The sequence below is a fragment of the Chiloscyllium punctatum genome, chromosome 41 (genome assembly GCF_047496795.1).
Source record: "Chiloscyllium punctatum isolate Juve2018m chromosome 41, sChiPun1.3, whole genome shotgun sequence".
In the NCBI taxonomy this organism is placed as follows: Eukaryota; Metazoa; Chordata; class Chondrichthyes; order Orectolobiformes; family Hemiscylliidae; genus Chiloscyllium; species Chiloscyllium punctatum.
The window spans coordinates 43028552-43100640 of record NC_092779.1 but is presented as its reverse complement, the minus strand read 5'-3'; the positions used below and the strand labels follow the sequence as shown (position 1 = coordinate 43100640).

General features: G+C 40.5%; 2 protein-coding genes across 3 annotated transcripts; both read left to right on the top strand.

The window, feature by feature from the left end:
• The first annotated feature begins 22190 nt into the window (after positions 1-22190).
• On the top strand, positions 22191-25996 carry LOC140465014 (regulator of G-protein signaling 9-binding protein-like). The gene has a single exon (XM_072560801.1). The coding sequence runs from the start codon at positions 22580-22582 to the stop codon at positions 23345-23347; it is 768 nt and encodes a 255-aa protein (XP_072416902.1). The 5' UTR covers positions 22191-22579; the 3' UTR covers positions 23348-25996.
• A 5751-nt stretch (positions 25997-31747) lies between these two features.
• Positions 31748-63288, top strand: LOC140465013 (mitochondrial calcium uniporter regulator 1-like). Of its 2 annotated transcripts, XM_072560799.1 has the most exons (9): positions 31759-32026; positions 37418-37537; positions 40871-40974; positions 45288-45389; positions 49807-49848; positions 55165-55236; positions 61121-61174; positions 61806-61920; positions 62947-63288. In XM_072560799.1, exons 1-9 carry the CDS (start codon positions 31816-31818, stop codon positions 63000-63002), a joined length of 876 nt encoding a protein of 291 aa, XP_072416900.1. In that variant the 5' UTR covers positions 31759-31815; the 3' UTR covers positions 63003-63288. The 2 variants fall into 2 exon arrangements, with proteins under 2 accessions (XP_072416901.1, XP_072416900.1); XM_072560800.1 differs by lacking the exon at positions 61806-61920 and having other exon boundaries at positions 31748-32026.
• The last annotated feature ends 8801 nt before the right edge of the window (positions 63289-72089 follow it).

Sequence of the window (72089 nt, the reverse complement as noted above, 5' to 3'; positions counted from 1 at the left end):
ATCCATATACACCACATCTACCGCTTTACCCTCGTCCACCTCCTTAGTCACCTTCTCAAAGAATTCAATAAGGTTTGTGATGCACAACCTGCCCTTCACAAAACCATGCTGACTATCCTTGATCACATTATTCCTATCCAGATGTTCATAAATCCTATCCCTTACAATTCTCTCTAAGACTTTGCCCACAACAGAAGTGAGACTCACCGGCCTATAGTTACTAGGGCTATCCCTACTCCCTTTCTTGAACAAGGGAACCACATTTGCTATCCTTCAGTCTTCTGGCACTATTCCTGTAGACAGCAAGGACATAAAAATCGAGGCCAATGGCTCTGCAATCTCTTCCCTTGCTTCCCAGAGAATCCTAGGATAAATGCCATCAGGCCCAGGAGACTTATCTATTTTCACTCTTTCCAGAATTTCCAACACCTCTTCCCTACATACCTCAAAGCTGTCCATTCTAATTAATGGTGACTCAATATTCACATCGGCAACAATGTCCTGTTCCTGAGTGAATACTGATGAAAAGTATTCATTCAGTGTCTCCCCAATCTCTTCAGCCTCCACACGCAATTTCCCACTGGCTGGGCAACAGGAGACAGAGAGTAGTGATGGAAGGGATTTTCTCAAAATGGAGAACTGTGACCAGTGGTGTTCCACAGGGGTCCATGTTGGGACCACTATTGTTTGTGATGTACATAAATGATCTGGAGGAAGGTATAGGTGGTGTGATTAGCAAGTTTGTGGGTGACACTAAGATTGGTGGAGTAGCAGATAGTGAAGGGGACTGTCAGAGAATGCAGCAGAATATAGACAGATTGAAGAGTTGAGCAGAGTAAAGCAGGGTCAGGACGGCATGCTGGCTCAGTGGTTAGCACTGCTGCCTCACAGTACCAGGGTCCCACGTTCGATTCCAACCTCAGGTGACTGTCTATGTGGAGTTTGCACATTCTCCCCGTGTCTGTGTGGGTTTCCTCCGGGTGCTCCAGTTTCTTCCCACACTCCAAAGGTAAATTGACCATGCTAAATTGCTCATAGTGTTAGGTGCATTAGCCAGAAGGAAATGGGTCTCGGTGGGTTACTCTTTGGAGGGTTGGTGTGGACTTGCTGGCCCAAAGGGCCTGTTTCCACACTGTAGGCAATCTAATCAGATATGGCAGATGGAGTTCAATCTGGGCAAATGCGATGTGATGCATTTTAGAAGATCCAATTCAAGCGCGAACTATACAGTAAATGGAAAAGCCCTGGGGAAAATTGATATACAGAGAGTTCTGGCTGTTCAGGTCCAGTGTACCCTGAAGGTGGGAACTCAGGTCAGCAGAGTGGTCAACAAGGCATACAGCATGCTTTCCTTCATTGGATGGGGTACTGAGTACAAGAGTTGGCAGGTCACGTTACAGTTGTGTAGGACTATGGTTTGGCCATATTTGGAATACAGCATACAGTTCTGTTCACCACATTACCAAAAGGATGTGGATGTTTTGGAGAGGGTGCAGAGTAGGTTCACCAGGATGTTGTCTAGTATGGAGGGCATTAGCTATGAAGAGAGGTTGAGTAGATGAGGATTATTTTCATTAGAAGGATGGAGATTGAAGGTGGACCTGATTGAGGTCTACAAAATCATGAGAGGTATAAGACAGGGTGAACAGCAAGAAGCTTTTTCCCAAAGTGGGGAACTCAATTACTCGGAGCTAGAAATTCAAGGTGCGAGGTGAAAAGTTTAAAAGAGATATGTGTGGGAAGTTCTTTACGCAGAGGCTGGTGGATGCCTGGAATGCATTGCCAGCGGAGATGGTAGAGGCGGGCACGATAACATATCTAAGATGTATCTGGACAGATATATGAATGGGCAGGGAGCAGAGGGATATAGATTCCTACAAATTAGGTGACAGGTTTCGATAGAGGATCTGGGGATAGGCGCAGGCTTGGAGAGCCAAAGGGCCTGTTCCTGTGTTGTAATTTTCTTCGTTCTTTGTTCTAATATTACCATTTTCCTGCTGTTACTGGGTCAAATTCCTTGAACTTCCTTCATACACCATTCAGACAGCAGTGGCTCCAGACAGCAGCTCTCCCCCACTTTCTCGAGGGAAATTATGGATGGTCAATAAACGTTGGCCTAGCCAGCATTGATCACAGCCCATGATTGAACAAATGAATAAAAAATGAATGGATTGTGAACAGTCTATTTTAATTGTCATGTGATTCCTCTGATATGGCTTTTTATTTTCCTGTGCACTCCGGCATGATAGTGAAACATTGTTCAATTTTCAACAAACAATAATAATAGTGTAGCTTTGAAGCTTTGTTTTCAATCAGCAATACTCCTGTGTCTTTCCAGCCAATTTTAAATGGTGTTATAAACATGCTTCATATGTGATATTTCTTGAAAACTTAATTTTTGAAGGAATATAAGAAATTAGATTTATTTCCGATTTTATGAAAGTGTCTGGAACCAGGTCATTAAAATGTCACTGTGGACCACGGAGACGTACTTTTAACGAGGCTTCCTAGAAATCACTTGACTGATAGAGTCGGAGTCATAGAGTCATACAATATGGAAAAAGACCTTTCGGTCCAACTTGTCTGCGCCAGTCAGACATCCCCATGTAACTAGTCCCATTTGCCAGCATTTGACCCAAATCCCACTAAACCCTTTGTATTCATATATCCATCAAGATGCCTTTTAAATGTTCTAATTGTACCTGTCATCATCACTTCCTCTGGCAACTCATTCCATACCCACATCACCCTCTGTGAAAAAGTTATCCAATCAGGTTCTTTTAAAAATCTTTCTGCTTTCACCTTAAACCTAAGGCCTCCAGTTTTGGACTTCCCCACCATAGGAAAATGACCTTGGCTATTCACCCCATCCATGCCCCACATGATTTTATACACCTCTATAAGGTCATCCCTCAACTTCTTTGCAAAGCTCAAATCCTCCAGGCTTGAGAGCATCGTGTAAATCTTTTCAACACCCTTACAGGTTTAACAACATCTTTCCAAAAGAAGGGTGACCAGAATTGTACACAGTATTCTAAAAGTGGCCTCAACAATGTCCTGCACAACTGCAACATGAATGTCCCAATTCTGACCAACGGAGGCAAGCATGACAAACATCTTCTTTACCACCTGATCTAACTGTGATTCCATTTCAAGGAACTGTGCACCTGCACCCCTAGATCTTGTTGTTCGGCAACATTTCCAAAAACCCTACCATTAACTGAATACGTCCTGCCCTAGTTTGCCTTACCAAAATGCAACACCACGCATTTATCTAAATTTACTCCATCTGACACTCCTTGGCCCACTGGTCCATCTGATAAAAGTCCTGTTATACTCTGAGATAATATTCTTCACTTTTCATTACACCACTTATTTTGGTGTCATTTACAAAGTTACTAACCATGCCTCCTTTATTCAGATCCAAATCATTTGTATAAATGACGAAAAGCAGTGGACTCATTACTAATACTTGAAACAAACCGCTGGTCACAGGCCTCCTGTCCATAAAGCAACCCTCCACCACTGTCCTCGGTCTCCTACCATAAAACTAATTTTGTATCCAGTTTGCTAGCTCAATCTGGAGTTCATATGATCTAATCTTAACCAAACTACCATGCAGAACCTTGTGGGCGTGGTGGCTCAGTGGTTAGCACTACTGCTTCATAGCACCAGGGATTCGGATTTGATTCCAGCCTCAGGCGACTGTCTGTGAGGAGTTTGCACATTCTCCCTATGTCTGTGTGGGTTTCTTCCAGGTGCTCCAGTTTCCTCCCACAAGTCCAAAGATGTGCAGCATGGAAACAGACCCTTCGTCGAACTCGTCCATGCCAACCAGATATCCCAATCCAATCTAGTCCTACCTGCCAGCACCTGACCCATATCCCTCCAAACCCTTCATATTCAATATGCAGGTTAGGTGAGTTGGCCACGCTAGATTGCCCATAGTTTTCATGGATGTTCAGGGATTAGGTATATTAATCATGGGAAATATAGATTAATAGGGTAGGGGAATGGATCCTGGTAGGATACTCTTTGGAGGGTCGGTATGGACTTGTTGGGCCAATTGGCCTTTTCTACAGTTTCTACTGCTATGCCTTCATCAATCTTCTTTGTCACCTCTTCAAAAAAACTCAATCAAGTTGGTGAGACATGATTTCCACGCAAAAGCCATGATGACTACCCCCAAATTAGTCCTTGCCTTTCCAAATGCATGTAAATCCTGTCCCTTAGAATCCCTTCCAACTTACCCACCACTGACATCAGGCTCACTGGTCTGTAGTTCCCTGGCTTTTCCTTCCACTTGTTCTTCAATAATGGCATCACATTAGTCAAACTCGTCTTTCAACACTTCACCAGTGGCTCTCAATGAAACAAATATCTCAGCAAGGTGCCCAGCAATATCTTTCTAAGCTTCCCACAAAGTTCTGGGAAATACCTGATCAGGTCATAGGGATTTATCTACCTTTATGTGTTTTAAGACCTCCAATATCACCTTTTGTCTAATATGTATTCTTTCAAGACATCACTAATTATTTCCCCAAATTCCCTAGCTTCTATTGTACTTCTTTGCAGTAAATATTGATGCGAAATATTCATTTAGTATTTCAACCATCTCCTGTGATTCACACATACATGTTGATCTTTAAGGGGCTCTATTTTCTCCATAGTTACGCTTTTACCCTTAATGTACTTCTAGAATTGGATTCTCCTTAACTCACTTTGCCAAAGCTATCTCATATCCTCATTTTACCCTCCTGACTTCCCTCTTAAGTATACTCCTACTGCCCGAATACTCCTCCTTCATTCGATTCCAGCTGTCTATATCTGACATAGGCCTCCTTCTTTGTCTTGACCAGAGCCTCAACTTCTCTCGTCATCCAGCAGTCCCTACACCTATCAGCCTTGTCTTTCACACCAACAGGAACATACTGTTTCTGAACTCTCATTATCTCATTTTATAGGCTCCCACCTCTCAATTGTCTCTTCACCTGTGAATAGCCTCCCCCAATCAACTTTTGAAAGTTCCTGTCTAATACCATCAAAATTGGCATTACTCGAATTTAGAATTTTAACTTTTTGATCAGTTTTATCCTTTTCCATAACTATTTTACGATCACTTGCTCCAAAGTTGTTCCCCACTGACACTTGCCTTATATCCCCACAGAAGGTCAAGTATTGCTCCTTCTCCAGAGGTACATCCACATATTGAATAAGAAAGTTTTCTTGTACATACTTAATAAATTTCTCTCTATCCAAGCCCTTAACACTGTGATAGTCCCACTGGAAAGTTAAAATTCCCTACCATTACAATCCTACTATTCTTACAGATATCGGAGACCTTCTTACAAATTTGCTTCTCAATTGACCGCTGACTATTAAGTGACTTATAATACAATCACGATAAGGTGATCATCCCTTCCCTATTTCTCAGTTTTACCCATATAACTTCACTGGATGATCTCCCAGGAATATCCTCCCTAAGTATAACTGTAATGTGATCCCTAACCAAAAATGCCACTCCCTCTCCTCTCTTGACTTCCTTTCTATGCTTCCTATAGCATCTATACTTTGAAACATCAAGCTGCCAGACCTGTGCATCCCTGAGACACATTTCTCTAACATAGATGATATCTCAGTTCCATGTTTGCTACCATGCCGTACGTTCATCTGCCTTACCTGTCAGGTCTCTTGCATTGGAGTAAATGCAATTTATCAGTCTTACCTCGTTTGCTGCCAGGCTCTCATCTGCCTTGGGTATTTGACTTGCTGTCCTAATCTACTGTACCAGCCTCAGTTGTTTCTGTTTTCTCACTCTCGCTTTGGTTCCCACCCAACCTCCCTTGCTAATTTAAGGCCTCCTGAGTAGCACTAACAAATCGTCCCATGAGGATACTGGTTCCCTTTCAATTCAGGTGCATCCCTCTAATACAGGTTATTTCCATTCCTGAAGAGATTTCAATGGTCCAAAAATGTGAATCCCTGCCCCCTGCACCAGCTCCTCAGCCATGTATTTGTCTGCTGTATCCTCCTGTTCTTACTCTCATTAGCATATGACACCAATAGTAGACCAGGTATTACTATCCCCACGGACCTAATTTTTAACCTCCTGCCTAATTTCCGATATTCCCTCTTCAGAACATCAGCCTTTTCCTTACTACCATCCTAAGTGTCTCTAGCTGAGGCCGTTCCCTAGCCCCAGGCAATTCACAAATGAGGAAAACCTGTTATTTACATTCTGCGAGTTAACAATGGATGCCCATTCCCCCCTCCCCATTCATCTTAACCACAGATATAACCACCCCCAATACAAAATCAAAAGGACAGCAGTAAAAAAAAGGGCCCTAGATAATATCCAATTGACCGATATATAAAATAATTCCAGTTTTACGATAAGGCTGTATGTATAAAGCCATTAACCACAGAAAAGAAAGAGGGAGAGAGAAGTGAAAAAAAGGCGCAATAAAAAAACCCATAGCATTGTCTGCAACGATGCCCCCTCCCCTCCCACCTCGACTCAAGACCTTCAATTCAAAGAATTCACAAAGTCCTTTGCCTTTTCTTTGTGGTCAAGATTATATACTGTTCCCCCATGGGAGAAACGCAACACAGCCAGGTACCTCAAGGAATATTGAATGCTCAGGTCCCTTAATTCTTTCTTGACTTCACAAAATGCCCTTCTTTTCTTAATTAGGGCTCCTGAAAAAAAACATTATATTTGAGCCTTTGAACATTAAATCCTGTGAATTTTTTCCCAGTCTTCTTGCTGTTTCCACTGTCTTTCTCTATAATGCAGGAGCTGCACTAGGACTGTGCAGTGGTGCGGGTCCCCCTGAGCATTACGATCTGGTGGGCCCGCTCCATGTTCACCAGGCCTGACTCCAACTCCAACCCCAGGAACTTCGGGAGCTACACCTCCAGAAAGCCAATGAGGTTCTTGCCTACCTCGTGTTCCGGAAGACCCACAAGCCATAAGTTTTTTCTCCTATTTTTGTTCTTTAAGTCATCAAAGAGTTCCTGGAGGACGTGAACCTGGTCTTCCAGCGTTTGTATTCTTGCTTCTGAGACCTCTGCCATGGTCTCCAATGCCACGGTCTTCTCCTCCACTGCCTCCATTTTTCGGTCCAGCAGCTGGATTTCCTGCTCATGTTTTTTTAGCATGGCAGATAGTGGCTCAACTGCAGCTTCAATCCACTCTTAGAGTTTAGCAAACTCCAAGAGTAACTGCTGCTGTCCTGTTGGATCCAAAGGGTCTGCCACGGGAGTTTGAGCACTGGCCATAGACACCCCCCGATGCAGTAGGGGAGTGCCCTGTCTGCCCCTTTCCTTTATTCAATCTCATCCTGACCTTAAAGCTGTCACACACGATGTTAGCAGCTCCAGATGATCAGTAAGTTCAAATTAATACTTTTTTTTCTCCTGGGGGTGGTTGGTGAGGGGGTGTAAAGGTCCACCTTGTCCGACGGTATGGCACAGAGCCCAGCACAGCTGACCACTCAGACCGCCACCATCTTGAATCTCCCATCCCTTTTCCAATCTATGTCGTTGGTACCAATGTGCACAATGACTTCCTGCTGGTCGGTCTTTGCTTTCAGAATACTCTGTACCCTCTCTGAGATATACCCTCTCCTAGCACCAGGGAGGCAACATACCATTCTGATGTCTCGCTGATGGCTGGAGCAACATCTGTCAGTGCCCAGATAGTCCCCATTACAATCGATCGTTTGGAACCTGACATACCCCTCATGACTGTAGTGCCAATCATAGTACTAGAAACCTGACTGTCAGTGCTATACTCCCCTGGGAGGCCACTGACCTCTAGAGTATCAAAAACAGCATTCCTATTTGAGATGGGGATAGCCACAGGCGACTCCTCCACTATCTGACTACCTCTCCTACATTTCTAGCAGTCAGCTATCTACCTGACTGTAACTGCAGTGTCTCCACCTTCCTGAAACCGCCATCCATCACACTTCCTTAATCTTGTAAACTCCTCACTGCCTCTAATTGCCACTCCAACTAATCCATGTGGTCTGATAGGTACATTCAAATTCTCTTTGATCACTCACATTTCACAGGAAGGGCACATCACCCTATGAAAAGCCATTTCTGTCTCCAAAGCTGCCTAAAAACAAACACTCAGAAAGAACAGAAGGAGCAGGGCAAGAAGTTATAAGACTAAGGGACTTGCAACAGAAAGACAAGACGATAAAAGATGTACACGTGGATGCACGCTCCGAAAAGGAGGTAGAGAATATTCCTGAGGGTTTTGGGTTGGAGGATTTGAGCTATAGGGAGAGGCTGAACAGCCTGGGGCTGTTTTGCCTGGTGCATTGGAGACTGAGGGGTGACCTTATACAAATCATGAGGGGCATGGATTGAGTAAATTGACAAGGTCTTTTCCCTGAGGTGGTGGAGTCCTGAACTGGAGGGCATTGGTTTAGAGTGAGAGGGGAAAGATTTAAAAGGGACCTAAGTGGCAACCTTTTCACACAGAGGGTGCTGAGTGTATGGAGTGAGCTGCCAGAGGAAGTAGTGGAGGCTGGTACAATTACAACATTTAAAAAGCATCTGGATGGGTATGTGAAAAGGAAGGGTTTCAAGGGATATGAGCCAAATGCTGACAAATGGGACTAGATTTAGTTAGGATATCTGGTCTGCAAAAACGATTTGGACGGAAGGGTCTGTTTCTGTGCTGAACATCCTAAATGGAAGGTGAAAAATCACAGGTTACAGAATTCACCAGCTCCCTATCTGATATGCTGTGAACAAATTTCCTGCACACACAATTCTGAATTTGGAAGTACAGTAGCGCCTCGACATACGAACGACCCCGTTCATGAACAAATCGGTTTACGAACAGGATTGTACGCAAAATTTTATTTCAACGTACGTACGAAATTCAAGGTACGAACGAAGGTACGAATGAAAAACACCCGTGTGCATTTCAGTGTTCTGCTTTGCTATGTGCTTGTTGAACGCAAAAGCTCTCGCATGATCTCATTCAGTTCGCCTTTGGTGCGTGCGCTGCGAACAGCGTTCGTTGCTACATCCAAGCATTCTTACGCTATTCGAACAATGGGAAAAATTGATTCAGTTTGCGAACCGAGTCCCAGAATGGATTAAGTTCGTAAGTCGAGGCGCTACTGTATAATGTTTTTATCCCTCTAAATAACCTAGAACACACACAAAAGCACATGCTCACAAACGCTTAAAGAGAAAAAGCAAAGACTGACCTTAAGAGAAAGAAAAACACTTTCTGACCATTAAGATTGTTGTTGAAAACAAAAAGTATAAGGCATAGAAGATTCCAAGTCTGTTGTTCTAATCATAGAATCCCTGCAGTTTGGGTGCAGGCCATTTGGCCCATCGAGTTCACACCGACCATCTAAAGAACATCCCAGCCGTCCTGCTGACATGTAGTCAAGTCACTGATCATGCATGATTGTTTCTGGAGTCTTGGTAAACACAGCTTGCTCAGGATGTACAATACTGAGATCCTCCTTCAATCACTGTCCTGGAACAATTCATACATTTCACCTTGAGCTCAACAAGGTAGGTTTCTTCAGAAATAGGTGAGATCAGATAGATAGCTCTTCTTCAACTATTTTCAGATATCAAAGCACTGTCCATCCTACTACTCTTGAAACAGCCCCAGCAGGAGTCTACAGTTCCAAAGCAAAGGTGGATGGGAGAGGATGGTGGCTGTGAGAGCTGCACTTGATTTTAAGATTTTTTTTCAGCGCTCAGGTGGACGTATTCACAGTTTTGGGGCAGTAATTGCTGTTTTTCTAAGTTTTACATTGTTTTGGACTTTTAAAAAAATCAAAACAAAGGAAGTTTAAAAGGGAGGGAGGAAAGAAAATTTCAGGCATAAGGCTTGGAGACAGCTTTTTATGAGGCAGCGAACAAGTGGAGGTTCACACTTGTCAGACTCAAGTTAACAAGGACTCTGGATATCAGTTCACTGAAGTAACACGCAAGTGGTACAGCTTCATCGCTTAAGAGGGAAGTCAACTATAATCAAGCTTCACATGCAGCTGGAGAGGTATCGGTGATTAGGAGGATGACCTTCAGGTTTTAAGCTTAATCGGCTAATTATGTGATTTTAAGACATAAAACTTCTCAATCTTAACTTTTTTTATAGTTCTATAATTGTGAGTAAGGTGAGGACTTTTTAAAAAAAAACTTTTATACTGAGATCTGTCTCTTGATTGACTTTTGATAGTTAATATTAATATTTAATATTGTACTTGCAAGATGGCGGGATAGGACTCCTCTGTTCCATCCATTTTTTCCTCTCTCTCTTTTCATGTTTCTTTTATCTTTTTTGTTACCTCCCGACCTTGAGCCTCGAGTGAAGTCACCGTGGACTCCCGGACTCAGGGAGGACTCAGCCTCGGCATATTCTCCCGGCCTCCAGGTGAATCCAAAGCGGCCCCATAGTACTGCCAGCTTGGAGAGGTTCCAGATGAAGCCCAGCATGGTTTGGAGGGAAGGGCCAGTGCAAACTGAAGGTGACGCACGGTATGGTCTGATAGGTATCATCACTGATCAGGTTGGAACGACTATTACTCTGAATTTCTTATTTCTTTATTTATCGATTTTTTTCTGAAGAATTTGTACTTAAGAATCTGTACGTTAGCACATTTGTACCTCAGATGGTGTTGTAAGTGGTAATTTATAAACTTTTCATTGTAGTCATTTGCGTACATGTAATAGTGGGCTTGGCGTCAATCCTTGTGACACCACTGGTCACAGGCCTCCAGCCTGAAAAGCTACCCTCCACCACCACCCTTTAGTCTTCTACTTTCACGCTAGTTCTGTATCGAAATGGCTAGTTCTCCCTGTATTCCATGTGATCTAACCTTGTTATCCAGTCTACCATGTGGAACCTCGTCGAATGTTACTGAATTCCATATAGATCGCGTCCACCGCTGTGCTCTCATCAATCCTCTTCGTTTCTTCTTCAAAACACTCATTCAAATTAGTGAGACATGATTTCCCACACACAAAGCCATGTTGACTATTCCTAATTAATCCTTGCCATTCTAAATAAATGTAGATCCTGTCCCTCAGGATTCCTTCCAACAACTTGCCCACCCACCGATGTCAGAATCACCAGTCTATAGTTCTCTGGCTTATCCTTACCACCTTTCTTAAACAGTGGCACCACATTAGCCAAACTCCAGTCTTTTAGCACCTCACCTGTGACTATCGATGATACAAATATCTCAGCAAGGGGCCCAGCAATCACTTCCCAACTTCCCACACAGTTCTCGGGTACACCTGATCAGGTCCTGGGGATTCATCCACCTTTATGCGTTTTAAGACATCCAGCAGCTCCCCTCTGTAATATGGACATTTATGAAGATGTCACCATCTATTTCCCCACATTCTACATCTTCCATGTCCTTCTCTACAGTAAACGCTGATACAAAATACTCATTTAGTAACTCCCCCATCTCCTGCAGTTTTATACATAGGCTGTCTTGCTGATCTTTGAGGGGCCCTATTTTCTCCCTAATTATCCTTTTGCCCTTAATGTATTTATAAAATCCCTTTGGAGTCTCCTGAACCCTGTTTGCCAAAGTTATCTCATATTCCCTTTTTGCCCTTTTAACTCAATTCCCATTGCTGAACTTGTTTTTGTTCCAATGTATTTTCTAACCTTATGTCTGCAAAGTCTTCATGGATCAAAGCATATCAGATTTGATCACAATGGTTTGAGTAAGAGAAAAGCAATAATAATGTTCATGCCACTCAGCATCACTATGATAGTTTGAACAATATCTTTCTCAGTGAATAGATTTGTCTTGTCAATTCAAATACAAATAATTTCAAAAGTTAGAATTTCAGAAATAATGCCAGTGTCTGTTGAAAAACAAAGCATTTCAGAGTGCATTGTACTAAATACTTTGCTTTTGGCAATTTTAAAAAATTCAGTATTGCAACATCACTCGACTAACAAAATGGCAGCCTGAGGCTGAACACTTATTTGGCTGGTCCTTGCTTTCTTTGAATTTTTATTTTTGTATGTATGGTTCACTGATTTTCTTTTTAGGCTTTGGATCTGCAAGTTATAGAATCTGTTTCCAAGTTCAATTGTATGCTTATATTTAAAATGACACTTGCACTGCATACATTTTACAATTGTAAAACTAATTAATCAGAGAGCTTTAAGTGCCCCACTGATTATCTTCAGTATAAACATGTGCCAATAACTAATACTGAGAAAAGTTGCTGCTTGATAGTTCCCAGTTCGATAGCTGGATCCACAAATACTAAGCAAACACTATCATTTTCCTGAGGAGCATGCAGTCTAATAGTTTGGATTTTTTAAAAAATGATAACAGTTTACAATCTGTTGTTGTCTTCATAAGAGTATTCAAATTATTAAACTGGCAAATTAGCATTTGAATATTAATACCTGTTCTTTAATACCAATGGTCCACAGTTGTAATCATTAATAATCAGTATGAATGCTAAATACTACCAACAAGCTACTCACTGAGCGTTGACTTTGACCACAACTATAGGTTGGTGTGAAGCACCTTAATTCCGATCTCAGGGTCAGGGCCAATACTAGAGAAAAAAGACAGTCCCTGGGATATATTTTCCCACTTTGCTTAATTTCAGAGATAACTCAGCGCTCTTTAATTGACATTGGTGCAACACTGGAATTGACACTATGCACAATGAAACACTATGGGCAGCTTCAGGTCACAAAAAACGAATTCTTCAGGGTGATGTCCTGCAGCTAACTATCTCCAATTGCTTCACTGTTATCTTTCCACCAACATAAAGTCAGAAGTGGGGATGTATACTGATGATTGCATAGTGTTCCGTATCATTTGTGATTCTTAACATCATTTAGGACAAAGCATTGTGTAGGTATAGATCTCTAACATTCTTCAATATCACAACCTGTGTCTTTCTTTTTTTAAGTGCCCAAGCAATGCAGTTTGGTTAGGCAATGGAGAAAAAGCAAGAAGACAGTGAGGATGAACACATAACACCATTACAGTATATGATTTCACACTTACAGGCCATTGGTTCAGATACGAATACTGTTTGCCATTAGAGAATAGAATAGAGTTTGGGATCTGTACATGAAAAGTTGGACATGCATGATCTTCAGGAATGTTGAGAAGCAAAAGTTACATAGGCGACAACATGCCATAAGGGGAAGTCACACACAAGTTCCTCTGCAGAGAACTCAGATAACCATGTTGTGGGAGCAGCATATGTTATAGATTGATTAGAATTCAGAGTGAGATGGTTGATACATTGGCAAGTCTGCCAAAAAGATTGACATCAATTTTAAACAGCATGGTGTATCCAACATTGGGACAGAGTCATAGTCATAGAGTCATAGAGATGTACGGCTCGGAAATAGACCCTTCAGTCCAACTTGTGCGCTACTCTCTGCATGAAAAAAATTGCCCCTTAGGTCCCTTTTATATCTTTCCCCTCTCACCTTAAACCTATGCCCTCTAATTCTGGACTCCCTACCACAGCAAAAAGCCTTTGTCTATTTATCCTATCCATGCCCCTCATGATTCTATAAATCTCTATAAGGTCACCTCTCAGCTTCCAACGCTCCAGGGACAACAGCACCAGCCTATTCAGCCTCTCCTTATAGCTCAAATCCTCCAACCCTGACAACATCCTTGTCAATCTTTTCTGAAACCTTTCAGGTTTCACAACATCCTTCCAATAGGAAGGAGACTAGAATTGCATGCAATATTCCAAAAGTGACCTCCCAAGTCCTATACTCAATGCTCTGACTAATAAAGGAAACCATAACTTCAGTATCCTATCTACCTGCGACTCTACTTTCAAGGAGCTATGAACCTGCACTCCAAGGTCTCTTTGTTCAGCAACACTATAGGACCTTACCAAAAAGTGTATAGTCCTTCTGTGATTTGCCTTTCCAAAATACAGCACCTCACATTTATTTAAATTAAACTCCATCTGCCACCCCTCAGCCCATTGGCCAAACTGATCAAGATCCTGTTGTATTCTGAGGCAACCTTCTTCACTGTCCACTACACCTCCAATTTTGGTGTCATCTGCCAACTTACTAACTATACCTCCTATGTTCACATTCAAATCATTTATTTAACTGATAAAAAGTAGTGGACCCAGCATCAATCCTTGTGGCATTGCACTGGTCATAGGCCTCCAGTCTGAATAGCAACCCTCCATCACCACCCTCTGTCTTCTACCTTCCAGCCAGTTCTGTATTCAAATGGCTAGTTCTCATTGTATTCCTTGAGCTCTAACCTTGCTAACCAGTCTCCCAAAGGGAACTTTATCGAATTTCTTACTCTAATCCATGTAAATCACGTCCACCGCTCTGCCCTCTTCAATCCGCTTTGCTACTTCTTCAAAATACTCAATCAAGAGCTTGTTGCCCAGCTTTTTTTAAAATTGTAAGAGGTGACTAACTCCAACAACACAATTCTGGATCCAACCAGAAAGGAATGTCTGTGATGTCTCAGCTTCCATTGCGATGCAAGTAGCTTTTATCAGATGTTTGCAGTGAAAGCGAAGGCTGAATTCATACAATGTCGGCTTGCTGCCATGCAATCTCAGACTACTGCTATCAAAATTTGAACTACTACATGCAAAAGGGCTTATTTCTGCCATAAACGTCCAGAAATCTGTCCTCCGATGGGTGACTTGGTTTGCCAAGGTATCAGCCCAGGCATTATCTTTGTCTTCATGGAAGCCAAAATAACTGTCCTCTCTCAGGAAGACAGTATTTGCCCTTCCATCCCTGTCACAGTAACGCTGCCTTTGTGTGTCTCAATCAGTCTGAACTGGTACAGTCTATGGCCTGACCTTCTAGGCACCATATTGCTCAAAACCAAGGCTATCTGCCCTCTCCTCCAGTGAGGTTCAGCAGCTTGCCAGCAGTCATAAACTGGCGCTAAAGGAATTTGTTAATTTTTGGATGAAGTATCAAATTATTTGAATTCTAAGTTTGGTTTGGAATATTTATTTTGGGGGTGCTTTTTATTTTAGTCACAATACTAAAAAATATGAGTGACAGAAAGTAAGGACTGAGACTGCTTGTAAATGAGGAATTCTCATTGTGTTGAGTAGAATTACAATTGCAGACAGCCAGGCCAGACTGGGTTGTCGAGGTTTCCTTTTCTCTTTTCCATCTTCTAGATCTTTCTTTTTCTCCTCCTTCTCATTGTCCTGCTATTCAGCTGCTCGCCATGTAGCTGGTGACAAGGATGCTCCATTCATTATGATGAGATTGTGCAGTATGTAACACATCACATTTAATCTCGACACCAGCTTTATGGTACTGCAGGATGTTTCTTGTACTGCCCAAGTAGCAGAAATGGGGTTTCAGTAAGTCAATGGTCTAGACTATCACATTTCCTGTAGCAATACGGCATTTAAAAATGGATGGTGACCCACACACACACGAATTACACACCAGAACCAACAATCACATGCTCAGTAGACAGTTGCTGATGCCCAGTAGCTATGCTTTCATTTTCCATGGTGGCTACAGAGTGAAGGTATGATGATTGTTGCAGAATACCAGGCATTGATCTGTACAATCATCTGCTTACAGTTGCATATGCAAGGAGCGGGTTTTGTATAAGGCAGAGTTGATATGCAGAGCTTGCAATGGAGGATGCATGTAGTCAAAGGCACCCTACGTCATAGGGAGTCCTATGCTCAGTCTTCCTGTTTATCTCTGGCAAGAAAGCATTAAAATTGGTTAACTCTTTTCGATCAGAGAGCTTCAGTGAACCCCTGTATGCAAAACTGGACAGCAAGCCAGGAGACGTTGCAAACATTGCCTACTCCAGTCTGGAAAGGGTCAGGCGCATATAAGTTCATCACCATAGTCACCTTCATAGCTTCTGGCAATGCAAATCCTTGTTCCAGAATAGAGTTGTTGTGGCTACAGCAGGTGGCAGTTTTCAGTGAGGTCTCAACATTTGTTTTCATTATGTTCAGATATGCAGATTCCTCCATGAACACCTTGGGTAAACAAGGCCTCCTGACTGAGGCCCCTTCTTTTCCTCCTCCATCTTCCAGCAGCTTGCCATGCTCCACTTGGATTCTGTTCATTCTCTAGATATTTTTAATCAACTGTTCAGAGATGTTGTGATACATCTCTGGGACAGGTGGGACTTGATCAAGGCTTCCTGGCACAGAGGTAGAGGCACCATCAGTATGCCACAAGAACCATTGTGTTCATCTTCTATGCTGTATTCCAGGAAATGTTGATGAAAGAGCCTATGTCTGGGAGTAACTCGTCTGTGTAGCCCACATGAAATTAGCAAAAGCTCCTTGAGCATTCAGCATATCACTCCCTACAAATTTTGACAACTTAAAACAGCAAATGAATGCAGCAAATAATGAAGTGGTGAAGCAACGCAAGAGGAAATCAACCAGAAACTAATCTGTATATTGTTGATGATCTGTTTAAATTAAGCTGGTGGGATCCTTCCTGCTGCTGAACTCCTGTTCAGCTGCACGAGTTTAAGAGTGCCTTAGCTACAGCATCATAGAGCTCAAATACAGCAGCTTTGTCACACATCAATTTTATATGTTAATTGATGTCATGATTTTCCTGATGTGCAAACTTTTGGCAGCCATTTACTGCACACATTTTAAGGCTAACACTAATATAGCCATTGGTGCAATTGGCTTCAAGCATTAAATCTCATTCATTCATCACACTATGATCACAGCCTATACTATTGACTTAAACTTGCGCCTGGTCAGGCAAAATCTCAAAATTTAAAATTCTAATTTTTATCCTCTAATCCACCATAGCCTCAACCATCCCCATTCTTGCCATTTCATCCATCCCTACAACTCTACAAGATCTCTGCATTTCTTCCTTATCCATGTCTTCATATTTTATTGATGTCTGGGATGGCATTCAGCTTGAACTTGCAATAACTTCAGTTCATCCAAACCTCTGATGGCTTAATTAAAGTTAATTAAACTTGTATTAAATCTCATTGAATCATCACCCTATGATTACAGCCTACACGACTTATATGAGCACTTGGTCAGGCAAAGCTTCAAATTTAAAATTCTTATTTTCATGCTCAAATCCATCCATTGCCTCAACCATCCCTATCTCTGTCATTTCGTCCAGCCCTATAACTTGCCATAATCTCTACATTTCTCCACTTTGGCCTCTTTAGATCCCCGCTTTCCAACTGCCCATCACTAGCAACTGCGCCTTTAGCTTCCCAGCCCCTACGTATGATAATCCTCCTGCAAATTACACTGGAAAGATTTACATACTCTGTTAAATGTGCTAAAGAAATGTCACAGCACAAACAACGAAGGTAGTAATAGTAGCAGTGTGTAGCACATGATAAGAAGGAAAGGATGTAGAAGAGATTTACATGGATGCTACTGGGACTGGAGGATTTGAGTGATGAGGAGAGGATTTATACGATCATGAGGGGCATAAATAAGGAGAATTGCAATGATATTTCCCCTAGGGTAGGGGAATTCAAAACTAGAGGACATAATGTTAAGGTGAGAGGAGAAAGATTTAAAAGGGGCAACATTTACATATGTGGAAGAGGAACTGTTAGAGGAAGTGGTAGATGCAGGTACAGTTACAACATATAAAATATATTTGGGCAGGTACATGAATAAGAAAGCTTACCATATTGGTTTGAAATGATTCTATAGTTTTCCTGTTTCCCTTTAGCATGTAATCATAGTCGAGAGGATCAAACCATGGGTTTGATAGCCAGTGTGTTTTGCCCATGCATGTTCAAATTCTAGGGATCAAAGGTTGTGGGGACAAAGTGGAAGCAGAGCACTGAGTTGGATAATCAGACATGATCATATTGAATGGTGGAGCAGGTTTGAATGGCCTATTCCTGCTCGTATTTTCTATGTTTCTATGTTTTTAATTAATTTCTACACAGCAGGTGTAATTTTAATTGAGTTCTGACTCTGCCTTCTATGTGCTTGTTGAATCATAGAAATCCTACAGGCCATTTAGCCCATTGAGTCCACATGACCCTCCGAAGAGCATCTCACCCAGACCCACTCACTGAATTGTGCCACAGAATTAGAGAATGAATCTCTCCTTCCTTATTGACACATTATTTGCAGATTTACAACTTATCCATACTTTTTAAATGCTTTGGCACCTGTGTCATTTAGAGACCAGTACAGTTACAAAGGCGAGTTTATGGATTTAGTCTTAGTACAGTGTTTGCCAATTAGGAACACAAAGATGTTAACATGTAAAATGATTTCCATACCACCTATTTATGTTACTCTGCAACTGGGGAAAGCAAATCTCACCTCAATTATACCAAAATACATATACAGAACTGTGATTTCCAGCAGCCAGTACATTTTCAATGTTAGGGACAAATTTACTAACCTGATTACTGATTCCTCTAAGAAATCACTTTAACATTTACAGTAGTGTGCTAGACTATCTCAGTACTGAGACAAAATCCACACACAGCTTGGATTATATTTATAATTTTGCACACAGTGTTCATTTCCTGATCACAAATCTTTTGTCACAATCTTTGGCCAGATGTTTAGGTCATGCTCATGACAGTAAATTACTGTATCAACACTTCCCATTCAAGTTTACATGAATATTAAATTTATGGATGCTCAGATTAAATGATTTGACTCATGGATGGTCCTTAACTGCCATTTATAGTTTTATGTTCATAGAAGACAATCTCCTCTTACCACTAAATATTATTAGGGAGAAAAATTTGAACAATTAATAAATTGCATTTTTGGGAAACTCAGGGGTGAGTTTCATCTGGGATTGAACCAGTAAGTTGGAACTCTAGCTCTGTTTTGATGGTTTAAGATGTTTCTTTAACCTTTCAAAGAGTCTAAGTTCATGAGCATCCTAATCCAACCAAAGCACGATGATGAACATAATTAAATATCTTCAGCCTTCATCATCTGTGAGTGTCAGTCATGAACCACAGTGCAACTTTCTAGTTCAGGCCCTTGGAATTTAACTGGTGATTCATACAGATGACTTGGGTGAATGAATGAATGATTTTATTGTCACTTGTATTGTATAGTGAGGGAAAGAGTGAAATACAATGAAAAGCTGTCACCACAATCTAGCACGATTTTGAATAGTTTTAAGAACAAGAAAAGAATAGAAAGCTATGCTTTAAAGAGAGTTCAATAAAGAGAGTTAAAGAGAGGCCAGCTCATCATCAATGACATCTGCATCACTATCCCCCTTGCAGTCAACTACATTAGACACACTTCACATGCCAATGGGACGATTCTCCTCCACCACCACCTTGCTACTGCCTGCACCGGACTCACCGACATCAGAGTTGCATCTCTAGCCACTGGGCCCACTTTGTCAATATTGCTGTGATGCCCTTTCACTGCCTCCAATGCCAGATCCAACCAATGACAAAGTAGCCAATCTTCAGGAGGCATCTTCTCATCAATGTCACCTTTGCCAATGTAGCACACCAATTCAGAGGTGGTAATGGAGAAATGCCAGGTCTAAAGTCCTGTTATCTTTACTAGATCACTCACAATTGGGCCCCAGGAAGGCACCTACCCAGTAGAACAATAACAATAAGATTCAGTACACCTGCAACACCTGCCCGTACACCACACCCCTCACCTTCATCCAGGGCCCTAAATAGTCCTTCAAGGAGATTCACCTGCATCTCATCCAACTTAGTCTAATGCATCCAGTGCTTCTGATGTGGTTTTCTCTACATTGTTAAAAACCAGACAACACTAGGTTATAGTCCAACAGATATATTTGGAAGCACTAGCTTTCGGGGTACCGCTGTGCTCTGAAAGCTAGTGCTTCCAAATATACTTGTTGCACTATAACTTGGTGTTGTGTGATTTTAACTTTGTCCGCCCCAGTCCAACACAGGCAACTCCAAGTCATTTTCTACATTGGTGAGACCCAATGTAGATTAAGTATCACCCTGAGCATCTTTGCCAGGCCCAGAACGGCCAGCCTGACCTTCCGGTCACCACCCATTTCAATTCCCCCTCCCACTCCCCCTCTGACATATCCATTCTCAGTCTCCTCCATTGCTGTGGTGAATCAGACTGCAAATTGGAGGAACAGTACCCAATCTTCCACCTGGGCAGCCTACAGCCTGGAGGGCTTAACATTTGAGTTCTTGAATTTCAAATAACCTTCCCACTCATTCCCCTGTTCCCTTTCCAGCCCCACCTCCTCCCTTCCAATTCACCTACTGACCCTTCCTTCCAGCTACCAATTGGATACATCTTTCCTATTGACCAATCAGAACTACCTGCGTTCACTTATCACTACCGCAGCATTCTGCTATTCATGCCACCCCACCCCATCCTCTTTAACTACCCTCACATCTAGTCCTGAAGAAGGATTATACCTGAAATGTTGATTTCTCCACCTCCTCATGCTGCCTGGCTTGCCTTGATCTTCCAGCCTCCTGTTTGTCAATCTTGAATTCCAGCATCTGCAGTTTTTTTGTTTCTAACTGATTCGGATTCCAAGTCCCACGCTTGCTTCAGAAAAGTAAGTAGGGGCTCACTCGCTGCTGTTGCCACAAAGTCCGCACTGAGCCCACTTACCAATTGGGGAAGGTGGTTCCAGGAGTAGGTAGTATGAGTGATAGTTTGGCAGTAGCACAAAATAAATGTAACAGCAAGAAAAGCACTTGTTAGAATACATTTTATCTATAAATTGGCATAAAACTCGGCAAACAATTGGGACCCAAGGAAATGCATTTTGCTTTGAGTTTTAAGGTTTCAAATTTCAAATTTCAGGGGTGCACGGTGGCTCAGTGGTTAACATTGTTGCATCACAGCACCAGGGACCCGGGTTCAGTCCCTGCCTCCTGCCTGTCTGTGTGGTGTTTGCACATCCTCCCATGTTCCAGTTTAAGGAACGTGTATGGAATGTGCTCCAATTTCCTCTCGTGATCCAAAGATGTGTAGGTTAAGTGAATTGGCCAAGCTAAATTGCCCACAGTGTTCAGGCATGTGTAGGTTAGGTGTATTAGTCTGGGGTAAATAGGGGAATGGGTCTGGATGGGTTACTCTTTGGAGGGTCGGTGTGGACTTGTTGGGCTGAGAGGCCTGTTTCCACACTGTAGGGATTCTATATCTTCTAATTAATTTATTCATTCATCATGTGTGTCAGGCATTTTTAAGAACCTGCAATTCCAGAGGCTTTCTTTTTTTTATTTTTGATATATACTTTGTAGTAAAACTGCATTCAAAGAAAGATAATACAGTTACAGATCTCAGTCAGGGTAAGTCTTCAAAATTTGCTGTTTCAAGTCTGAAAAAAATAAGTTCACTTCTTAGTCTTTTCTCAGGTGCGGGTGAGTCTAGAAATAGAGGGCATATGTTTAGGGTAAGGGCGGGGGGGGGAAATTTTAAAAGGAACCTAAGGGGCAATGTTTTCCCGCAGATGGTGGTACGTGTATGGAATGAGCTGCCAGAGGAAGCGGTGGAGGCTGGTACAATTACAACATTTAAAAAAGGCATCTGGATGGGTAAATGAAAAGGAAGGGTTTAGAGGGACTTGGGCCAAATGCTAGTAAATGGGACTAGGTTAGTTTAGAATATCTGGTTGGCATGGATGCGTTGGACCAAAGGGTCTGCTTCCATGCTGTACATCTCTATGACTCTATGATTCTATGACCTGGAAACCTGGAGGCAACAGAGGCACCTTAATTGGCAACTCAGGATGTTATAGCTAGTTTTGGGGTGAAGATTTGTTTTTTTGAACAATTGGATGAAGAATTTGGTGGGCAGAATTTAAAACAATTTTGAACTTAAGTTTCTATAATCTTTAAGAAGAGGTACTGGGTTGACAATCAGATGTGTTTGAGTGCAGGACTAGAGACAACTCCACATAAAGGAGTTTCCAACTTGCAGGCGGAGAGTTATTTGTCCTTATTGGCAGTTTCGGAAATGCAATTTGAAGTTTATAGTAGAACCTTTGTGGACTCTACCTACTTTGTTGGAGTATTTGTACTCATTGACTTATTACTTGCTCAATTTATTTCCGAATGTTGGGTGATCTTGGTCCTGTTCCGAGGATTCGTGTTGGGGCTGAGCGCATTTTAACAGGACGGTGAAATGCGGAACTCCTCGGGGAACAGCCGACAGAAGGACAAGGCTAACACACACAAGAAACCACATGGGACCCGTCCGTGTGAGCGAAGGTGACAACTCCATCCAGAGCTGCTGCGTCACAAGATATGCCGTAATCTCCGAGGTGGATTTGCAGTGAGTAACGTAGACATTGTAGGACATAGGGGACGAGGCAAGCGACGTTGGCTGGTGCTTGCAAGGCGGGCAGCTTTCGGTGTGTGATGGAAGACCAAGGGAGGGGAGAGAAGAGGAGCCTGTTCCACTGAGAACTTTGCTGTTTGCCCCGGATCTGTGCACTCAGGAGTCCGCCCCCAGTGCTGCCTGAAGACGGTGTGTATGGGAGAGTGAGAGCGGGGCTGCACCCACAATTGTGATCGATGTGTCCTCACTTGCAGGCGCCTTTGGTATTGCGAAGTTGTGGACAGCGGCGAGCCGTATGCCGATCCAAAGCAGCAAGGTGGCAGATGAGGGCACCGCGAACTCAGCGAGGGAGAGGGACGAGTGCAGAGCGCTGGTGGACTCGCTCAACAAAGTGACGGGATGCTACAGGCACCTGGCCACGGGGGTCGGGGGCTCGGCGGACTGCAGCAACCTGAGGGACGAGCTCAGGAGGACCAGGGAGAAGAGCCAGGAACTGGCCGGGCTCCTGCGGAACAAACTGACGGCGGCGCTCCGGGACAAGGCGCTGAGCAAGGAGGAGCGAGCCGAGATGGAGCGCCTCTGGGTCATCTTCTCCTCCAACCTGGAGAGCTTCCAGGTGGACATGTGCAAGGTGTTGGAGCTGGGCCAAGGCTTCCCGCTGTCGGGGACCGAGAAGCCCTTGATCCAGACCGGGATGTCTGGAGGAACCTCGGAGGTGGCCGCCCGGGCTCTGAGTGTCCAGAATCTAGCCCAGGACACCGCGCTGAATGGAGAGAGGCTGGAGCTGCAGGAGCTGCAGGAGCACATCGACAAGGTGGACGAGATGATGGAGAACATGGAGATGAAAGTCAACGTGCTGAGGTGGACGGTGGAAGCGAAGGGAGACGCGTACTACTCGGTGCTCAGCACAGACGCCTCCTCGATGGCCCTGCTGTCAGAGGAGGAGGAGATGCGGCGCCACGGCCGCTGTTGTGACCGTGAGAAGTGTTTTATGTCGGTGCTGTTCTGCACCGTGGCTCTGATAGCCGTGGGATTGTCAGTGTGTGTCGTGAACCTTTCATGACCGATGTCCATGGAATTCAGGAAGGCTGATTGACTTTGCACATGAAGGAAGAAGCCGACCTCGAATTATTTTTCGATGCCCTGCACAGATATGGCAAAGTGTTCTTTTTGGGCGAGGGGTGGGAAAGAGGAAGTTTTCTTAATCTGTATGCCAAAAACAAAACCGTGACCTGAATAGGACTTTGGAAGCTGTGATTGGTTCTCCTTTTGTAAGTCTGAAGTGATGTGAGTTACATTTCATTGAAAGCTGAACTCAATTAAAAATCATAAAGGAAAAAAATAATGACATTTAAATATCGCTTTTCTAGGCTTTCAAGAAACAGTGGAAAATCACGTTTTAAAAGACTGGGGAAGGGAGGACTTTTTTAAAAAGTATCGCTCAGTTGTTTACACGGGAAGAGACTAATAACGGTTAAAATGAATTTACATGCTGAAGAACTGATTGATATATCTCACCTTAAAAGGTCGGACAGATTGATTTAGTTTGCGATTATATCCGAGTACAAGCTGCTCTAGGTTATTCACCTTTTTTGTAATAATTACTGTTTTAAAGTAAAACTTAAATAATAGAAAGTGGAAATTTAGAACAGCTAAACCTATTTAGCAGATAACTCGGATTAAAGACACTTTAATTTAAAGGAATAGACTGTATTAATACAAGTGCAGGGTTTAAAACCATTAAAAATTTCCATGAGACAAAGGAATGTTGTTACATGGAGCTTCCTTTGTAAACATCACACTTCTGCTGTAATTATTAAATCCTAATGGTTTACTGACATTTTATGTCTTATTAAAAATGCAGCAAGTTGTCATGATCTGAACTGCACTGACTGAAAGAAGGATTAAATCAAATTAAATAAAACTTTCAAAAGGTGTATAATGGGGAACTAGGTATTTGCAATATGATGTTTGAAGATTGATGTAGAGGAGCTGGTGTCGGACTGGGCTGATAAAGTTAAAAATCACACGACACCAGGTTATAATCCAACAGGTTTATTTGGAAGCACTACCTTCAGGTGATTATGACAAAGAAGCAGTGCTCTGAAAGCTCGTGGTTCCAAATAAACTTGTTGGACTATAACCAGGTGTGGTGTGATTTTTAACTCTGCTTGAAGATTGGGCCTAATTTTGAAGAGATGGTGAGGGTATGATGGCCCTTCATCTGAGCTGTATAATTCTATGTTTCTCTGATGAAGAGAGGGAACCTTTCAGTCCAAAACGTCTCATTAGCTTAATGAGCAAACACATTGTGTAGTGTGATACTCATCATTGCAAACAACAAAAGTAGGGTTCCAGATAGGAACTACACAATCATCACTCACAGAAGTTACATCTGACTGAATTACATATTGGGAATCCAGATGAAGAAATCAATGGACCTTGCTGTACTAGCTGCCATTGGCTGACTAGTATCCCTGCCTGTCATGTAGGAGACTGGGCTCAATTCCCTGACAGGGAATGGCTGATATTTCTAAGATGGGCAATACCCAAGTTAGGGAATGTTTTACAGAATAAACATGAAATTCATGGTGAATGGTAGGACCCAAGGAAGTACCAAGGATCAGAGGGACCTTGGTGTGTATGTACACAGTAACTTAAGGTATCGGGGCAAGTGGATAAAATGGTTGAGAAGGGATACATTATATTTACCTTTATCAGTTGAGGCACCGAGTTTAAGAACAGGAAGGGTACATGGGAACTGTATAAAACATTGGTTATGCCACAGCCAGAATATTGTTTATGGTTCTGGAATTTGGAATCCACATTATAAGAGGGATGTGATAGCACTGGAGACAGTGAAGATGAGATTTATCAGGATACTGCCTGAATTGGAGAGTCTTAGCTATGGAGGAAGATTGGACAGACTGAGATTGTTTTCCTTAGAGCAGAGGAGATTGAGATGTACAAAATTATGAGGGTAGGATTGACAGGAATAAACATTTCCTTGTGATGGAAGGATCAATGACCAGAAGACATAGGTTTAAGGTAAAGGGCACAGGTTTAAAGAAGATGTGAGGAAAAACTTTGAACACCCAGAGGTTGATGGGAATCTGGAACTCATTGCCTGTAAAGATGGTAAAGACAGAAACCCTCATGACAATTAAGAAAATGAGACATGCATTTGAGCTGCCAAGGTTATAGGCCTCATACTGGAAAATAAAATTAGAACAAATAGGTGGCTGTTTTTGACTATAATGAATGCCGGGGTTTGAAGGAGGTTTTCTGTAGATCTCCATGAACTTAGCGCATAAATCGTCAGTGCAAAATTGTTAAAGCATACTTCTGTAACATAAAGCTGTACACCAGACAGCAAAATCAAAACAAATGTACCTTAGATTGTGACCCTGCTCACTGCTGTTGTAGAGGGCAATATTCTTTGTTTCTGTTATTTCTAGTAAGGCACAGGAAAATAAAGTCTTCTGATCAACAGAGTCATTCCTGCTTGAATTGTACCTGTCAGTTGACCTAGTAATGTCAGTATCAAGCAAACCTGTTATCCTCTTATAGTTGAATAGCCTGAAAAACATTACTGTCAGTGTTTAGATTGGAAAGATAGTCACTTGAGCAAGATGTCAGCTTGCTGTTGATGTGTGTGTGTGGAGCTGTAACACAACATAGGTGAACACCATTAGAGGAAATTAACTTGTTAAGTTGACGGAAAACAATATTTAGAACCTAATCCTTAAAGCTCCTGCTGCTTTGCTTATTTGAAGATTTATTACAAAGTTATACTACCACTTGCATGTCAAACATACACTCAGAATTGCCTTCTAGTAGCTGCAGCCAATAATATCCAGTCAGGAGTTTAGTTATTATTGAAATTCACCACTTCTAAAAGCAAGACTGAAATACTTTATGTATGGTATTGAATATGATAATGCATGCAAATAGCATCAACATGAGGAAAAGAATAAATTAAACATTTTGGAAGTAGTACAATCCTTGATACATGAGGTGCTTTCTTTAACCCAATATCAAAATTACTGACTACAGAGAGTTAGTGTAAGGGCACAGATTTTGTTATTAAATAAGCATTCCACTTGAAAAGGTAAATCACTTTGTGAAGTGTTCGAGATGTAAAAGACAAAAATGAAAGTCAAACATTCCATCATTGCCACAAAGTTGCAATAAATAGTGGCTTTAAATGAGCAGCAACAAGAATATGATGAATCAAAGAAAGATTCTAATCCAGGAAACACTCAACAATGCAGTAAATGTTCTACAAAAAAAACAGTAAATATAATATTAGCTGCAGTAAGAGGGTTCAAAAATACAGTTCACAACTCTTTCGTGGTATGCAATTACAAGTTTGGAAAACAGTTTACTTATATAAATAGATTATATAGTTGGATGTATTCAAATTATATGAATTACTTTCACTGTCACAACCCATAATTTTACATCTCTAATCAACTTCATTAAGTTCACTCCTTTGTTCACAGAAATGTTGAAAATAGCTACAAATGTGATAATCTAAAGCCAATGAAGACATAGAATTACTCACATTTTGTTGCCGCATGGAGCAAGATTCTACATTTTATTTCAACTCCTCCACAAGGCTTTCATGCAAGGTCGCATTTGTACTATATGTATGCAGACTTTGTTCATGAGAATTTAAAGGATAAAAAGACAGTGATTACTGTTGCAAACAGGATTTAAGCGTGATATAAAAGGTGGAGATTTTAGAATTAGTGACCAGGCTTTAGCTTTAAAGCAAGAAACTGGAATGTTTTAAATAATTATTAAAAGAACCTCACTCATTGTATTTACATTTTATAGTAGTAAATTGCCTTTACCTTTGCTCACAAACAGAAAATTAGTATGTTATTTTTTAGTATGTAAGATGACAATGCATTTAGAAAGATCTCTAGAACTAACTCCATAGTACCATCTAGTGGACATAACCCATGCTGTTAAAGTTGCGAAAGTGTATAGGAATTGATGACATTGGAATTTTCAATATTGGAATAAATCGAGTGATCAGAAAATTGTGTCAACAGGAAGTCAGAATGGACAGTTGCACCATGAAACATCTGTTGCTGAAATAGACTAGACACTTTTTAGGATTAAAACCAAAAGGTCCTGAGTTCACAGGTTTGCATGATACATAGAGGGAAGTGAAATGTCCAGGATATGCATTATAGTGCAGGAGAGCATTGATGTACCCTATTTCATCATCAAACTTGCATGGTGAACTAATGGTTCAGGCCCTAGTTAGTCGGCTGCCAAGAGGATCAGTTTTATACTGTGTATAACAATAGGAATCCCAATGGGTATAATGACCAGTAAAGGTAGGCTTGTGGTAGGATCTCAAGGAAAGCATATTCATGTGCCTTGTCCATTTAAAAAGCTGAAGTTGAGTGCAGGATGGAGCACATTGAGAAGCATAAAGTAACCTCTTATATGCAGCTGCAGATTCAAACATATTTTTATATTTCTTGTAAATTATCCTGATGGGTACAAGCTGAAAAGGTTTGCCAAAATGTGTCTCTTTTCAGCAATACTGAAGTTCTATGCCATGAAACAATTATTTATAAAGTATATTACCACAGGGGAAGAGAGTGAAGCTCAAAGAGAAGAGTCAGAGGTGACCATGTGATCATTCTATTTGAAGAATAGAAAGGAATTGCAAGTATGATGAGACAAGGGTTTGGAGGGATATGGGCAGGTGCTGGCAGGTGGGACTAGATTGAGTTGGGATATCTGGTCGGCATGGACGGGTTGGACTGAAGGGTCTGTTTCCGTGCTGTACATCTCTATGACTCTATGTCAGAGTTGGAGGAGAACTGAAACAAAATAAGTGTTCTCGATATTCTGAAAAAAGACAGGTAAAGTCAAGATCTATGCAGGTTTGAGGGGAGGCAGCTTTTCTTTCAGGAAGTGAATGGAATTAAGAGAAGTTGTTCAAAAAGAGGGAGTGAAACATAATATAGGACGGTGACAAATTGGTTGAACCGATATAAAACAAAGAAGCAGATGAACCAGAGAATGTTCAGGAAATGGAGGGGCAAAGAAGAAATCATGGGCGTATGGAGTAAAATGAAGTCAAATGGGCCAGGGAATATGACATTATTTAAATTGTAGAAGGCATCAAAAATTGTCAAGAATTAACAGATAGCAATCGGGCAGGGGGCACAGGATGAATCTTACATTGCAGGAAATAGCATTTCTGGTCAGGAGCATGCTGAAATGAGTGTAAAGGTGCATTCATTAAACATTTTAAAAAGTTAATTGCACTACAATAATTTTATATAGCATATTCTTACAATACTTTCTGAAAATAATGTCAATGAGCTGTGGAGCTGTTGAGGAATAGGTTTGATAGGTTGATTTGAATGCAGATTACAGGGTTAAAGACAGGATTTTTGGCAGGGTGGAGGAACAGAGGGATTTTGGGTCCGCGTCCATAGATCCCTCAAGTCGCCACTCAAGTTGATAGAGTTGTTAAGAAGGCATATGATTTATTGGCTTTCATTAGCAAGGGGATTGAGTTTAAGAGCTGCGAGGTTATGTTGCAGCTCTACACAGTCCTGGTTAGATCACACTTGGAATATTGTGTTCAGTCTGATCGCCTCGTTATAGGAAGCTTTGGAATGTGTACAGAGGAGATTTACCAGGATGCTACCTGGACTGGAGGGCATGTCTTATGAAGAAAGGTTGAGGGAGCTAGGGTTTTTCTCATCGGAGCGAAGAAGGATGCGAGGAGACTTGAGAGAGGTGTACAAGATGATGAGAGGCACAGATAGAGTGGATAGCCAGAGACATTTTCCAAGGGCGGAAATGGCTATCATAAGGGGCATAATTTTAAGGTGATTGGAGTAAGTTTAGGGGAGATGTCAGAGGCAGGTTCTTCACAGAGAGTCATTGATGCATGGAATGCATTGCCGGCGGTGGTAGGAGAGTCAGAAACATTAGGGATATTTAAGCAACTCTTGGATAGGCACATGAATGATAGTAAAATTAAGGGTATGTAGGTTAGTTTAATCTTTAGAGTGGGATAAAAGGTCGGCACAACATCAAGGGCTGAAGGGCCTGTACTGTTCTCTGTTCTATATGTGTGGAAGACAACCACCCAGGTTTATGAATGGAGATGTGGGCCTGTACAACTGCACTAGGGAAGATTACTGAAAAGATGCAACTTCTGAATTGTTGCAAGAAACAAATTATAAACACAAAATGAAAGAGACAAAGATAAGGATGTCCTTTGTTGGAGGAGTTTAGAATGACGGGTTGTAACTTTAAAGTTAGAACTGAACTATTCAGGTGATGCCTGGAAGCACATTTTCAAACAAAACATTTAGCGCAGAAATCTGGAATTTGTTCCCTCTAAAAGCTAAAATGATAAGAGTATTAAACGAAATAAAATCAACATGGGTAAATTGCATTATGATGTAGATCTGCCATGAAATAATTGAGGTTTGAGGGCTTCAATTCCCTACTACTGTTTCTATGCTTCAGAACCTAGAAACAGTCCTGAACAGAATCCAAAGGTTCCAGTATTCATTGACGTTCTAATCTGTCAACTTTTTCATTTGTTTTAAGTTTCCTGTCAAAATCAAAATACAATTGAGACCAAAAATCAGTTTTTTTTAACAGGATACACTGACAAACTTGCAATTAGAGTCATAGAGATGTATAGCATGGAAACAGACCCTGAGATGTTAAAATTAAAAATTGAATGTAAAAGATTTTCACCATCCATGCTTTGCTTGAAAATGTGCTTCCAGGCATCACCTGAATAGTTTAGTTCTAATTTTAACGTTACATTCTCTTATTCTGAACTCCTCCACCAAAGGAAATAGTTTCTTTCTCCTGTAAACTTCTTCAGTACCATAAATATCTTGATCAGTTCAACACTTAATCTTCCATTCTCAAAGGAATGACAACTCTTTTACAAACACAAGCAGAAACTGCTGGAAAAACTCAGCAGTCTGACAGCATCCATGGAGAGCAATCAGAATTAATGTAAGTCTTCAGAAGTTATAAGGAATGGTCAATGAACCCGAAACGTTGACGCTGGTTTCTCTCCACGGAAGCTGTCAGACTGCTGAGTTTTACAACCAATTTCTGCATGTGTTTGTAAAAGAGTTGTTATTCCTTTGAGAATCAGAGATTAAGAGGGACTTGAAAACAAGAATAAGAATGTTATTAATCATGTCTCTAGAACCATCACAAAGTATTCCACAATCAGCAAATTACCTTTACCAACATAGCAACTTTTTATTTGATTAAAGGTGGGAGCCTGTTTTTGGTAATGATTGAGGAAGATATCTTTACCAGGCAACTAGGAGAATGTCCAAACCTTCTTTAAATGAAAAACTGAATGTACTGTGGATGACAGAAATCAGAAACAAAAATAGAAATTGCTGGTAAAACACAGCAGTCAGACAGCATCCGTAGAGAGAAACCAGAGTTAATGTTCTGGGTCCAATGTCCCTTCTTCAGAACGTCTGAAGAGTTTTTTTTCCAGCAATTCCGGTTTTTAATTCTAACATCCGCAGTTCATTCAGTTTTTTTTTATTTAAGGAAGGTTAGGAAATTCACCTAGTCGCCTGGTAAATATATTTTCCTCAATCATCAGCGTAAACAGGCTCCCACCTGTATTCAAATAAAAAGTGGCTATATTGCTAAAGGTAATTTGCTGATTATGAAATACTTTGTGATGATTCTAGAGACATGATAAATAACATTCTTATTCTTGTTTTCATGTACATCTATGGCCTTGACTTCCCCATTTCAGTACTTTCCTGTAGCTTTACAACTCTCTAAGATATCTGCACTCTTGGGCCTTCAATTCACAATTGTAACTGCTCCATCATTGATGGCTGCACCTTCAGTTCCTGTGTCCTAAGTTCTGGAGCTCCATTCCTATAACTCTCCATTTCTTTAATACATTCCTTAAAACCTAAACCTTTGGCACATGGATTAAATTCCAGAATGTGGGATTTGCTTCCTTCCCTGCTGCCACTCTGTCTCATCAATTGTTCAAATGCAGGAGAACAACAGCAGACGTTTTGGGAGAAAAAGAGTGAATGTTTCCAAACCTTTCTTCAGCTCTTCCCAGTTCAGTTTTTTTTCCTGTCAATAGATGCTGCTGTGTCCCCCCAGCACTGCTGCGTTTCCAGCATCTGTAGATGTTCATGTTTATTTTAATAACCTTCTCGTTCTTCCGATCGACTGATAAGAAGCTCCTCCAAGTCATTCATGTCAATTCTGCTACAAGCTGTGATTCAGGTTTTTTTGTTTGGAAGAAGGAGTCACTCTAGTCTAAGAAACATCATGAAACCACCACATCTGCGTTAGTAGGCGCTATGTAAATGAACCATGGCGCGCCTCCCAATCGTTAATGACGCCATCGCACAATCGACGAGCGTCTGACGTCAGTGCGTCCGCACGCGGCGTGGTGATGTCAGACGCAGGGCTGGCGGCTGGAAGAGGGCGGGGGAGGAGGAGGAGGATCGGGCAGTGATGAGGGCCCGAGGCCTCCTCTCCGGTTGTGAGGTTGCGGATCTCACCTTGGACCTGGCTTCTTCACGGTGCCGGGTGTGTGCGACGACCGTTCGGACAGGCGACGGCGTTAGTCCAGTGGGACGGCCGGGCCTGGGCCTGGGATGTATACAGGTGGTCCTCCACAGGATGAGGCTGCAGCCAAGCCAGCGCCAGGATGTGCTCAGGAGAGGTGAGTTAATGTGTGAAAGGGTGCTCCCCACCACCAGTGACAGGTATTCTCGCTGAAATTATTTTAAAACACTTAAGCAGTTTGATCAACTTGCTTTAATTTGGTCTAAATTAAATTGACCGCGGTGACAGCACCTTTTAAAGGGAGACTAAGAAAGTGAAACAAATTTTAAGCGAACGTGGTCAAATTAAAATGCCATTGTTCGTATTAGCTGAATGTACAGTGTACGCAGGGTAAAAGTACACTCTCCCGAACTCTCTCTGGGCTTCACCATCCAGATCTATATTGTGGGCAAAAGTGAGGACTGTAGATACTGGAGATCAGGAACGAGATTAGAGTGGTGCTGGAAAAGACCAGCAGGTTAGGCAGCATCCCAGGAGCAGGAAAATCGACGTTTTGGGCAAAAGCCCTTCATCTGTTTTGTCAGCCCTTCAGATGAATTTGACTCCAGCGACTCTCACGTGTCTTGAAATGGTTATAGGTGGATAAATCCCCAGGACCTCATCAGGTGTACCCAAGAACTCTGTGGGAAGCTAGAGAAGTGATTGCTGGGCCTCTTGCTGAGATATTTGTATCATCAATAGTCACAGGTGAGGTGCCGGAAGACTGGAGGTTGGCAAATGTGGTGCCACTGTTTAAGAAGGGCGGTAAGGGCAAGTCAGGGAACTATAGACCGGTGAGCCTGACCTCGGTGGTGGGCAAGTTGTTGGAGGAAATCCTGAGGGACAGGATGTACATGTATTTGGAAAGGCAAGGATTGATTTGGGATAGTCAACATGGCTTTGTGTGTGGGAAATCATGTCTCACAAACTTGATTGAGTTTTTTGATGAAGCAACAAAGAAGATTGATGAGGGCAGAGCAGTAGATGTGTCTATATGGACTTCAGTAAGGTGTTCGACAAGGTTCCCCATGGGAGACTGATTAGCAAGGTTAGATCTCATGGAATACAGGGAGAACTAGCCATTTGGATACAGAACTGGCTCAAAGGTGGTGGAGGGTTGTTTTTCAGACTGGAGGCCTCTGACCAGTGGTGTGCCACGAGGATCAGTGCTGGGTCCTCTACTTTTTGTCATTTACATAAATGATTTGGATGTGAGCATAAGAGGTACAGTTAGTAAGTTTGGAGGTGTAGTGGACAGAGAAAAGGGTTACCTCAGATTACAAGAGGATCTTGACCAGATGGGCCAATGGGCTGAGAAGTGGCAGATGGAGTTTAATTCAGGTAAATGTGAGGTGCTGCATTTTGGGAAAGCAAATCTTTGCAGGACTTGTACATTTAATGGTAAGGTCCTAGGCAGGGTTGTTGAACAAAGCGACCTTGGAGTGCAGGTTCATATGTCCTTGAAAGTGAAGTCGCAGGTAGATAGGATAGTGAAGAAGGCATTTGGTATGCTTTCCTTTATTGGTCAGTGTATTGAGTACAGGAGTTGGGAGGTCACTTTGCAGCTGTACAGGACATTGGTTAGGCCACTGTTGGAATATTGCATGCAATTCTGGTCTCCTTCCTATCGGAAAGATGTTGTGAAACTTGAAATGGTTCAGAAAAGATTTACAAGGATGTTGCCAGGGTTGGAGGATCTGAGCTACAGGGAGAGGCTGGGGCTGTTTTCCCTGGATCGTCGGAGGCTGAGGGGTGACCTTAGAGGTTTACAAAATTATGAAGGGCATGGATAGGATAAATAGACAAAGTCTTTTCCCTGGGGTCGGGGAGTCCAGAACTAGAGAGCATAGGTATAGGGTGAGAGGGGAAAGATATAAAAGAGACCTAAGGGGCAACATTTTCATGCAGAGGGTGGTATGTGGATGGAATGAGCTGCCAGAGGAAGTGGTGGAGGCTGGTACAATTGCAACATTTAAGAGACATTTGGATGGGTATATGAATAGGAAGGGTTAGGAGGGGTATGGACCGGGTGCTGGCAGGTGGGACTAGATTGGGTTGGGATATCTGATCGGCATGGATGGGTTGGACCGAAGGGTCTGTTTCCATGCTGTACATCTCTATGACTCTATTTATGAGCCAATCAAAGCACAATGGAGAAGGTTGGGAAAAACCTGCATGCCTATCAGGATCAATAACGAACAAGTTACTCTTTGGGGATGTAGATCCTATTGGGAGAAAATACTTTTTAAGGAGTGAATGGCAGGATTGTCATTCTTTCTGTGGTATGCATAAATCTTCGCTAGTGGCTGCATTAATAGCATGTCTGGTTTTCAGAAGTTGAATACTATTGGTTATTTTAATGTTGCATGGACGTTTTTTCTTAATTTATCTTCCACACATGAGAATTACAATATATGAAAATAAAGGTTAATAAACTATTTGTAAAGATGCAGAAAATAGTTAGCACTAAATTTATTTTTGAGCAAGGCAATGAAAATCTGAATTTCTTTTCAGAAGAATTAGGAGCAGTAGGCATTTTAGCTTTTAGAGCCAGCTGTGCCATTTGACATGATCATGGCTGATCTCCTCTCAACTCCACTTCATTTTCCTGCCTACTTTCCATAACCATTCAATCCATTACCAATTAAAAATCTGTTTATCTCCTCAAATTTACTCAATGTCCCAGCATCCACCAGACTGCGCTAGTGAATTGCACAGGTTCATGACCCTTTGACAAATGTAATTCCTTATCAACTGTTTAAATCTGCTACCCCCTATCCTTGAACTATGAGCTCTCTTCTAGATTGATCAATGAGGAAATATTCTTTGTCTACCTTGTCAATCCCTTTCAACATCTTACATTAGATCACCTCTCATTCTTCTAAATTCTGGAGAGAATGATATATAAATTGTTCAGTCTCTGTTCATAGGATGAACTCGTCATCTCTGGAATTGATTTCCTGTGAACTGTCTCCAGTACAACTGCATCTGTCCTCAAGGTGACCAAAATTGTATGCAGTACTCCTGTCTCATTAATGCGTTGTATGGTTTCAGCAACACTTCCCTCCTTTTATATTCTATTCCTTGAGCAAAATATGGCAAAATTTCTTTTGCTTTTTTATTAGCTATACTTCCATACTAATTTTGTGATTCATGCACAAGACACCCAGATCCCTTTGCAAAGAAGCACTTTAAAGTTCCCCTCCATTTAAGTAATAAATTGCCTTTCTATTCTCCTGACCAAAATGGGGACACAGTGGTTAGCACTGCTGCCTCGCGGCGCCAGGGACCTGAGTTTGATTCCTGCCTCGGGCGCCTGTACAAATTTTGCACATTCTCCCTGTGTCTGTGTGGGTTTCCTCCCACAATCCAAAGATGTGCAGGTCAGGTGAATTGACCATGCTAAATTGCCCAGAGTGTTAGATGCATTAGTCAGGGGTAAATATAGAGGTAGAGGAATGGGTCTGGGTGGGTTACTCTTCAGAGGGTCGGTGTGCGCTTGTTGGGTTGAAGGGCCTGTAGAACTTCTGGCAGATGAATAAATGTGTAAAAGAAGAACTTGTTCCTGAAGAATATTATGTTCCCTCCATGAGAGAAAACTACCTCTTAAAACGGTCCTGTAATTGTAACGTTTTTACAAAAAAAATGCCCTTGAAAATTGATAGTGACAATCGAGGACAGATTATCTTATTTTTGTGGAAATTGATCAAATCAGAAGGCTTGGTAAAATTTTTGTGTTTATACATTACCCAAATGTTTTGCAGCAAATAGCTTCAATTTGGAATGCAGTTACTAATTAAGTGGGTTAATAGGGTAGGCAATCTAGAAATGGCAAGTGGATTGATAGGTTTTTCATGATATTGATTTGAGAAAGGGATGTTGACCTGATCAATTAAAAAACACTTCACTCTGTAAATCTGCTTAAACACCAGAAGATGAAGGAGCAGAAGTAGGCTATTCAGTCCATCTAGTCTGCTCCGCCATAATTCCATGAGATCGTGGCTGAGTTTATAATCCTCAACACCACTCTCTTCCCTTTTTTCCCACAAACGTTTTTTTTTAGTGATTTAAAAATCTGCATCTCTGTCGCAGTTGTATTTAATGGCCCAGTCTCAACAGTCCTCTGTAGTAACGTATTCCCGATTCACTGTTTTGTAAGTGAAGAAGTCTGTACTTCTGTCATTGTGATCAAGCTTGCACTTATCAAGTGGCTGTGTGGTTAACACTGCTGCCTCACAGCGCCAGAGACCCAATTCCCGCCTCAGGCAGTTGTCTGTGTGGAGTTTAGATTAGGGTGGTGCTGGAAAAGCACAGCAGTTCAGGCAGCATCCGAGGAGCAGTAAAATCGACGTTTCGGGCAAAAGCCCTTCATCAGGAATACAGGCAGAGCGCAAAAATTGTGCAGGTTAGGTAAATTGGTCATGCAAAATTGCCCGTAGTATTAGGTGAAGGGGTAAATGTCGGGGAATGGGTCTGGGTGGGTTGCTCTTCGGAGAGTCGGTGTGACTTGTTGGGCCTGTTTCCACACTGGAGGGAATCTAATCTAATTTTATTTGGAACCCACTTGTATTTCAGAGGAACATTATGAAATGTGACGTTGAACCATATGAGGGATCAGGGCAGGTGACTAAAAGGCTTAGTCTAAAGACTAGACTTTCAGAGGTGTTGTAAATGAGAAGAGAACTTTAGGAATGTATAGATACAGAAGCTGGAGCTTAGGCTGATTAGAGCAAGGACATCAACGGAAGAGTTCTGAAAATTAGTTCTCCTTAATCCTACACTATAGTGTTTTTGTAGATGAAGCTCTTCAGCAGTATAGTTTTGCATTGAGAATGAATGCTGCTAACTTGAACAAGACTGACATTTAATTCTTAAAAGGGAATGTACATTTAAAGCAGTACAATTATAAATTTTATAACGACTTAATAAAAACATTTCTCATACTGTCACTTTGCTCTTTGCTTAATTGTTAAGACAGCACATTCCTACGAGTGCAGATGGCCCAAGAGCTTAACTAAGGAAATGAAATGAAATGAGAGAAAGAAAAATCACAGTTCCCAAGGTTATGTAGCCCTGGGTCAACTTGATGTTCTAAAATTGCAGGGTTTGGCGATGCATGCAATGCTATCTGTTGATGTCAATTAATGCTTATTGAGGTCCTGACTTCTAAACAAGAAAATTGAAGTTTGCATTTTTACTATAAGACTCAAATCAAATATAAATACAATTTTCCAGAATTGGACATATAAAAGTACTTTTGGCTTCCACAACCTTTCCCTTGTTGACTAATCTTCAATATCTCTTGCCACCTACTGTTGGATTTCACTTCATGGTCCTGCTAGATGAACAGATAAAATGGTTGAGGAGAAGACCAGACTTCATGAAAATCATTCTTTGCATGGTTGTGATAGTTTTTAGTCAAATAATATTTTCTAAGCGTATTCTTCCTTCATTTTATCTCAAAAGATCAATGGCAGTTTTTCTAAATCTTGTATTAATTTTAAACTAGGGTTCACCGGGTCAGCAGCACCATTGCAGTATAACTTGAAGAAAATGGATCTGCCTCCATTAGAAAGTCGAAAGTTCTATTTTGATACTCATGCAGTCGTACGTGAATTGGAAGGATATGGTAAATATAACTGTATTTTCCTACTGCAAAGTTATCTGGATTTTGTTTTCTATTTTACCATTGCATTTCTCAAACAGTACTCCTCAGAAGTGAAATTCCCCACTTGATTTAGATTTTTTGAAAAGACAAGTATATTTTGTTGAAGCTTTTCATCTTGTATTCAGGACAATTTGTGAGAAATACCAAAATAAAGGTAAAGGTGTTTACATGTATGAGGACAGCACTGATTAGCAAGCAGACTCTGGTAGACAAGCTATGAATGCATCAGTTACTGCACTGTCTTTTATGCAGTACAAATATCACTTTCCTTTTTATTTTGGCATTCTTTGCAAATTATTCTGATCAGTTCAAAATGAAAACCTCAATAAAATATGACCTTTATGGATTAACATTTGTGAACTTGATGTAGTGCAAAGATAGAACCCCAGCGAACACTCAAGCTGTGGGGGGTGATCATAAATGACTAGCAGTCTTGGAAGCTGAATTCAAGAAGATTTAGCAGGAAGGCTATTCCACCTAGAAATTGGATTTTCAACCTAATATGAATAAATCTATGCTTAAACTGTAATTGTTGAATCTAATGTCTTGCTGAAATTAATTGATCTTTCAGCAGCAGGATTATATAGCTGCCATCCAGTACTATCATTACTCCTTTGAAAATTAAATTAACTTCTGGATTCCACAAACCACAGGATTGTGGAAATCCTGAAGCTTCAGTCAGTGAAAACACATAGGATGTACTGTTGAACTCACTCTGCCTTCAATTTTTAAGATAAAAGTTGAGTTTCTGGCAATTTTATGTCCTCAGTCTTGTGATAAAGACCTTGAAAATGTTGCATCTTGTTGAATGGGAATTTCACTGTTTCTAACAATGTATGAAATTCATGCTGCTCTAAAGAACTTTAGAAGTGCAATTTTGTTTGTTGAATGTTAAATTCTCTAATAAAGTTTTCAGTTTTTAACACTTTTTGCTTTAAAATTTTAGCTTCCTTTACATTCCCACATAAATTCCAGTTGTTTAATTTGTGCTTTTTTAAAGTGTGAAGGATAATAAATGGATTTCACTTGGTTTTCGCTCTGAAAGCTTCAATGTGATTCCCTGCTTACCTTGCTAGCATCACATGCAGCTGTAAACCGGAGATCCACATGACTTTCAACCTTATCATAGAGATGTACAGCATGGAAACAGACCCTTCAGTCCAACCCGTCCATGCCGATCAGATATTCCAACTCCATCTAGTCCCACCTGCCAGCAACCGGCCCATATCCCTCCAAACCCTTCCTATTCATATATCCATCCAAATGCTCTTAAATGTTGCAATTGTACCAGCTTCCACCCCATCCTCTAGCAGCTCATTCCATGCATGTACCATCCTCTGCATGAAAAAGTTGCCCCTTAGGTCTCTTTTATATCTTTCCCCTCTCACCCTAAACCTATGCCCTCTAGTTCTGGACTCCCCGACCCCAGGGAAAAGACTTTGTCTATTTATCCTATCTATGCCCCTCATAATTCTGTAAGCTTCTATAAGGTCACCCCTCAGCCTCCGCGCTCCAGGGAAAACAGCCCCAGCCCCAACGTGTTCAGCCTCTCCCTGTAGCTCAAATCCTCCAACCCTGGCAACATCCTTGTAAATCTTTTCTGAACCCTTTCAAGTTTCACAACATCTTTCCGATAGGAAGGGGACCAGAATTGCACGCAATATTCCAACAGTGGCCTGTACAGCCGCAAAGTGACCTCCCAACTCCTGTACTCAATACTCTGACCAATAAAGGAAAGCATACCAAACGCCGCCTTCACTATCCTATCCACCTGCGACTCCACTTTCAAGGAGCTATGAACCTGCACTCCAAGGTCTCTTTGTTCAGCAACACTCCCTAGGACCTTACCATTAAGTGTATAAGTCCTGCTAAGATTTACTTTCCCAAAATGCAGCACCTCACATTTATCTGAATTAAGCTCCATCTATCACTTCTCAGCCCATTGGCCCATCTGGTCCAGATCCTGTTGTAATTTGAGGTAATCCTCTTCGCTGTCCACTACACCTCCAATTTTGGTGTCATCTGCAAACTTGTGGGATGTGGGTGCTGCTAGCTAACAAGCATTTATTGTCCATCTCTAATTGCCCTTGAGAAGGTGGTGATGCGTTGTCTCCTTGAACTGCTGTGATCCACCTACTGTGGGCTGACCTACAGTGCCATTAGGGAGGGAATGTCAGAATTTTAATGCAGCACCAGTGAAGAAACAGCAATGTATTTCCAAGTCAGGATGGTGAGTGACTTGGAGGGGAACTTGAAGCAGGTGGTGTTCACACTGCTGGTATTGAGCACCAGTGTAGGAGGGAGTAGATGTTTGTGGATGTAGTACCAATTAAGTGGGCTACTTTGCCCTGGATAGTATCCAGTCTCTTGAGTGGTGTTGGGATAGGCACCTGCACCCCTAGATATCTGTTTGACTCCACTCCCCCAGAGCCCAACCATTAAGTATGTAAGTCCTATCCTAGTGTCTTACCAAAATGTAATATGTCACATTTATCTGAATTAAACTGTGTGCCATTCCTTGGCCCACTTGCCCAGTTGAACAAGATCCCACTCTACTCTTAAATAACATTTTCCCTGTTCACCAAACCACCAATTTTGTCATCTGCAAACTTACTAACCATGCCTCCTATCCTCTCACCCAAGTATTTTATATAAATGAAGAACAACAGTGGAACCAACACCGCTGGTCATGTGCGTCCAGTCGGAAAACAACTACCGCTGGTCATGGGCGTCCAGTCGGGAACAAATGAATACAAGACTGTTAAAAACCATGGGAAGGCAGTACTTCATTCAGTTTTTGGATTTAGATTAGATTACCTACAGTATGGATTTTGTACTCTAATTTTCATGCTGGGCCAGCCAAAGTTGTTATCAACTTAGAAGCAGCTGTAACTAACTTAGATGGTTAAAAGAAAAGGAAATTTAAAATCAGTCATATAGTCGTTGGAGAGGATAGTTGCTGTTTAAATGTCTCTGACATAGATGGTGTTGCATTAACTTATTAAAAATACTGTGGTTGAAATGAGAGAATGGAGGAAAATTCCTGCATACCAGCTGGTATGTTAAATTTTGATAAGAAACTTTGTCGTATTGGTTTTTTTGAGAATTGTGGATTTGTGGAAAAAAGTTGATTTATTTTATGAAAGCATCAACAGGAGAGGTGAGTTTTATTTCTGGGAAGCTATTATTTTGATGATCCACCACCCTTTCACAATTCTGATTACATCTTACATTAATTTATTTAATTAAAGTAGACTTTCCTGGTAAAACATCTTCCTGCTGTTTTTCTTGTAGGTTTCAGCAGTAAGCAGTCAGAAGTTGTGGTAGCTGCACTACTGAGAGTCATGAACTCCAGTATGGAAGTTATGTATAAGGATATGGCGACCAAAATTCAACAAGTAAGACAGTCCCAGTGATACAGAAAGCAAAATACTGCCGCTATTGGAAATGAAACGAACTCTGAAAATATTGGAGTGACTCAGCAGGTCAGTCAGCATCTGACAGGAATATGCAGTGAGTACAATTGTCGACTGTCTCGTATTTTCCTGGTGGATGTTGTCTGACTTGCTGCAGGTCTCCAGTGTTTTCTATTTATTGTTTCTGCTAGTCATATGGTATGTTAAGAGACAGGTTTTCTTAATTGATAGGTGAAAGCTGGAATGTGTCATTATGGTTTGCAAGCAGCAAAGGATATTGCAACATTTTGCAGGTTTTTAATATAATCAATGGATTTAAAATACCTCAGACTATAATGGCAACATTCTGTTAGTTAAACTTGATGCTGAAATTATATTATTTCTACAATGTTTTTAAAATATACTGCATGTGTTTCTTTAATTGATAAATCTTAGTCCTTTTACCATTTGTATCCACAAAGTATGTGCGCCTCCAAACTAAAAAGTTGTGTAAATTCCATGTTTTTAAAAAATTCAAAAATATTAAAACAATGAAGTGGAAATGAAAGTTTTATAGTTCCAGAGGACCACCCACTGTTCTCATTAGAGAAGGGGCAATGACTAACAGTGAGGTTAGTGTGAGGTTCATGATGAGGTATGTTATGGCATGAAATGGTTGGGCCTTCATGGTGACCTCAGTCGGTACTGAAATTGAACCTATACTGTTGTCATTACTGTGTGGCACAAACTAGCTATCCAGCCAACTGAGCAAATGGTCCCCATCTTTTTTAAAAGTTCCTGCTGTTAATCATTAACACTGTAAATTGAGTTTTTTATTTTTAAACTACAGTGCTTTTATATTTGCAGGCTTCTGTTCTGAAAAAGTTCAGACACTTGTGATAAACTGACAATGAAGTTTACATAAGCCAGGCTGGCTTTTGGGTATCTTGGCAACAGTTACATTATTGTCTCTAATAATTTCCATACTCTGTGTACAGTGTTAAGAATGTGTATGTCGTTTGTTGCTGAGAGGCTTACTTTGGACTTTAATGTTCTTGTGGAAACCACCAGAGTATATAATTTGAATTACAATTCAAACAGGCCTTTCACTCCATTGAATCCGTGCTGCCGTTAGCTCTTCGGCTGTATATATCTACTGAAAATTTCAATTCCTTCTGTTTTTAAATATTTATCCTATTCCAAGTATATTTAAGTCTGCTATTCAATGCCCCTTTATTATGGTTGTCCTGCCAGTGGGCACAATCTTTTACTTTGTGTATTAGAATCCCTGCAGTGTGGAAAAAGGCCCTTCATCCCAACAAGTCCACACAGACCCTTCAAAGAGTATCCCACTGAGACCCATTCCTCCACATTTATCCCTGACTTATGCACCTAACCTATACGTTCCTGAAAACTGTGGGCAATTTAGCATGGCCAATTCACCTAACCTGCACATTTTTGGTTTGTGGGAGGAAACTGGAGCACCTGGAGGAAACCCATGCAGACACGGGGAGAATGTGCAAACTCCACACAGACAGTCGCCTGAGGTTGAAATCGAACCCAGATCCCTGGTGCTGTGAGGCAGCAGTGCTAACCATTGTGCCACCGTGCTGCCCACAGTGGTTCAATTCCCGCCTCGGGCAACTGGCTGTGTGGAGTTTGCACATTCTCCCCGTGTCTGCGTGGGTTTCCTCCGGGTGCTCCGGTTTCCTCCCACAGTCCAAAGATATGCAGGTTAGGTGGACTGGCCATGCTAAATTGCTGTTAGGTGAAGGGGTAAACATAGGGGAATGGGTCTGAGTGGGTTGCTCTTTGGAGGGTCGGACTTGTTGGGCCGAAGGGCCTGTTTCCACACTAAGTAATCTAATCTAATCACTCTGATCTAAACTCTGGTTTCCAGCATCTGAAGTCCTCATTTTTGTCTATTTTTCAAACCTGTCAACTTCAATGAAACCTCTCGGCACAATTCTATAAAATCATTTCTTTACCCCTCCTCGTCTCGATTATTAGTAGCTTTCTTTTTCCAGTATCTTTTACAAACCTAGTATCAGTTCCTTATTTTTATGTTCATGGTTTTAACATAGTAAATTCGGAATCATATTTGCTTTTTTAGTGGAGAGAAATCAGAGCTAGCATTTCTGGTCCATTAACTGTTTAGGGTTTTTGTTTTTGTTTCTGGTTTCCAGCATCCATGGTTCTTTCAGTTTTGGTTTGCTTTCTTGTGGCCTTTTATCAATGTGATTTTTTGTTTTGCAGGCTCTTTGTTGCAATTCCTTAGCTTCATTTGTATTTCCTTAATTGCATGCCAGTGTTTACTTGATGTGCTCCGGGCTGGGCGTCAAATTCTCCTTTAAAATTAGCTTCCTTTCCCCTGATATATTAGTTGAGAAATCCCAAAGGTTTCTCAACTGTTGCCTATCATAAGCTTATCTTGACTAATCCAAGAGATGAGTTGGGATTCCTACAGTCCTGTGACCTTATCAACAATCTGTAAATAGTGCAAGCTGTTTGGTAACCATGCATCAAAGCTATTCTGTAGGATAGTGGTGACCATCAAACCACTGTGCTTCAAGCAAAACCACTTATTTATACGCTATGGTTGAAACACTAACAAAAAACACAATTTAGGTTAATTTAACTTATTTGATAACCCAGCCGACACTATTGCATCTTAACAAAGCTGTTCTAGTCCCTGCAACATCCCATAAATACACCTCTTGGCAAAATTCAAAAACAGGCAGGAGAGGTTTCAGAGGGACAGTCCACCAAGACCTCTGTTGAAGCATGAAACCTCTTTTTTTTTCCACTAGCTGCTTCTTTAGGTCCCCAGCAGTTTTCTGACTGCTAAAACTAAACCAAATCTGCACTAGGAGAACTGACCACTTCCCCTGCCCCCCCTTGTTTTCATGTAACCATTTCCAGACATCCTCAGAACCTCTGCCTTTACAACCTCACCTTGAAAAAAAACCAAGGACAACATAACCTTGTTAAAGGAGCAGCATCATCAGACTAGTCTTGAAATCCTCCTTCGTTATTTTGTAAACCTCTGTGAAGTCACCTCTCAACCTCCCACACTCCAGTGAAAAAAGTCCCAGTCTATTCAGCCTCTCTTAATAACTAAAACTGTGTACTCGCAGTAATATCTTGGTAAATCTCTTCAAAACCCCCTCCAGCTTAACAATATTCTTTATAACAGGGAGACCAGAACTGGGTACAGTACTTCAGAAGAGGCCTCACTAATGTCTTGTACGGCCTCAACATAATGCTCAAAGGTCTGAGTAATGAAGGCAAACGTGCTAAACACCTTAGTCGCCCTACCTGTGTGTAATGCAAACTTCAAAAAATTATGTACCTGAGCTCCTAGGTGTCTCTGTTCCACAATACTGCCCAAGGCCCTACTTTTAATTGTATAAGTCTTGTTGTTTGTTTTACCAAAGTACAATGCTTCACACTTATTCAAATTAAACTCAATTTTTAGCACTCTTCAGCCCATTGACCCAATTGGACAAGATTTCTTTGTAAACTGAGAACACCATCTTCATTGTCCACTCTACCATGACTCTTGGTATCGTCCACAAATTTACTAACTATGCTTTCTTTATTCTCACCTAAGGCTCTGAGCAATTAATGCATTTGTTTTTATTTCAGGTTAATGGGTTGATTCAAATTATGTTAACTTCGCAATTCTTAGTAGTTCTGGATGCAAGTTTGCTCACTGAGCTGGAAGGTTAGTTTTCAAATGTTTCATCACCATACTAGGTAATATCATCAGTGAGCTTCTGGTGAAACATTGGTGGATTGACCTGCTTTTATTTGTGTTTCAGTTTCTTTTGGTGATGTCATTTCCTGTTCTTTTTCTCAGGGAGTGGTAAATGGGATCTAAGTCAATGTCGTCCCCTGAGAAAAGGAATAGGAAGTGACGTCGCCAACCCAAGGAAACCTAAACACAAATAAGAAGCGGGCCATACCAGGAGTGCTTCACTGGAGGCTCACCAATGTTACCGAGTAGGGTGACAATGTCTGGAAACTAACCTTCCAGCTCAGCAAGCAAACTTACATCCAGAACCTCAACCTGAGTTACAGGCCTTCTCAAAACTCGCTAATTCGTACCGGTTCTTTTTAAAGCTTATCAAGTCCTCTTCAGTCACCATTTCGGAATTGAATACGGCAGTCTTTTAAAACCTAATCTATTTTGTTTATGCTACAATGTTAAATAATTCCTTCAATTTCATCAGAATATTCTCCTTCCATCAGTTAGTACTGGAATGCTATTATCTCTTTTTAATAAATTATTCTATAATGTATTTTAAATACAGGAGGTAATGCTTCAACAGATTATGTCACACATAACTGCTGTGAAAAAGGATATGATTATACTGGAGAAGAGTGAGTTTTCAGCAATACGAGCTGCAAATGAGGTGAGTATGTGTCAGACTGAAGCTGGACGTTAAGTAGATGAGATTTAGATCACTGCTGTCTCAGCAAATGAAAGCAAGGATCATGATAAAATTTCCTCTTCCTTTTGATTCTATTCCCATTAAACTGCTTGTTTCCTACTTTATCCTTCCAACCCTAAAATTAATTAATATTGTAAACTATTCTCTCTAATGATCTGATTTAGAAATTGCCCTACCTCCTACCTCAAAAACGAAGCCTTGACCTCACCACCTTTGCAATATACCATCCCATTTCCCATCCATTGTCTTTATCCATATTGTCACCTTTCAAAACCACTCCCATTTTTATTTAAACTCCATACTTGATTTGCTCCAATATGATTTCTTCCTGGTATAACTCTCAAAATTACAAGGGAGTTCTATGTGACTGACAAATAAAAACATTTCTATTTAATTCTACGCATGTTTGACCACACCATTGTTCTCTTTACACCCTCACCAGTAGTGTCCATTTGTAGAGAACTGCTATCACCTATTCATATGTATCCAGGCATTATTATGAAAGATATGATGTATATATAAATACAGCTTAAGAAACTTGGATTTCAAAATCGAGGCAGATTGGTATTAGTTACTTCTGTGATTATTTTTTAAAAGCTAAGTTAGTCTGGAACAGCACTTGTTACAAGGCAGGTGATTGCAGACCCCTGTATTTTAATGTGCCATTACTACTCATTTTACAACAAGTGGGGTAACCATATAAAGCTGCAGTAGTGGAGTTTAATTTGTGATACCTCCAAATCAAGAGAGTTTGGTTAGAAATCTTCAGGTTATTAGAACTGCGAAAGCTTAGACATTCAGATTGTGAAATGAACATTTCACAGACTTAGAAAGGACTCATCAAATTGTCTCCATCATAAAGAAACAGTAAGGAGTCAGATAGTTGAAATAAGATTGTAATTTCTCTGGACTTTAATATCTGTAATTTATAGTGTTGCAAAACCAGATTTAAACTTTGTTTTTCTTTATATTAAGAATCATTATAACTGCTTTATACACTTTATATAAAAGAAAAAAAAACCTTTCTATTAAAATCTGCAGCCTTGAGCATATTTCAGTAACTAACTATCATATTAACTTAAAATAAAACTATGATCTATAAGTTCGATTTCGTTCTGGGATCTGAATTGTCCAGTAGTACCATCAGCTGGGAACATAACAGTCTCCATTAATTACTTCTTTTCTTTCTATACCCACACAGTTGCTTCTTTCTTTAGCCAAGGGTCTATCGATGACCCGTCCAATTTTCTATGTGCTGCCCCATGGCCATAGTATTCAAAGGCACAATGCTGTTTTTAAAAGAATGCTAATGATACACGCCTCAATCACGCTCAACTCCTACAGTAGCTAAATTATCAGTTGAACATCCAGTACTGGATGAGCAGAAGTGTTGCCCAATTAAATGTTATGATGATTGGAGCCATTATTTTGGTCCATGCTCCAAATTTAATTCCCTAGTTTACATCTTTGTTCTCGGAAATTATCTGAAATCAACCTAAGCTACTTGCAACCTTGCTATCACATTTTATCTTGAGGTGAACATCCAATCTTGTTCTTGCAGTTGGCAAGACTGCTTGTTTCCGTCCTGTGGTACTGTCCAACTTTGCCTGTTCCCAATCTGTCTGTTATTGAAACCCTTAATCACACCTTCCCAACCTCTAGACTTGACCATTAAAATGTATTCCTGACTGGTCTCCCACATTGCTTCACGTCTATGGAGAATGCATTCAAAAATTCTGCCCACGTGTTGGCTGTCAGTTCCTTTATCGCTCCTAGGTTTACTGACTTACAACAGCTTTTGACAGCAATGGGTTAGGGCTGCACATAGTTCTTAGTTAACATAAAATGGCTGAAAGCAATTCTTGGTTGACATAAAATGGCTGAGGGAGATTTTTGGCTAAAGCAGTAGTGCATACAGTCTGATGTTGTGTCGTTTAAACTATAATCTAGAATGATTCTAAGCTTCATAGAAATAGCATACCAAAGGTAACTAGATTACCCAAGGTAAGTAAGAAGCAAAGGTGTAGCCAACTTTTGCACAGGTTGATAAGAATATCCTTGTGAAATTGTGGTAGAAGCCCCTGAAAACAAGTAAAATGTTTGTTATCTAATAAGATGGAAGGGGAGAAGCCTGACCCACATTAGTTAAGACCCTTTAGCTGGTTGTAACTGCATATTATGCAGACGTAAATAAATTGGAGTTTTAAATGTAACCAAAGTTAAGGTATTAACTCAATTCCGGTGGACAGGCTGTTTTAGACATAAGAAAAGACTCCCTTTCTATTAACAGGTGGGTACTAAATAACTGGTACAAGAATTAAGGGTGAAATGTGTACTTTTTTAAAAAACTTTCATTCGGAAGAGAATTATCAAGTCATAGTCATAGAGCATGGAGACAATCTTTTGGTCCAACCAGTCCATGCTGAACATAATTCCAAACTAAACTAGTCCCACCTGCCTGCTCCTGGCCCATATCCATCCAAACCTTTCCTATTCATGTACCTATCCAAATGTCTTAAATGTTGTAATTGTACCCACTTTCTCAGGAAGTTCATTCCACACGTGAATCACCCTCCTTAAAAAAAAACTCATGTCTTTTTTTAAAAGTCTCTATCCTCTCACCTTGAGTACTTGACCCTAGTCTTGAAATCCTCCATCTGAGGGCAAAGACAACTACCTTTAACTATATCTATACCTCTCATTATTTTATAAATTTCTATCAGATTGCCTCTTAACCTCCTATGCTCTAGTAAAAAGAAAGGTCCTAGCCTATCCAGTCTTTCTTTATAACTCATGTACTCCCCTAGTTTCATTTTGAAACGTATGTCTCAACCATTTTTGGGACAGTGAGTTCTAAATTATAACCATATCTGATAACATTATGTTGTCTTATTTATTGAATACATGTATTAACTACTAGTAATTTGTATCCTTTATTGTGGCAGAATCTGACTTTTATTTGTACAATGATCCTACGAGAAACACTGGGCAATTAAGTTGCAGGTCAAGTCCACAATTGACCCTATTTGGACTGTACTGTCCTGCAGATTGCGTTGAGTCAATTTATCATTTTTCTCTGAAATTTTAAGTGTAAAAGCCTGTGACAGTTTAATTCAAAAGATGTTTTTAAGCATAACTTTGAAGCATTTGAATGAAGTTTTAGGATAGAACAAGACAAGATGCTGTATAGAAGAGAACAAATGTCTGAGTGGGGGTCAAGCCTTGTGTTATTTAGTGATAAGTGTCACTCCGCCACTACACTGTCTCAACCAGGAAAATGGTGGAAGGTATAGTCAAGTATAAAATTATCATTAAAATGCGTTTGGAAGATCTGAATGAAAAGGAGTGAGAATATGAAATTCGGGAATGGAGGAAGCACTAAAATGAAAAGAGTGAAGCCCTTACATGAGGGAAGAAGCTAAAATGAAACAATTCAAATTCACACTAGAGGAACAATTACTGATCTCTATATTGATATTGAATGTTTTTGGTACTGCAGTGGAATTTTGCTGACTTTAGGTTGGAAACCTTGCTTGCTCTTATGTACCTTGGTGTACAGTGCAGAGTTTCAAAATTTAGACTATTGAAACTTCAGATACATGAAGACCTGTGTAGAATCTAGCATAGAACATCTAAAGGCAAAGGATTGAATAGACAATTGGCAGATTAAATTTGAAGCAGGAAGTTCTTCTATTTTGTTTGGAAGAATGCTGACAGTGACATGAAACAATAAAGCACAAGAGCAGTGTGATGTAGATAACAGGATATGTAGATTCCTGCACATTATTGGCAAGGGCAGAGAGCACAAAAGCAAAGAGGTTGTTATTCCAAGGCAACTTGTAATTGAGCTAGTGCTATACTATACTGTGTGAGCAATTCAAAATCTGATTTGCTCCTCCAGTGAGAGGCAAAATTAATACAACTTCTTATCTGATCTAAGAGGAATGCAAGTATATGTACCACATTTATTCCTTAATTTGTTTGGGGCACAGGGCAAACCTATTTTCGTATTTACTTCTATGGTTAAGACTGTAACTGTTCCAAAGTTTGTCCCCTTGTCTAGTACAGGAAATTCAGCTTCTTGGATGAGGTACTGATGCAACATGATGTCCATGAGCCTTATCCTGCCAGTAGTGAGTGGTGTCAAAATTATGCGTTTAGAAGGTTAATTGAGTAGACTATTAATGTAAAGGTAGATGTTTTTATATGTCGACATGCCAACCAACTTGCACTATGATATTTGATATCTGGAGGTGAATAGTTTATAGCACTGAATGATTAATGGTATTTAGGAATGATGTAAAATAATATTTCTATCTGCAGCCCCTAAACCTCACTGCATGTTTTGAAAATACTGATTTGAAATGTTCATTTTCAGAAACTGAAAATTGAATTGCAACAGCTCAAAAAACAGTTAGTGGTAAGTTCATTTTCTAAGGTTTTTTTTACAAAAGGTTTGACTGGATAGGTTGAAAGCTGTAAAAATCTTTGCTTAAAGAAATTGAGTAACGATTTTAAATATTTCCTAAGCAAAACTATATTTTGGACATGTTCTGGAAACCAACGTTTTGAGCATTTCTGAAACAGATGATAGTGCTATGCAAATGCAGAAATCTCTACAGTTTGGTCTCTCCCTCCCTCACTGTCTAGCTAGTATAATAGTGCTTGATCATACTATGGAATAATCCACTGCGGAATTTAAGGTTTGAAATTTTGTCAGAATGGTACAAGTATTGTGGATGTTCAAAAGGTTGGGAAAGTTACAGTGTTACAAAGCTGTAAATGATGTGCTGTATTAACTCCTCTCTTAGTGGATATGTGGTCATTTAAAATTAATTGTGTTGTAAAAGAACCTTTTAAGGACGAATGACCTTAATATGAGAGAATTACAAGAGAATTCAGTCTGAAACAAAGGTGTTGGACTTGAATAAGAGATTATGGAACTACGAGGCACAAGTTAGCTGAGTTGAATTGGGAAAATACATCAAAAGGCATGACTGTACATAAGTGGACAGTCTTTAAATAACTTGGCTGACAGCAAGTATACTTTCCTTCAAGGAGCAAAATACCTCAGTCAATTGTGGCTGGCAAAGGAAGTTAAAGATTGTATAATGTTATGAAGATGTGGGTGTACTATACCTTTTTAAGAGTGTTAAAAGCTAGTAGAGCTACCTTACAGAATCAAATGTTCTCAATAAGGTAACAATGTAACTCTTGGTCGAAAGCTAAGTAGCTGGTTGTCTGGAAATGACAAAACAAATTTTGAATTAGGCCAATCAATTTAAATTATACCCCCAAACATAGCAAACTCCAATCCAGTTTGAATTTAGTATATTGACAATCTCAAAAGCCAGTGACACAATCTGATGCTTTGGGGTGGGGGTTATATGACTGAGGAAAATTGAACAGTTGAGAGGAGAACTGCCCAGCTACCAGCATTTAAAAAGACTGTCTGAAAAATAGTTCTCTTAAAGGTACCTTTATTGATTAGTAACCTGTGAAGCAGAATCCCTAAGAAAAGAAGACACAGGAAGATCCAACTAGAAGAACCAAAGGCTGCCTGGTTTTGAGAAGTTTTATTTTGTAAATCTTAATTTGAAGTTTTATCGGACTAGTATTGTGGAAGAGGGAAGGTAAACGATAGGTTAGATGATGGAGTGGTAAATAGTGGTTAGTTAATTATTTAATTATACTTTAAGGAATAAAGTTGTAAAGTTTTACTTCGAATAATACTTGGCCTCTCAAATTTTTACAGATTTGATGCACAGGATAAATCTTTTGTGTTGCTGGTTTTAAATTACGCAGGAGAGTTCGCCCTGTGTCGTAACAATAATATTAAAAGAAAAAATTTGTGTGGCCAGCAATAGTAATAGATTTGAGGATTGAGATGTTTTAAAATACAGCAAAGGAAGACAAAGAAACTGACTAGGAAAGGGAGAATACAGTGAATGTAATGTAGCAAAAGCATGAAACTGGACTGCAAAATGCTTCTATAGATACATAAAAAGGAACGGTTTGGCTCCACAGATATAGATCCATTGAAAGTGGAGTTACCAGCATTTATAATCTACAATTGAGAAAAGGCAGAGAAGTTAATTGATTCTTTGTCAGTTTTCAGGTGTAAGAAATTTCCCAAAATTAGGAATATAGGTGATTAGAAAGAAGGAACAGTTAAAGGAAATTAGTGAGAAGATTCTACTGAAAAAATTAATGGGGCTGAAAGTTAAGTACCAAGGATGTAATGTTCTGCATTTCAGTGTTGAAGACCATGGATATACAGTTTATGCACTGTGATTATCCTTCAAAACTCAACAGATTCTGAAATGACTCCTGCAGATTGGAAGTTTGCAAATGTCACCTCAAATTTGAGATGAAGGAAAAATATCAAAGGAACAACAGATCAATCAGCTTTACGTGAATAGTAGCATTTTTCCTACTGCTTAAGTGATAAATGGATAGTTATGGAGGGAGGGAAGTTACATTATTTGCTAAAATGACCATTACAAATGGAGCTTTGTGAGCATGTTGCTAATGAACTTGATAAAGGAGAATTGATGGATGTAGGATATTTGGATTTGCAGAAGGTTTTTCATAAAATCACCATGTGAGGTTTATTCACAAAATTAAAGAGCACAGTACATAAGGTAACGTACTGGCGTGAATTAAGGATTGGCTAACAGTTTGAAAACAGAGGAAATGTAAGTGTCTCATTCTCGCATTGGCAGGCTATGGCTAGTGAGATTAGTACTTGGGTCTCAGCTGTTTTCAATATACATCAATGATTTGGAGATGGGGGTCACATTTAATATTTCCAGATTAGCATTTAACAGAAAGCTAAGCAATCTTTTATTTTGCATCTTCATAACACATTTGGGAGGATTTTGACAGGCTTTTTAATGTAGCAGGAACATGGTATATATAATTTTAATGTGCAATAATGAAAGGTTATCCACTTTGGTAGGAAGAATAGATTTAGAGTCCTCCTTGTAGTGAGAAATTGGAAAGTGTAGATGTGCAAAGTGACCTGGGTATCCATGGCCCTAAGTTTCTGAAAACCAACTTGCAGGTGTAGTAAGCTATTTCAGAAGTCAGATGGAATCTCAGCCTTTATTGCAAGAGGCTTTGAGTTTTGAAGTCTTGCTCCAATAGAGTCATAGAGGTGTACAGCATGGAAGCTCATCCTTCCAACTTGACTATGCTGACCAGATATCTTAACCTAATCTAATCCAATTTGCCAGTACTTGGACCATATCCGTCTAAACCCTTCCTATTAATATACCCATCCAGATACCTTTTTTAAGTGTTGCAATTGTACCAGCCTCCTCCACTTCCTCTGGCAGCTCATTCCATACACGCATCATCCTCTGCATGAAAACGTTGCCCCTTAGGTCCATTTTAAATCTTCTCTACCCCCCCACCCTAAACCTACACCTTCTAGTTCTGGACTCCCCCACCCCAGGGAAAAGATATTTATTTATTTGTTTGTTTATTTATTTATTTATTCTATCCATGCCCCTCGTGATTTTATAAACTTCTATAAGGTCACTCCTGAGCCTCTGCTCCAGGGGAAACTGCCCCAGCCTGTTCAACCTCTCCCTATAACTCAAATGGATAGGAGCTTGACAAAGACAGCACTTGGAGTGCAGTGAATAGTTTTGGTCTCATTATTTCAATTGAAGATATTGCCATAGAAGGAGTAAAGCAGAGTTTCACCAGATTTGTTCCTGGAATGACGAGACTTTCCCATGAAGAGATTGGGCAAATTTTCAAGGAATGAGAGATGATCTCATTGAAACTTCCAAAATATTTAAAGGTGTAGAAAGAATAGATGCAGGCAGGATGATCCCCCAGTTGGGGCACCCAGAATTGGGAGTACAGTTTAAAAATAAGAGTGTCATTCAGTTCCGAGATGAGGAGACATTGGCTGTTTGACGATTTTATCCAAAGTAATAAAAATAATAATCAAAGCTTTTTATATAAAGCTTTCAAGGTACCACAGCAGTACACAGCCAAGAGCACCATGAAGACCAAAAACTCAAAGCATTTTTCATGATTTTTTAATATCTTGATAGCTGTTCAGCACTTTCAAGCTTTGCTTTCTTGCTCCATGATGAGATTTGTTTTCTTGGTTACATTTCATTTGCAGGTGCAGAAAAGCAAAAACTTGTTGTTTTGAGGACTGTTCAGTATTTCACTTAACATTGTTGTATCACAGCCATTACTAGAGAAGACATAGAAAAAATTGCGTACTTTCTTAGAATCCCTACAGTGTGAAAGGAGACCATTTAGCCCAACCCTCTGAAGAGCATCTCTCCCAGTCCCAACCTCTTACCCTATCCCTGTATTTCCCATGGCCAACCCACTTAGCTTGCACATCCCTGGTCACTGAGTAGTTTAGCACGGCCAGTCCACCTAACCTGCACATCTTTGGACTGTGGGAGGAAACTGGAGCACCTGGAGGAAATATGGGGAGAATGCGCAAACTTCACACTGCTGTCTGAGGGTGGAATTGAACCCGGGTCCCTGATGCTGTGAGCCACTGAGGCACTGCGCTGCTTCCTAATGAACTTCTAAGACTGCCTTGGGTGATTTTGTAGTTTATAATGCTGTTCACTTTTTAAGCTTATTGCTAAAATATCTGCTTTGATAGATTTAGATTACTTAGTGTGGAAACAGGCCATTCGGTTCAACAAGTTCACACCGACCCTCCAAAGAGCAACCCACCCAGCCCCTAACACTACGGGCAACTTAGCATGCCCAATTCATCTAACCTGCACATTTTTGGACTGTGGGAGGAAACGGGAGCACCCGGAGGAAACCCACACAGACATGGGGAGAATGTGCAAACTCCACACAGACTGTTGCCTGAGGCGGGAATTGAACCCAGGTCTCTGGCGCAGTGAGGCGGCAGTGCTAACCACTGTGCCACCGTGCCGCTCACTGTTGTTAAATCTACTATATATACAATACCATGTGGTTACTTAGTTGTCAGGGGAATAGTTTGTATGATGGTGTGATTTATGGAAGTTGTCTACCAAGATATGCCATTAAACATGTGTGTTACATGTGCACTTAAAGGCAAGGTCACCATAATATTACCAGATCATGGGGCTGCGCTCTCTTTAGAGGTGGTGAAGGAATAAAGTGAGGGTCACCATGCCTCAGGTGCGGAGAGAGGTTGATGGTAATCTCACCCAGTGTGGAAATTGAACCAATGCTGTTGTCGTCATTTTGCATCACAAACCAACGAAACAAGTTTAACAGCCCATAAACAGTTTTTACTGTTTCTTCTGTAAATATAACTTTAACTGCTCAAAATCAAAGATTTCCAAAAGATAGTACACAATCTTTAAGAGTATTTTCAGAGCCCTGCAAGGGTAGCTACAACTCTGTAAGAGCAGCATTAAGGCATTCGGTCCCTCACTCTTCCATTGTCCTATTTGATCGTGATGAAGATGTGTCAAATCTACCTACTCACCTTGTTTGTTTTGGATTATTAAGTCAATATTAGGTATACTGAGGCATGAAAATTTGAAAATCCATAGTGCAGCAGTAGTACTGAATGTCCTCTCTGGAGTTAAAACATTTTTAGGATACACAAAAATTGCATAGCTTTTCCTAAGTTAACAAAGCAAACAGGAATTGTCAAAATGCAGTTGAATTTGAATAAGCTGTTTGTCTCAAACTTCAACGATTTCCTGTTTTTAACGGTACTGTTTTGAAATGTTTCTTTTAGGATGAAGTTGTCAAGATATCATCAAACAACAAATTAGACATGAATTTGGAAAAAAGTAGAGTTCAAGAAATGGTAAGTTAGTTTTTGTTGCTGAATGCACATTTTGTTGAGATTTTCTTAACTTCTGAAGGCTGGTAATGTTGAATGGCATTTCTAAATAGGGTTGTTACCTATTTCTAATTTAGTTGCATTTCTAAATCTCGTGGAAGTTAGTTGCATTTGCAAATTGTTTTTCTTGGAGACAGCTGATTGAGGTTGTAGCTTGATCATTTTGTAGGTTGCTGGAACGATGGGAGATTTAAATTTAAGAGTTAAGTGTGTGTGTATATGTGGGAGAGAGATGTATAAAAATCTGTATATAGAAGAAAAAAAAGTAATCATTTAAGAGCAGCAGTCAAATAAAGCAATTGAAGTGCTGAACTGAATGGAAAACCGTACTAGTCAAAAAGAAATCATACTGAAACTGTATGTTGTTGTAGATATGCTGCAATTTGAACACATTCTAGTCATCAAGGCCCAAAGCAACATTAAGGAATTTGGGTTGTTCTATAGACGACTGCTGATGCTTATCCATCATACTGGATATGAGAATAAGGAACAGAATCTTGAATTTCATCTCTTTATAAGGAGAAGAGAAAGATGTATAAAATTGTAATTGATTATGAAAACAGGACATCAGAAAATTATCTAAAAGTAGTGAGACAGGTGGCACTGGTTGAATCAAATAAAAGTCAAATTTGGAATAAGTGCATCACATTTTCATTAAAAGTAATGATCAATACTGACCCAGATTTCCATTCAGCAGAGTGGAAGGGCATGCTGCTAACTGTGGTTTAAACCATCCACTTAGCTCTTTAGGTTTGAGCTTCGGATCTTTGTATTGGGCCCAGTTTGGGTGAGTGGCAATCAGCATGTGAAGGCAGTTTCAAATAAAACAACAGTAAAGCTACGACCCCTTGTCATGAACTGCAAACTTGCGGTGTTATAAATGTTCTTCTCAAATCCACCACTGCAGACATCTCCTATACACACACAGGAGCGCACGCGCACCTGTATAATGGGAAAAAGATAGGCAGGTGGGTGTTGTCAGGTGTGGATGGGGAGAGATGATGGGCAAGTTTTATTTGAAATGATCAGATGGGCCAGTGGGCTGAGGAGTGGCCGATGGAGTTTAATTTAGATAAATGTGAGGTGTTGCATTTTAGTAAAGCAAATCAGAGCAGGACTTATACGCTTAATGGTAACGTCCTGGGGAGTGTTGCTAAACAAAGAGACCTTGGAGTGAAGGTTCGCAGTTTCTTGAAGGTAGGGTCACTAAGATAGTGAAGAAGGCATTTGGTTGGTATGCTTTCCTTTTATTGGTCAGAGCATTGAGTATAGGAGTTGGGAGGTCATGTTGAGGCTGTTCAGGACATTGGTTAGGCCACTTTTGGAATATTGCATGCAGTTCTGGACTACTTCCTATTGGAAGGATGTTATGAAACTTGAAAGGGTGACATTCGAGGTTTATAAAATTGAGGGCGTGGATAGGATAAACAGGCAAAGTCTTTTCCCTGGGTGTGGAGTCCACAGCTAGAGGGCATGGGTTTAGGGTGAGACGGGAAAGATATAAAAGGGACCTAAGGAGCAACTTTTCCACACAGAAGGTGGTGTGTGTATAGAATGTGCTGCCAGAAGTGGTGCAGGCAGGTACAATTACTGCATTTAAAAGGCATCTGGATGGGTACATGAATAGGAAGAGTTTAGCGGGATATGGACCAATTGCTGGCAAATGGGAATAGATTAGGTTAGAATATCTGGTCGGCATGGTTGAATTGAACCGAAGGATCTGTTTCTGTGACTATATATTTCTTTGACTATGACTCTGTGGGGCAGGAGAGTGTTGAGTGGTAGGGAGCTTTTGGTTGCTGTTCTGCTGGAGTGTTTTGCCAATTTAATTTAGAGTTGTACTCCTGAGCATACTTTACATCTCCTAGGAAATACTTTAAAGTACATTAGTATGAAAACCAGTAAATCTGGGACGAGCAGTCCATGTCTGTATGTTTATGGTCATCTCAGTCCGCTATTATAGGCAATTGGCGAAGGGCTTATGCCCAAAACGTCAATTCTCCTGTTCCTTTGATGCTGCCTGACCTGCTGCGCTTTTCCAGCAACACATTTTTAAGCTCTGATCTCCAGCATCTGCAGTCCTCACTTTCTCCTAAATTGGAGAACAGTCTATACAGTTTAAACTTTCTGCAAATGTACACTGCATGTTGACACTTTCTCAGTGTTCTAATGCACATCAACTCCAGTTCAGTTATTCATTTCTCCCTATATTAGAAGATATAGGACATGGAATTACACCGGCCCAGCAATTCCATTGTAATTCAGCAAATCTATCCAGTAACTGTGCCATGTAATGAAGATTAGTTTGATTTCCTAACTAGTGCTTAGTTACGTTGAATGTTAGACCCAGGCTGCTTTTGTTGGAGGTAGTACTTTTATTTCTATAAACGTGACCTAGAAAAAAAGTCCTTTGACATTTTCATTGTCCATTTTTTTTGCATTTGTTGTACTGCAAAAGCAAATAGTATGTATATTTCAATAGTTCAATCCATCATTTTATTGTCTATTGCCCTTTTAGAGGCCAGTATCTGTCACTTGTCTCACTGCTGTAATCAGACATAACATCACTATGAAGATGTTGTCATTGGGATCACGTATGGAGATGTAGTGTTCTAAAAGTGAAAATCTAAGATTAAAAATATGAACTAAAGTGAAAAGCAAAATTTTTCAAGGTTCTGTGTACAAGACCCCTTTTATTTAAAAATGTGTGATATATTTATCTATGTAGTTTTAAAAAAATTGTTTGACTGGGCAAGCTGTTGTTGCCTGTCCCCAATTGCTGCTTGAACTGTGTAACTAGCTAGGGTCATTTCGTAGGAGCAGTTAAGGGCCAACTATGGTTTTTTGGTGTTGCTGGAGTTACAGTATGCCAGACCAATTAAGGGCAATAGATTCTTCCCAAAGGACATTACTGAACCAATTGGTTATTTATGAAAATCAGTTGGAATTACACAATAATCATTAAGTTAGCTTTTTAATTGTAATTCTTTTTTAGTTAAATTTATATTTTGTCATCTATCATAATGGTACTCAAACTGTCATTAGGCCTTTAGCTTGGGCCTCAAGATTATTAGTTCAATGACATTGCCACTATGTTACCATCTTCCTCTACTAATTAATTGCTCTGATATTCATTTCTTTGATTATAACAAAATCCTTTATATTTTGAAATTGAATGAAAAGATTTGTTTGCATCTGTTTCAATTAGTATCAAATTTTGTGTCTTGGGAGTAACCCCAAAATGGATGTTTTCTCCCTCACTTAGCATAGGCTTGACCATATAGGATTGAATGAATATTCCCATCTCTAAGCAAAAATGGGAAATCGTGCTTTATATATCATGATTTTTTTTCTTGCTTTTATATAAATACCTTACCCTTTAGTTGTGTAGCTAAAACCTGTTTTTGACACAGGAATAGCAAAGTAAATCTGTCATTTTTTTCCCTGCTTTAAACTTGGAGCATATTGAATCCTTTTTTCCTCTCCTCATCTCAAAAGTCCATTTTTCTCAAAGACCAGTGACTTGAGTTCCTTGTTTATCTGAATGTACAGTAAGGGTGCTTAAGTATTCCATACTGAAAAGACAAAGATTAATCCCTAATGTTTATCCAGAGAGCTCAAGTTTTTTAGGGAACCCTCTGCTTGCTGTGCTAATGTAGTTTTATTGGTGGATAGCATCATTCTACCAATAGCTTTGAGAAGACAGTAGTTTAATAAACTGTCAAACCTTTCTTTGTGTGGAACCCCTCCTGACACAATTTCTTTATTAACTTTACCAGTCTTGCAGTTTATGGCAGAGTTTGCTAATTGATTAAAATCCTCATTCTTTAGGGGAATTAAATGTTGTATGTGCTCATTATTCTTCAGCTTTAGACAGGATTTTAATTTTATCTAGCTAGCTGATCCATTCTGAGAGAGCCATTACAGTTGAAATATTAATACTGTATCTCGCTCCAAAGACATTGCCAGATCTGCTGAATTTCTCCAGCACTTTGTTTTTTGTTTTATTCCAAATCTCTGGATATGCAAAATCTCCTTTTATCTTATTCATTCATTCATTCGGTGAATTTAAAGAAAAGTCCTTAATGACTCCAGAGAGCATATTTGAAGCGAAGAAAGATCTTGGGCTTGGTGGCAGGGACGTGGAGTATAGTAAACAAGTGATTGGAAGTTTCATCCCAAGTATTGTAATGCATCGGCTGATTGAGAAGTGGAATGCACTTTTCCGCTAGTATCTTTCAGCCCATCAGCACTTGAATCCCGTCTTGTAAAGCCACAATTTTAGTTACAAAAAGAGGCTCATAAGTGACACCCTTATCTGGTCCCTCTCTTTGGAGCCAAAATTATGTTATAATCTGTGTTTAACAATGTTGGGATTCCATTACTAATGGCTGTGGTAAATACACTATTGATCTGGAACTGAGCCATATAGACCAGGAAAGTCAAGTTTAGGTAACATTTAATGGTGAATTAACTGATCTCAGTCTGAATATTAGTAAGGTTGTTGCAAATCGCCTCAGCATCTTTGATAAGAGAAAATCGTCTTGTGTTACCAAACTAATGGCTCATGGTAGAAAATATATGTTGACAGAGGAGAATAAGACAGAGGATTTATTCTGTTTCCACATACCTAAAAGCCTAATTTGGCTGTAAGCAGCAGTCGGAGTTAAATGTGTTAAATGGCTGTATAATTGCAGTGTAATGTTCTTGATTTTAGGCATGTCATAACTATTATATAAGGTGCCCAGCATTACTATGATGCATTTTATATTTTAGACTTGAGTATCAACATCTTGAAGGAAGTGAATTAGTTTTTAGAGGAAGAAGACTAGTCCCATAACTGCTTGAGAAAAGGATAATCAGTGACTGTTTTCTCTTTTGACAATTTTTACATAGTAATTTCTGTTGCAGCAGGTTTGAGAGAAAAGGGCTTCACCCTTTTAAAACTGACTTGGTTCTGTAGCAAGGAGATGTTGATTCTGAGGATAAAGGAGACTTCCATTTTGCAGTTCATCTGATCAACTTCACCACTTCCCCATACAGGTTTCTTATAGCTGATGGGTGTGATAGTTAAAAGATAGAAGCTAGTGCTATGTATGTTCTGTGTGGTACTATTAGATGTAGTCGAGAGTGTGGCGTTGGAAAATCACAGCAGGTCAGGCAGTATCAGAGGAGAGCAGGGGAATTGACGTTTCGGGCATGAGCCCTTCATCAGGAATGAGGCTTGTGGGTCGGGGCTGAGAGATCTCTGTACCTAAGCCTCAAATTAAGTGAAATCTGCTGTCTTGATTTACTGTTTAATTTTATAATTAATAAACTTGACTTATGCTTTTGTGTTGCCTGATGGTATTTATTCTCTTTTCCATATAAACTAGATTTGAACTAATTTCATGTAAATAATCTGACAACATTTCTGTGTATACCGTGATATAAAATTAATAATCTGAGACATGGGAGTGATGACATGCTTTCAAGAAGAGAATTTACTGTCAGCCGTGAGCAAAGTATTTGCACTACGTTTGCAACTATGTATGCCAAGTATAGAACAGGTTGTGTAATACTCAATGGACCTTTTTCATAACAAATACAGCTATAAGAATTTTAGTTTATTTTTCTAAAGTACATGATGTATTCTCACTACTTGTTGCAAAATGATGTAATGTCCTTGAGAGCATTGTTTAAATATTGTTTAATACACTAATTTGTTTACACAGAAGCAGTCAGTTTTTTAACATGATAAAACATCTAGACACTAATACTAAACAACACCGCTCTTATTTGTACTTGGTAATCTGCTATTGGTGTTATTTTCAGTATTACTTGTGACACTTTTTATCTGTCTCTACAGTTAACGGGGCATGAAAGGAGAGTACTGGAAACCAGAGCTGATATAGTTGAGTTGGTGAGAATTGTCTTTGAAAGCTTAATTTTACATTTTGTACCTTGCACGGTCTTACTGCCTTTCATGAATTGAGGGCTAGAATTGAAAGAGTCACATTTGTACTGCACTTTTCATGATCCTGAATGTCTTAAAGCACCTTATAGCCAAGTGGAGTACTTTTGAAGCATGGGAGTGTAGGTAACATGGCACCCAATTTGCTCAAAATATCCATCAACAGCAATGATCAAATCTGTTTGTGATCTTGATTGAGGGAAAGATACTGGTGAGGACACCAGGAAGAAACAACCCTACCTTTTGGGGTATTACCATGGAATTTTTTAATAACTTTTTATATGATGACAGATTGTTCTCTGTTTAATCTTTCATCCAAAGATGACACCTCTGATAGTTTAGTGCCTCCTTGGTTAAGCACTGGAGTATCAACCTTGATATCTGTTTCCAAATTCTTGAACTTGAGGGGGACTTGAACCTGAACTTAGAAGCTGACACTCTATTGAGTAGTTCAGTTCCTGACTCTGTTCATAATGGTCTCTGACATTAAGCACACCAATAGATATACATAATATTTTTATTATATAAACTGTCTAATGTCACTGCCAGAGTTTTGATGTGATTCCTACCTAACTTACAGCATTCACAGCAAAACCGAGCTGTGACTCAAATAAATCGAAAGATAGACACTGAAGTAGCAGGACTGAAAACTCTGTTAGAGTCTCACAAACTTGACACAATTAAATATTTAGCAGGTAAGAAAACTGTTTATTAAATTGGTAGCAATTGCTGTACAAGTTGTAAATTCTGGTATATGCACCTATGCATCTGGATGTGGGGGAGGGTGATCGGGTGTATGTTAATAACAACGTTTGTAGCATATCTGGCACTGAAATTAGGTGGGATACAAATAAGGAATGAGTGAAAGAAAGGGACTTTTTATACTAGTTGCTTGTTACTTTTTAAAAAAAAATTGTTCACAATTATTCATGAGATGTGGACATTGCTGGCTTGGCCAGCATTTATTGCCCATCTGTGATTGCCCTGAAGGCAGTGTTGGTGAGCTGTCACCTTGGGCTGAAGAAACACCTAGTCCTGTTAGGAAGGGAGTTCCAGAACTTTGTGTGACATTGAAGGAATGGTGATAAAGTTTCATGCCAGAATGATGTGTTTCACTTGGAGGGGACCATTACTCCAGGTGGTGTTCCAATCAATCTGCATCACTACTTCTAATTGTAGAGGCCATAGATTTGGCATATACTTTCAATGAACCTTGATGGGCTACTGCAGTACATCTTGCAAGTGGTAAAATGTGATAAGCAGACAAAAGATTGTTTTCAGATATACTTGTTAACTTGAATTGTTTGTAATCTCCAAGAATTTTTTTGATCGTGTCAGTATCGTGTCAGTCGTCATATTTTCAGACATCTTAAAGATCTGTGACATGTTGGTTAACGAACTTTCACTTTGCGGCTTGTTTTGTTCAAATCATAATATGCTACATGTCTGCTGTTTCTCCTGTTTGTTACCAAAGTTGTCTCCTTTATTCCAATGGCAGAATCAGAGGCACTGATTTTCATGGGTCGATGATTTATTTATCGGAATAAAGAACCAGTTTTAGCAAAGTAAATGAGTACCCCGCATGTGGAGGATGATCCCTGATGTAATTAATTAATTACAAGTTAAATTAATTTTCATTTTTGAAGAACTGTCAAGCTATTCAAATGGTGCATATTTAAAATCTGCTATTGATCTTTATCTCGATGGGTGTTTCCTTGTAGGTTCAGTTTTCACGTGTCTTACCATAGTACTTGGATTTTATCGTCTCTGGGTATGAAATTTAATCGCCCACTGGAACTTAGTTTTCATCTTCAAGTTATCAGGAAAAGGAGCCATAGTGATTTAAATAAAAAGCAGAGATACAATCATTTGACAAGGTTTGAATGCCTTAATCAAGATTTTTATGTATTAATTTACTTCAAAAAAGTGTAAACCTAATGAGTTTGTATTGTAATATATCAGATCTTAATTTTGTTACCAAATTTGTTAAAATGTGTATCACTTCTGGTGATGTAAATTAAGGATTGCACCTGTAAATTTTGTATTAAAATGTTTTGCATTTATTTTACTGTACTTTTATTTACTTTCCTCAATCAAATTTTTCTCTTTCTGTTGAACAATCACAATTGTTATCAACATAATTGCAGTATTGTACAAGTTCAAATATTGCTCTTTGTGAGGAATATCTTTGGATTCAAGGATATTTGATTTAAAGCAAAAATGCTTCTAGGAGCTGGTTAAGAAGTGAAGAGAAAAGTTTGTAATGTTTTCACATCTCCAGAGGGAAAAAAGCAAGAATTGAAAAGTCACATTTTTGCATCTGCTTATATTGTTTCCAATTAATTTCACATAGCTCGTGACTGTTCAGGAATAATTTGATAAACTGTCATTTGCTAATGCTGGGATTAATGTCATAGCAAAACCACTTAAGGAATGATCTGTTGGTTCCCGGTGGTTCTGGAAAATTGCACCAATGAATTGTGTGCATAGTGCAGATGTTTCAACCAGTATAGTTTCACCTCTTGATATCCATGATTTCATAGAATCTGGCTCTGCAGAATTTCATACTAAGTGAAAAGGGTGTAGATTATGTATAGAAGCACAACAAAAGCCTTATGATTAATTCTGTGGAGGTTAAGTGGGAGGTATAGGTCCTTGACAGAACCACCCACACCCCCCCACCTCCTCACCGTCCACCCCACCAGCCTCCAGTTACAACACACCATCCTTTACCATTTCCACCACCTGCAATTGGACCCCGCCCCACCTCTATCAGCATTCTGCAGAGACCATTCCCCCTTAGACACCCTTGTACGGTCCATGCCCTCATAAACTCACCCTCCACCCCTGGCATCTTCCCTTGCAAGATGGGTACATCCCGTGCCCACACCACCACCTCACCTCCATCCGTGGCCCCAAAGGATCCTTCCACATCTGCACATCCACACATCCAAACACCACCTCTGCTGTGTCTGTTGCTTTTGATGTGGTCCCCTCTATATTCAGGAGACAGGACGCCAACTTGTGGAATGTTTCAGAGAACATCTCCAGGGAACACGCACCAATCAACCCCACCACCTTGTGGCTGAACACTTCAACTCCTCCTCCTCACTCCACCAAGGACCAGCGAGTCCTGGGCCCCCTCCACTGCCAAATTCTCTAGCCATCTGACACCTGGAGGAAGAACGCCTCATCTTCCGCCTTGAGACCATCCAACCACATGGGATCAATTTTGATTGCACCAGTTTCCTGATCTCCCCTCCCTCACCTTATCCCAGATCAAACCCTCCAACTCGTCACTGTCCTCTTGACCTGTTCCATCTGTCCATCTTCCTTCCCACCTATCTGCTCCGACCTTTCATCATCATCATCCCTCATGTTCATCTACCGATTGCATTCTCGGCTACTATCCCCCCAGCCTCAACCCTTCTCATTTATCTCTCAGCTCACTTGCCCCACCCCCTACCCCCACCTCTCCATTCCTGATGAAGACTTCTGCCTGAAACGTAGACTCTTCTGCTCCTCGGATGCTGCCTGACTGGCTGTGCTTTTCCAGCACCACACACTTTGACCCCACTGTTTAATTTACATTTACTAATTTAGCAGAAAAATGTCTTGACCTTTTGGATATTAAATCTACAAACATAATTTTGAGCTTTGGAAATGGGGTAGCATTTTGTTATTTCTTAATTTGCAATAAGTTGGGGCAGTGAAATACCTTTCAAGGTTTGAATGTCAAATGTTTTGGTCTATACCCAGACTTTGTTCAGAATCATGTTGGTTCGTAAATTTGAGCCTGGGCAGAACTAAAGGTGGTAAATTTTACTTCACCAAAATGAGGAACAATGAGAAAACTGGACATGATTTTCAACTCCAAAAGAAAAACTGAAAGAATTTGCGCATGCTGGAAATCAAACAAAAGTGAAGCGTAGGGTGTAGGTTTGATATCCAGACGTTTCATTACCTGGCTAGGTAACATCAGTGGCGACCTCCAAGTGAAGCGAAGCTGTTGGCTCCTGCTTTCTGTTTATATGTTTGTCCTGGATGGGGTTCCTGGGGTTTGTGGTGATGTCATTTCCTGTATGAACAGGCAGTCCTCGCATGCCACAAACACTACGTAGGACAAACAGGAAGAAAGTTAGCCACCAGGATACATGAACACCAGCTAGCCACAAAAAGACACTACCCTCTCTCCCTCGTAGCCCTACACAGGGAGGAAAAAAACCCACCATTTCAACTGGGACAACACATCTATCCTGGGACAGGCGAAGCAAAGACATGCCAGGGAATTCCTAGAGGCCTGGCACTCCAACCACAACGCCATAAACAAACACAGATCTAGATCCCATCTATCAACTCTTCAGAAAACGAACAGGAAATGACATCACCACAAACCCCAGGAACCCCATCCAGGACAAACATAAACAGAGCAAACCTACACCCTAAACCTCAAACTGAGCTACAAACCTTGCAAAAATGAAGCTGTTGGGGGGGAAAGACATGGCAAATCTGGCGGTATCTGTGAAGAGAACTCTGTTAACATTTTGGCTTTGTGGCAACTCTACCCGATGAACCCTGCTTGCAAGTATATGCACGAGTTTAGGTTTAGTGCTGCAGTAAGTCTTCCTTGGCAATCAATATCCACATCTACATTCCTAGATGCAGAAAATTCACGTACCATGAGGTGCAAGAAGACATCAGATGTCTGAGGAGTTTTCCCAGTGGAATTCATTCTTCAGGAAAAGCAAACATTTACTAAAAAACTTGAATTTTCTTCTTATTTTTACCTTTGAGAGGTAATACAGTATTAACTTCGAACCTCTGCTATTTCAGTATAATGGCAATGGTTGCAGTTTCTTTGGTTAAAATTTAAAGTTGCTGCTTAGTTTGCATGTGGCTTTTGTTTCTGCCTTAAGGTCTTTTTAAATTCCCTGCATTTAATGTTGAAATTTTGACTATCTGCTTCTGCAGTTCTATCCTGTTCACCTAAACATAACCTGCATATAACTAATCAATAAAAAGGATGAAGTGCATTTTAACAGGATATATTAATATTGACTTGTGTTCATTATGATAATTGAAGGTTGTTTTTGTAATGAAAGCTGGGTGGAAAGTTTAGTGATCAATAGATTGGCACGGTGGCTCAGTGGTTAGCACTGCTGCCTCCTATCACCAGCATCCCAGGTTCAATTCCAGCGACTGTCTGTCTGTGTGGAGTTTCCACATTCTCCTCCAGTTTCTTCGCACAGTCCAAAGGTGTGAATTGGCCATGCTAAATTGCCCATAGTGTTAGGTGCATTAGTCAGAGGGAAATGATTCTGGGTGGGTTACTCTGCGGAGGGTAGGTGTGGACTTGTTGGGCCGAAGGGCCTGTTTCCACACAGTAGGGAATCTAATCTAGAGTTTATTAACACTTTCCCATGGAAAACATTAATCAAAGTTAACTTAGGCAATAATATGTCAAATAAATAGACTGTGGCAGTGACCACTTCAATGTTTGACCAATGCACGACCTTTGTTTGTTTTAAATGTTAAACAGTTTTGCATCAATGCAATATAACAAGATCATCTGTAACAGATTGAATCTTTACAAGATTTCAACATAACAAAGTTTGTTTTTATCTGATGAAAGATATGGAAGAAGAGAAAAGCAAATTTGATTCTTCAGTCTTAACATCTCACAATTAATATGTTATTTGCAAAAGGGAGCTGCAGACTGTCATGTTGGGTGTCCATATCAGTGGTCGTGATCTCGGAGGGAACTGTGGCCATGGTGGAGCTCCACCTACACCCGCAATCTCCTTTGTTCTCCTCCAAATTTAGTTTTATAAGGTTTTCAAGCTTCAAAATGGGATCACAATCAAGAAAGCTTTGAGAAATGCAGATCTATCTTGCAGTGGTTCACAGAAATCTACATGAACTTCCTGCGTGTGTCTTCACCAATGGTATATATAACGCAAAACTCTTGTGAAATAGTCAAAATATATTACTTTAAGGTATCCATCATAGTTTGGTCGTAATTAAAGAAGGGTAACTGAAAATAAATTCCTAAAGTAATTTTGGCTTGATTAGTTTACTGCTTTATTTGAAATTTATAATTTTTAACTTTTATTCACATCTATCATGCTGCTTTAAAGTGTCATTTCTGGTTTCTTCAGTGAAGACCTCTCTGTCAGCGCTTGCTTTGGTACTTCAGGGAAAGCCCAAGAATCTACCTTTGGGGTCTTCTCTTTCCCATCTGTATTTGCCTCCAGCCCTGCCATGTTCTGCTCATTGACTGCCAATTCCATCTCCCCTTCACTTTATGTAATTATTCTCTTACATATATTATAAGGCTGCTTACCTGCATTCAGTCTCTGATAAGTCACAGTGTGCTCCAGCTGTCTGTTAGAAATGGAATCTGGTGACTTAAAGTTCTGTTGCAAACTTTATGCTTAATCCAATAACTTCATCCACTTCTGTAGCCACTATATCATTCAGAGTCATAGACATACAGACTGAAACAGATCCTTCGGTTCAACTTGTCCACATCTACCAGACGTCCCATTCTGACCTAATCCCATTTGCTGCTGTTTGATCCGTAACTCTAAACATTTCCTTTCATACTCATCCAAATGTCTTTCAATTGTTGTCATAGTCATAGAGACATACAGCACGGAGACAGACCCTTCGTCATTGTACCTGCCTCCAAAACTTCTGGCAGCTCATTTCCATACACCATCACCCTCTACATGGAAAAATTACAACTTGGGTCCTTTTAAAATGTATCCCCTCACCTTAAACCTAAACTTTCTAGTTTTGGACTGACCCATCATAGCTAAAAAGATGTAGCTGTTCACCCTGTCCATGACCCTCATGGTTTTATAAACCTCTTAGCTTCTGCTCCAGGGAAAATACCCCAGACTATTTTCCCTATTGCTCAAACTCTCCAGTCCTGGCAACATCCTTGTAAATCTTTTCTTTGCCCTCTCAAGTTTAACAACATCCTTCCTATAGAAGGGTAACCACATCTGCACTCAGTATTCTAAAAGTGGCCTCACCAATGTCCTGTACAGCTGCAGTGTGATGTCCCAACTCCTATACTTAGTGTTCTGACCAATTGAGCTAAATGTGCAAGTGTGCCAAACACTGCATTCGCCGTCCTGTCTATCGGCAATTCCACTTTCAGGGTACTGTGCACCTGCAAGCTAGGTCTCTGTTTGGCCCAAGATCCTACTGTATAAGTCCTGGCCTGGTTTGCCTTACCAAAATATGACCCCTCACATTTTTCAAAATTAAACTCCATCTGCCACTCCTCGGCCCATGTGATCAAGGTCCTGTTGTACACTCAGATAATCTTCACTGTCATCCATACTACTGATTTTGCTATCATCTGCAAAGTTGCTAATCATATTTCCTATATTTAATGTCCAAATCATTTATATAAATGACAAAAAGCTGTGGATCCAACATTTTGATGGATGTATTTATTATACTAGAATAAGACATACAAGCAGAAGTAAGCCATTCAGCCCATTGAGTCTTCTCTGCCATTTGTTGAGATCCTGGCTGATCTGATGATCATTGATTCCACTTTTCTCTTACTTTCCCCATTCCTTGTTTCCCTACTGATCTAAAAATCTGTTTATCTCTGCTTTGAATATAGACTTCATGACCCAATCACAACATTAAGTAATTCCATGGATTCATTACCCTTTTGAGAGAAGAAATTCCTCATCTGCCTTAACTGGATGACTCCTTCCTCTGTAGTTATATCCTTGGTCCCAGATTCTCCCACAAGGGAAAACATGCTCTCAGCGCCTATCTTATCAAGGCCCTTCAGAATCAGATGCCTCAATGAGTTTGCCTTTCATACTGATAAAATCCAATGAGTGTGGTGCTGATATAGAGTTGAGAGGGTGGTGCTGGAAAAACACAGCTGGTCAGGCAGCATCCGAGCTGCAGGTGAATCAGGAATGAGCTTTCACCCGAAATGTCGATTCTTCGGCTCCTCAGATGCTGCCTGACCTGCTGTGCTTTTCCAGCATCCCACCCTCGACTCTGATCTACTGTCCTCACTTTCACACAGTTCTGATTTACTCTACCTTTGCTCATTAAAAAGTCACTCCACACATGATGAATCTTGTACACATTCTCTGGACTGTTTCCAATGCCAAGTACTGTATATCTTTGCTTAGATGAGTGGATCTAAACTGTTCATGACATTTTGTGTGGCTTATACAGTTTTAGCAGGATCTTCTTATTATACACTATTCCCTTTAAAATAATGCCCCAAATTATTTGTACCCTTCCAATTACCTGGTTGAACTTGTATGCTAGCAACTGTGGTGTTCGCTCCTAATTGCATAAATGTTCAGCCTCATTTGGGACTCATCAGGAACTGAAGCAGTCCACAATAAAATGTTCTTTTGAAGAAGGGTTTATGCCCAAAACGTCGATTCTCCTGTTCCTTGGATGCTGCCTGACCTGCTGCGCTTTTCCAGCAACACATTTTCAGCACATTAAAATGTAACAAGGTCTGGGAAATACTCCAGGCTTGGTCTGACAATTGGCAAGTAACATTTGTGCCATGCAATTGCTGTACAATAACCATCACCAATAAAGAATTTAACCACCTTGTCACTCGATGACACTTTGGTCTTTGAATTGCTTGCTCTTGCTTTCGCTTCTCTCCCTTACTCGCTTTGGCCCCTCTTGCTTCTGTCGTCACTCTCTTTTCTCTCATGCCTGATTTTCTTGCATTTGCTTACCTAGTCATCAAGTCATAGAGATGTACAGCATGGAAACAGACCCTTCGGTCCAACCTGTCCATGCCGACCAGTTATCCCAACCCAATCTAGTCCCACCTGCCAGCAACCGGCCCATATCCCTCCAAACCCTTCCTATTCATATACACATCCAAATGCCTCTTAAATGTTGCAATTGTACCAGCCTCCACCACTTCCTCTGGCAGCTCATTCTATACACGTACCACCCTCTGCGTGAAAAGGTTGCCCCTTAGGTCTCTTTTATATCTTTCCCCTCTCACCCTAAACCTATGCCCTCTAGTTCTGGACTCTCCAACCCCAGGGAAAAGACTTTGCCTATTTAATACCCTATCCATGTCCCTCATAATTTTGTAAACCTCTATAAGGTCACCCCTCAGCCTCTGACGCTCCAGGGAAAACAGCCCCAGCCTGTTCAGCCTTTCCCTGTAGCTCAAATCTTCCAACCCTGGCAAGATCCTTGTAAATCTTTTCTGAACCCTTTCAAGTTTCACAACATCTTTCCAATAGGAAGGAGACCAGAATTGCACGCAATATTCCAACAGTGGCCTAACCAATGTCCTGTACAGCTGCAACATGACCTCCCAACTCCTGTACTCAATACTCTGACCAATAAAGGGAAGCATTCCAAATGCCGCCTTCACTATCCTATCTACCTGCGACTCCACTTTCAAGGAGCTATGAACCTGCACTCTTGGTTCAGCAACACTCCAGAGCGTTTTAGGGAACATCTCCGGGACACCCGCACCAATCAACCACACTGCCCTGTGGCCCAACATTTCAACTCCTCCTCCCACTCTGCCGAGGACATGCAGGTCCTGGGACCCCTCCACTGCCGCTCCCTCACCACCCAACACCTGGAGGAAGAACACCTCATCTTCTGCCTGGGAACACTTCAACCCCATGGCATCAATGTGGATTTCACCAGTCTCCTCATTTCCTCTTCCCCACCTCACCCTAGCTCCAACCTTCCAGCTCAGCACTGCCCCCATGACCTGTCCTACCTGCCTATCTTCCTTTCCATCTATCCAGTCCACCCTCCTCTCTGACCTATCACCTCCATCCCACCTCCATTCACCTATTGTACTCTATGCTACTTTCTCCCCATCCCCCCTCTCAGTTATCTCTCCACTCTGCAGGCACCCTGCCTCTATTCCTGATGAAGGGCTTTTGCCTGAAACGTCTATTTTCCTGCTCCTCGGAAGCTGCCTGACCTGCTGTGCTTTTCCAGCACCACTCTAATCAACACTCCCAAGGACCTTACCATTAAGTGTACAAGTCCTGCTAAGATTTATTTTCCCAAAATGCAGCACCTCGCATTTATCTGAATTAAACTCCATCTGCCACTTCTCAGCCCATTGGCCCATCTGGTCCAGATCCTGTTGTAATCTGAGGTAACCCTCTTTGCTGTCCACTACACCTCCAATTTTGGTGTCATCTGCAAACGTACTAACTGTACCTCTGATGTCGCATCCAAATCATTTCTGTAAATGACAAGAAGTAGAGGGTCCAGCACTGATCCTTGTGGCACTCCACTGGTCACAGGCTTCCAGTCTGAAAAACAACTCTCCACTGCCACCCACTGTCTTCTACCTTTGAGCCAGTTCTGTATCCAAATGGCTAGTTCTCCCTTTATTCCATGAGATCTAACCTTGGTAATCAGTCTCCCATGGGGATCCTTGTTGAACGCCTTACTGAAGTCCATATAGATCACATCTACTGCTCTGCCCTCATCAATCCTCTTTGTTACTTGTTCAAAAAACTCAATCAAGTTTGTGAGACATGATTTCCCGCGCACAAAGCCACGTTGTCTATCCCTAATCAGGCCTTGCCTTTTCAAATACATCTCTCTCACTTGCTTCTCACTTCCTTCTCACTCACTCCTTTCTTGCTTGCCTCTTGACTTTGCTTCTCTTGGTCGCTTACTTCCTTCCTTCCTTGTCGGTTCTTGCACTTCTTTCATTTCTCCAAATTGCATCTCACGCTCATTTCTCTCTTGCTCCCTTGTCTTGTTTGCTTTTCTTGCAATCGCTGCTCTCTCGTTTCTCTCAGTTGTTTCTTTCCTGCTCATTTCTCTCTCTCCCTCGCTTCTCTTGCTC

What these genes read in the sequence shown, in the direction of transcription:
- LOC140465014 (XM_072560801.1), top strand. Translation starts at nt 22,580, where the DNA reads ATGCCGATCCAAAGCAGCAAGGTGGCAGATGAGGGCACCGCGAACTCA.
- LOC140465013 (XM_072560799.1), top strand. Translation starts at nt 31,816, where the DNA reads ATGAGGGCCCGAGGCCTCCTCTCCGGTTGTGAGGTTGCGGATCTCACC. An exon ending in CAATACGAGCTGCAAATGAG is followed by an intron (nt 45,390 to 49,806) that starts GTGAGTATGTGT and finishes GTTCATTTTCAG; the next exon opens with AAACTGAAAATTGAATTGCA. An exon ending in GAGCTGATATAGTTGAGTTG is followed by an intron (nt 61,175 to 61,805) that starts GTGAGAATTGTC and finishes CCTAACTTACAG; the next exon opens with CATTCACAGCAAAACCGAGC.